Below are 72089 nucleotides of genomic sequence, written 5' to 3'. Positions count from 1 at the left end.
TTTTATCTGTCTACAGGCGCTAAAGCTATCAGGGTGGTGAAAACTAAACTGTGTTGGAGCTTCACTGAGCATGGTTTTTTCTATTTTGCTTTCTGTCAGCTGCAATATGAGGCCATGAGTCTTTTTCAGCTCTGAAAAATATACAAGTTTTCATTCAACACTCACTCATCCCAGCTAAGCAACGTTTTTCTGTTTTGGACAATTAGATTATTTCAACTCAGTAATATTGTACACCTGAGGAGTATTTTTCTAAATTGTGTTTGCTTCACGCATTTATGTAACATTTTTGAGACTTCTGTGGTTCCATTGAGGGAAAAAAAATAAAAATAAATCACCCTTCTAGTGGTTTATCTTGTCTAGACCTCTAAAAATCCTTGCCTCCTTTGCAGTGTGCAGCATTCGGTTGGTTCCACACAAGTTCATCTTGGAAGTAGAAGCAATTGCAAGGAAAAGTTTCTATTTGTTGGCTATCATTGCTGAAGCTCTTCATATCATAGAAAGGGATTCTAGATATGGGCAATGAAAAAAGAGATTTCTCTTGTTGTTTATTTCTATGTAGACACTTTCAGTGGCTCTTAAAATATGTATGATTCCCACACAAAATGCAAAAGGTAAGAGGGACCATTTTGTGATTGCTTAATAACATGAATTAGACAAACACTTAGCTTGAATTAATTCTTCAAGCAATACACCATTACAATTAAATCAGCAGCCTTCATTTTTTTAGGTTTTTAATCTTCCTTGTAGATTCCCATTCGAAAACTGCCATTTTCAAAGACTAATTAAAGCTGCATTATTACTGCATTTCACAGCAAAGAGCAAAGATAATACCACAACGAATGTAAAACTGCTTCTTAAGATCTCAAAAGATCCCTTAAAAGCAAAGACTCAGTGCCTAAACATGTCTTCTCAAAAACTCTTCTGCCTTTTCTGCCTTCTGGCAAAGAAATTTCTATCTGCAGCAGTAATGAAAGAATTGCATACATCATACACCAGGTAACAGGTGACTTTTTGAATGCTTTCTTCTTTTCATTTCATTTAAAATTCCATATAACTTAATTTTACACACAACTGCTGATTTATTTTTTTCATCCAAAAATAAAATCACAGGGAGGGTTTTCCAAAAAGACAGATTTCTTCTTTGTCAAAAAAGGATAGAACAACATTGGAATTCAAGATTTGTGATAGCTGCTTCTCTCTTCAGATTCCTATTCATAAATTTAAATTTAATCGTCATCTACAACTAGAAAACATCAAGGCATACAATGCATCTCACAGGTCAATATTTGTCAAGTAACTTTAATATCGAATAGTTTTCATAGAATCATAGAATAGTTTGGATTCGAAGGCACCTTTAAAGACCATCTAACCCACCCCCCCTGCCATGAGCAGGGCCATCTTCAAAGAGGTCAGGTTGCTCAGAGCCCCGTCCAACCTGACCTGGAATGTTTCCAGGGATGGGGCATCTACCACCTCTCTGGGCAACCTGGGCCAGTGTCTCACCACCCTTACACTAAAAAATTTCTGCCTTGTATCTAGTTTGAATCTCCCCTCTTTCAGTTAAAAAACATTACCCCTCATCCTATCGCTTCACTACCTGATAAATAGTCCCTCTTCATCTTTCCTGGAGGCCCCCTTTAAGTGCTGGAAGGCCACAATAAGGTCTTCCTGTAGCCTTCTCTTCTCCAGGCTGAACAACCCCAACTCTTTCAGCCTCTCCTCATAGCAGAGGTGCTCCAGCCCTCAGATCATTTTTGTAGCCTCCTCTGGACCTGCTCCAGCAGGTCCGTGTCTTTCCTGTGCTGAGGGCTCCAGAACTGGATGCAGTTCTGGAGTAGAGGGGTAGAACCACCTCCCTCAACCTAAGCAGTTTGTGCCGTTTTCATTAGGTTAAGCAGTTATACTTTGGTGTCTTATCAACCAACATCAGACAAAGGAATGCTGACTCTCATTTTCTATTTAGTTGTCTTTCACTTCCTGCTTCCAGTAACCTATTACAAATTTACAATGAAATAAACTGCTGGTGACATTTGGCACACATCGCTGTGTGATGACTCATCACAACTCGATAGAAAAAATTCACAGGCATAGGTCCTGGAAATGGCTATCAAAGCTGCTGCTGTGGAAGCTGTGGACTACATAACATCCTTAAAGCTGTGTGGCCATTATCTGAGCAACTCAACCTACTGCAAATCACCGACAGCTTTGCCTTCCCTCCGAACTCCTCTTTTCTGCCTATGGCTTGGCCTTCCTCTCTGCAATGCTTCCAATCCTGACTCCAATCCTGCTCACACATGTCTTAATTCTTAATTCTGCCACACACTCGCTGGGAAAGCTGGACAAATAACACATGCAAATAGATTTACCGCTGATCTTTTCAGCAGCTCTTTTATCCAAAGTCTTGGAGGCTTTGATATTCTGCATCCAGAAACACAGCTCAGCCAAACACATACTATTTGCACTTATCTTTAAATTGATTCACAGTGACAACATCATGGGTGTGAAATTTCCCTTTAAGAAAAAGCAATTTTCACTTGTATTACTTCTGAATGCTATCAGCCATTCAAGAGGCCAAGAATAAGGAATGCCATTAGCTAAGCTTAAGAACAGACAAGATAGCAAAAAGTTTATCTCTCTGTGATATAGTTTCACAGCGTAGTTCAATTATTATGATACTAGGCTTTTTTCTTATATCACTTTTTTTCTGCTAGCAGCTGATTCAGAGCTTCTGGCATGTGGGAAGTGATCATGGTCTTATAAATGTGTATGAATCTCCACGGCATGTAACGTGCTGTTGTTGAGTGCTAGAGACTCATAAAAAGCAGATGTTACCAGTCAGTCTTGAAAGCTTGACTTACAAATACCCCCTAATATTCTATCAAATCTAATGACAGTTTGAAACAGATTGTTTTGCAAAACAGTGCACTAGCCTCAAAGGCTTTCTTTCCTCGTATTTTATCTGTCCCACTCCTGCTCTTACTCCCTTTCTTCCTCTCTTTTTTTTATTTTATTTGCAAAACGCATTTTCTTTGTGTTCAAATTATTCTTTCTGTGTCTGTTCCAGTTTTCACCTTCCCTCTTTACTCCTTCGTCTTCACAACAAACACCATCACAGATAGTCCCTGTTCTCAATATCTTTCATCTGACAGGTAAGAAAAACATGAAAAAAAAGGAAGTATGACAAATAGACCAGCCAACTCACTATTAATTTCATCTTGGTTCATATGTATATATGCATTATTTTGTAAGAACTGAGGTTTACTTAAAAGAAAATAATCTTAGTAGAAAGGAATGTGACCGAAGGGAAGCAGACAGAGAACGTAAAGAGAGAAGTGACAGGCGTAAGGAGGGGAGTAGGGTAGGACAAATTACCAGTCACTCCACAACCAGGCAAAATAACAAAAAGACCGGCCAATACTGATACATTTCCACATAGGCATAGTACTATTTCATTTGATGTAGGAAATCCACCACCATTCAGTCAAACAAAATCCTTTATGTACATATGCACTTTCTATCTTGGCTCGATAGATTACACAAAACCCATACAAGCTGGTGACAGAATGTTTCAACAGCAGCAGCCTGGGAGCAGGGGTGTTAAAACTCTTCTCTAGCAAAAACAACATCTTGCCAGGTGATGCCAAGGGGATGTAGCACAGTTTTGGGACCTGATATAACCTCTCAAGGAATCTGTGTTTTGCTCCAACCTTCGCCCTGGAATCGGTGGTTCTGCTTCATCCCATTTTTGGTTTAGGGTTGGGTTCTTAGACTATTGTCCTGATGACTAGCTGTTTAGGTAACACAAAAAGATGTTGCCCTTGGTAGCAATCTGGAGAAGTACGGGAGAATCTGAGAGATTTGTTCCATCTGTCCCCTTCCCCATCTCAGCAGAGTAGGTTTACTGGCAGCGAGCCATTACCTGGCCTTTGCCAATCCCAGATAAGACTGCGACTTAAAGACAGATGCTTTTCCCTTTCTCAAATCCTGCATCAGCCTTTGGCTGGGCCCAAGCAGCTGGCTTTCTGACTTTAATACTACTTAAAAGACATCTGTTTTCTAAGGCTTATCTAGTTCAGTAGCAGTTTTGTTGGGTTTTTATTGATAGCAAGTAAAGCTCCTTGGGACATGTTGCATGAATGGTGTTGTGAAATAGCAATTTGTATTTGCAACTGCTGTTTACCTATGTGCAGAGATCAATATCTGTTGTATTTCGCCCTCTTAATTCACAAAATATGAGTTTAGAGTGTAATCTTTTTCTATCTACTCCTCATAACAAATCAATGTTTCTATGTAATATCTGTCTCCTTAATTCAGACTTAAAATCTTTGGCTTTGTAGGCTTTTTTCCCTTCCAGTCAAATAGATAAAACACTGAAGTTGTTATATTAGGAGGATGCAACATGGATTGGAACAGCAATCCAGGCTTTTCTTTGGATGATTTAGCTGTCTTTTTCTGTAATAAGTGAATCAAATCCCATCTAGTCAATGGCAAGCTGGATTTGAATTCTAAAGCAATGAACCTAACTAATCTGATAGAAAATTTGAGACTATCTCCAACTTTCAGGGGAAGACTAAACCTGTTATGAAGGCACCAGAAAGTTATTGAGGCCTCCTTAAAAGCCTAGTGTCATCCTAATAATTTATTTGAACTTCAGATCAGGACTGTGTTATACTTTGAAGAGATATCAAATCGTCTATGATTTATGTAATTTATTTTTTAAGACTACTATCACTTAACTTTTTGGCTATCATATTTATTCATGGTATTTGCTGGTTAAGCATGCACAGCAAATGGGTGTGGAAAAAGAAAACCTTTGGGAAGGATGAGATAAGGAGAGGTAATTATGAAGGCCACTTGAGGATGGATTTGGAAAACATGTGGTAACTTATGGAAACCCCTGCCACTGTGTCTCTCTAGGACCCAGATCTACATGGCAGGCAGTGCATGCCACTCCAGACCCATAATGGTGTCCGAGTCATGAAAACATGATAAGAAAGTGAATTTGTTGGCCACAGCCCTCCGTAAGGGTGTTTGATAGCACAAATCAGAGAAAGTTCTTCTGGTGCTCAGTAGGCAGCTCCTGAGGCCGTCTTTCCCAGGATGTAGCTGACTCCGGGGCTGACTATCAGGTAAACATTTTCCTTCAAAGCTGCAGTGATTCACACCTGTTATTAATAAAAGACAGACATCACAGACAGAGTTTATTACTAATTTTCTCTCTGTTTCTCCTAACCTAGCCTATTTTCATGGAGCTGGGATAACATCTAGATTCTCCAGTATCTTCCACAGAAAATTTATAACTCCTAAAGAACAGAAGCCATAAATACAAACACGGGTCTTTTATCCTGAAGTTAAACCACCAAGGGTCTGTGTTGATAAACAATTCCACCAATAACAGTAGATATCGAAGTTACCCTACTCAGTCTTTCTGAGGCACTTTGGGTGATATTCCTCTCACTTAACTTCGGACATTTAAAAATCAGCTGTCTAGATTCCCTCCTTATTGAAATGAGTAGATGAACTGCAATTTGAAAGCACCAGTCTCTCTCCAGTGACCAAAAAAATGGCACCGAGTTTGACTACATGCTTATTCAACCAAATGAAATTATTTGAGATGAATCTCACTACTAATATCTACCACTAGATTCTACGATAACTACTAGATCACAAATACAGAATACATATATAAAAATCTGACCCACTTGATGGATAGATTCCCCATAGCTGATTTGCAAAAAACAATGGCCCTGTTGTAAGCCAGCAAAAAGACCGCCTTGATTAAGTCAGCTTTCTCCAGGGAATTTTTCTTCTTATAAAATTTATTTGAGCACCACGATGTGATGTCTTTCCCAGAACGTCTGCTTCCTCTAGTTGACACAGGGATGTTTATAATAGAGAAGAAAATATTTCAAGACAGGTCAAGAAAACCACAAAAATATATTCCGTCTGTACACGTGTATGTTGTTTGGTTCACACATTTTTGGTTTGGTTTTTTTTTTTTTTTCAAACAGGCATGGCTTGTTGAGAACGGCTGCAATTTTGTGAGCTTCATGATCAGTAGAATAACTGCATATAATTACACGGCAGAAGCAAAGCAAGGTTTTAGTTGGTTTAATTTATTTATGTCTCTCTTAATCCTATTTCATCCATTCAGTTTTATCACCTTCCTGTCTCTGCTGCTGTCTGTTATCACTCCAGCCTTGACCCTCCCACTGTCTGGCTATAACCACGGTAACCTTTTTATTTCTGGCACTTAGCTGATCCTATCCTAAAAGGCTTTTATCCGCCAATGAATGTAATCTGACCACTTAACTTTTATATATCTGTTCCTTTACTCCATTCTCTGCTTTTACAAGGATATTGAACCTCTTGTGTTTCCCTCTTCACTTTTACTATATCCTTCTTATTTTCTGTGGACTGAAAGAGCCCTCAAGGCAGACAATAATCAGTAATCCTATGTACCATTTCCAGTGTTTGCTTTAGATGTGATATTTGTCTTATAACCAATATATTGACATTGATTCTTTGGGTTTTATTCACAGGTTTTTCTATCGTCTCATGCAGATAGCTGGCTTCATGACAGAATAGTAACTTGTCTTGTCACTATACTGTCACAGAGGATTCAATATCAAGACCTTCCGGGAAGGAGCATTCAGAGCAGGCTGAATCTGATGTCATGTACACTTTGATAGGTCACAGATGACTTCATTTAACCTGATAGAATTATGCTGCTAGATAGCAAGTTCAAAATGAGACTGTGCTACAGCCTCCTGAATAGTCATGCTACGTGCACACTGTCACAAAACCTTTCTCCCTCTCACTTACAAACCTCAGAATGCCATGGAGGAAAAAAAAAAAAAAAAAGCAAGCACAGGTGGTGAACTATGTACCATTACTATGGTCAGGAAAGAATGGGGAAACAGAAACCTGACCATTTGTCCCATATAAAAAATCCACCGAGCTCAAAGGAACTGTGGCGGGTTAACCCTGGCTGGACACCAGGTGTCCACCAAAGCCGCTCTATCACTCCCCTCCTCAGCTGGACAGGGGAGAGAAAATATAATGAAAGGCTCATGGGTCGAGATAAGGACAGGGAGATCACTCACCCACTACCATCACAGGCAAAACAGACCCGACTTGGGGAAATCAGTTTAATTTATTACCAATCAAATCAGAGTATGATAATGAGAAAACAAAACCCAAACCTTAAAACATGTTCCCCCCACCCTTCCCTCCTTCCCAGGCTCAACTTCACTCCCCATTTCTCTACCTCTTCCCCCCGAGTGGCACAGGGGGACAGGGAATGGGGGTTGTGGTCAGTCAATTACACGTTGTTTCTGCCGCCCCTTCCTCCGCAGAGGAAGGACTCCTCACATTCTTCCCGTGCTCCAGTGTTGGGTCCCTCCCACAGGAGACAGTCCATCCTGAACTTCTCCAACACAAATCCTTCCCATGGACTGCAGTTCTTCACCAGCTGCTCCAGCCTGGGTCCCTTCCACAGGATGTAGTCCTGCAGGAACAGACTGCTCCAGCGTGGGTCCCCCACAGGGTCCGAAGTCCTGCCAGCAAACCTGCTCCAGCGCAGGCTGTCCATGGGGTCACAGCCTCCTTTGGACACTCACCTGCCCCAGCATGGAGTCCTCCACAGGTTGTAGCTAGATATCTGCTCCACCATGGACCTCCATGCGCTGCAGGGGGACAGCTGCCTCACCATGGTCTTCACCATGGGCTGCAGGGGAATCTCTGCTCCGGCACTTGGAGCACTTTCTCCCCACCTTCTTCACGGACTTTGGTGTCTGTGGGGTTGTTGCTCTCACATATTATCACTCCTCTCCTCTGGTTGCTGTTGTTCCCCATCTTAACTATGTTATCGCAGAGACGCTACCACTGTTGTTAATGGGCTCGGCCTTGGCCAGTGGCAGGGGGGCCCTGGAGCCGGCTGGCATTGGTTTTAGCAGACGTAGGGGAAGCTTCTAGAAGCTTCTGACAGAAGCCACCCTTGTAGCCCCCCCCCCAAAAAAAAACCTTGCCATGTAAACCCAATACAAGAACAAAGAAAGGGTTAATATTTCTTGGTTTGTTATCATTTGAAGAAAATGCGATTTTATTTTTACAGTTCTAGGATTAGAAATAAGGGTAATTTAAAAAAATGTGACTCATAATTTCACATAAAACTTCAGCACACCTTCAGAAAACACAAGGCATTTTCTATGCATTTATTACAGTGTTCCTCAGTGAAATTTTCCCTCAGGAGTCTTCATTTTTGGAGGGAACACAGTTAAAATGATATTTACATAAAGCAAACAGAACTTTTCAGAGTTATTTGGCAGAAATTATCCAACCATCCTGTAACTTAAAAGGTTTGGAAAGTACTGAAATAAGTAGTTCTGGAGATGCCTCCTTGGAAAGATTCAGAATCAGAAAATTATACACCCAAAGTTTTTAACCAGCGAAATACCCTTCCCTCTGGTTTTAGGGAATTCTTTTGATCTGTCTTCTCTTCCTCAATCTCATTCATTTGGTTTCTGAGTCTTTCAGGTGTATTAGTTACAACTTACTTTTCCTCTTCAAAGCACTATACATTTTTTTCTTATTTTGCTATGTTCATTCTGGTAGAGTCTGTAAATGGAAAGGGAAAAAGAATCTAAGGTAAGGTGGCATCTGACAAAGGGCAGACTACAATGGCAGGACCAGGACAACAACATTATTCAGAACAGTCAAGTAACTCTCAAATGGGATAATTGTTAGATGTGATGAACTGAATCATCTCAACACTTGGATATTGCAAAATAGGTAAAAATTAAGCTAAAAGAACATCTGGTGACTAATGGAGAAAATAAAGGTCAACTAGGTCCAGATGGTTCATTTGATAAGCACCTCACAACATGGATATGTTTGTCCCAGCTCCAAGTAAGAGCACGATATAGGTGATATGCATAAATAAATCGAGCGATAGGTTGACACATGCAGTACAAGTTCAGGTTGCTATGTTAGTTTATATTCCTAAAGCATGGAAAGCAGTTACTTTGAGGAAACTCAGTCAGTGAATAATGTAAATGTAACTGTATGTTATAGATAGGAACAAACTATATCACACAAGTTGTTATTTGCGTGAAATCTCAACACCATAATATTGTCTTTAAAATGTGAAGAAGAGTGTCTCGGGGCACTTAGTCAAGTATTTGCACATTTTATACCAATTATCCATACATTTTAGGCACATACTCAAACACTCAACTACTTGATCATTATAATTATTGTACATTCCATATCTCTGAAACACTCCAGATTCCTAATTGGAAGGAAGAAAATTATCCTGAAGCATGCTCTAACAAAACAATGAAAAATAGCCCAGGAACAATGCCCTTTTTGTGCTGCCTACAATATCTCCCTGCTATGTATACAAAAGCACAATAAACTTTTAATCTGAACTAGAAGAAAAAACCTTCCTGATACCTAGATACCTTAAAAGCCAAAAAAAAAAAAAACAACTTGCCATGTAGAGCGGCTTTATATACAGCCGAATCCACTTCTGTGTTTACTCTTATTCTACAACATGAACCAACCCTTTGTCCTTCAGTGCAGTAATCTGCCCTGAAAACAAATCGGCAAGGGGTCAAAAGCAGCAAAGGAATGAGGCACCGGGACTGCAATGTAGTCTGGAAATCAAGTCCAAACAGCACTCAGAAAAATCTTTACTGCGCTGCCATCCAAAATACCAAGCTGACTCACATTTTAAAACTAGATTCCAGAGATGCCTACAATTGACACAGCTGAGTAGTTCACAACGCTTGGCTCACACCTTGCTTATACAGCTAGATAAGAATCCAAAATTATGTCATTTCCTACGTGTGTTCTCTGAGGAACTCTACTTGAGAGACATTGTCGGGGCATATCTAATACACATTCAGCTTTCATGTTCATCTCAAATGCAGCTTCAAGTAACTGCAATCTTTTAAAACGTGACCTCTCTTCATCATAAAGAGCCGTGAAATTCTAACACAGTCCCTTCCTTAGACAGTTTCAAAGGTGTAGGTTTGGGGTTTTTTTTTTCCTTTTTTTAATATGAATATGACTAGAAAAGGAATACGAAATGATGGAAAAACACCTATGCTGGAGTAATTTAGTGCCTAGGGTACTTTCTGAAGAGGCCTTCCTCGCTGAGCAGGTTTTAGAAATTTTCCAGTCCTTTAAATAGTCAGTCTTTGCTGCCTCCAGATCATTCACTTTCTTAGTCTAGTGTCCAGACTACTACGTTGCAGTGTCATGTTCCATCTCAGATCCATAATGTCCAGAACTTTTTTAAGTGGTGTGGGTTTGAATTCTTTGAGGCAATAAGGAAGCATTAAACCAAGATGTCTGTATTTCTCGGCCAAATGCTCTGACCATAAAACTGAACTTATTCTTACAACTGTATTTCTTTAAGACTCAAGCACTTGTCTTCAGGAGAGGCATCAGGTGTCTTGACTCAGGGACAGGATTAATAACTCAGTCACCCACCCAGTTGTTTAACACTCAGCAGCTACACATACAGCATGTTATTCTAAATGTCAATCTTACTTTACCCACGAATTGCCTGGGAACTTAGGTTTCTAATACAGAATTCTTGCCTGGGAAGAGGGCCATAAAAGTAATAGCACCAAGAAATGCATTTATTTGAATTGGTCTTTTAATATTCATGACTTTGATCTTCCACTGTTTGCAAAATAATTTGCAATTCACTTTCTTTGCTAGTATTCATTTAGTGTTATTTTCTTGGTAACTAATTAGTTGTCTTGGTGCTGTTCTGAGAAAGTTACATGCCTGACTTCCTGCATCAGTACAAGATTGTATGGGTCATCCACAATGTACACAGGCATTTTCAGCATTATTATAAGCTTACCAAGGAATTTCTTTTTTAAAAGAGGTAGTGTATTGTCCCAGTGGTCACCCTGAGAAGAAAGAAACTGTCTTACCTGTAGTCTTCATTGGGAAACTGGAACATTCATTGTTCATTTGAATCTAATCACAGAATCACAGAATTTCCTAGATTGGAAAAGACCTGTAAGATCTTCTAGTCCAATCATTAACCTAACACTGACAACCCACCACTAAACCATGTCCCTCAGCACTATATCTACACGACCCTTAAATACCTCCAGGGATGGGGACTCCACCACTGCCCTGAGTAACATGTTCCAATGCCTGATGACCCTTCCAGTAAAGAAATTCTTCCTAATATCCAATCTAAACTTCCCTTGGGGCAACGTGAAGCCATTTCCTCTTGTTCTGTCACCTGTTACTTGACAAAGCAGGTCGACCCCCACCTCTCTGCAAGCTCCTTTCAGATAGTTATAAGAGCAGTCAGGTTTCCCCTCAGCCTCCTTTTCTCCAGGCTGAACAACCCCAGTTCCTTCAGCCGCTCCTCATCAGACTCGTGCTCCAGACCCCTCACCAGCTTCACTACCCCTCCCTGCACACGCTCCAACAGCTCAATGTCCTTCTTGTGGTGAGGGGCCCAAAACTGAACACAGTACTCAAGATGGGGCCTCACCAGTGCAAAGTACAAGGGTAAAACCACCTCCCTGATCCTACTGGCTACACTATTCCTGATACAAGCCAGGATGCCGTTGGCATCTACGTGACTTGTGGAAATGGGTATGTGCTATTTTGATAGCTCTGCAAATACAATTCTCCAATGCAAAAATGGGGGGGCAGGGGGGGAAACCCACACTAGTATAAACTACTTGCACCTAATACAGCCGGAAACTGAAATGGACACAGTGGTAACAAATTCAATGGCTCAAGAGCCTTCCAGCCTCTGTTGGGTTATCACCACAAAGGGGGTACCGCAATCAAGAGCACACAAAACCTTTTCCCTCTGGGGAGCACGAGGACCCCAGCCTTGCTGTGAATCACCTGTCCCTCACTGTTCTGGAGTTTCTTAACTCCATATACTTCCATGTGCAACTGGATATAATAGTATTTTTGATCATAATCATTATTATTTTGTTTATAGTAATAGTGTTTATAGTATTACTTTTTATTACTTCTGAAGTATCTACTTCTAAGTATCACAGTAATTCAAACACCACCTAATTAGCTATTTTTCTTTACCTCTGTTTCCTGTTGTTCAAGTTACTGAGATATTTTGTCATAAGTGAAACCTTGAAATCTTATTGACTGAGTGGCACCACAACCTTAGCAGTAGGAGAATTGTGTCTCTGTAGTTATCCATGCAATGTTTGTTTACTTTGTGGCATAAGGGTATTTTGTTACTTGTCAGCCTTTCCTGCTGGTGAGAACTATACTGTATTCCATCTTCCATGTCCTCCTGTACAAAATAAATGTTACAAATTTCCCAATATTTTTTATTGCAATGTTTCTGCAACCATCAGTTTCCCAACTCTGAATGAAAAGGCAACAATACAGAAGGTCTCCTCAAAAAAAAAAAAAAAAGTGCTTCAAACAGTTTAGGGAAGGTGGGAGAGGAGTTGAAATGCTGAAAGAAATGGACTGGAGCAACTGGAGCTGCTTTTGCATAGGAGATTTGTGAATCATTTGTTCTATAGGGCCGCAGCTGAAGTGGAAGTCAGTCTACATGAAAGCCAAGTTTGAAGCCAATACAATAAAGATAAGAAAGATGTGATTATGCCTCTGTGTCTGCTGTGTATCTGTCCCACTCTCAATTCTGCTGAAAATCTGTATCTCTGTATCTTGAACATTTTGTAGGAATTAAAGGCTTTCATGTTTCAGTTTTGAAAAGCTCCACCCAGATCCATTTGAAATTCTCCAGTGCGTGGGAAGATGCCCACCACAGTCTTGATCACTCTGAGTGATTCCAGGTTCTTCAGGGACCTAAGGTCCCCTGCCTCAGACCTTAATTCTCCAGCTCAGCAAGGGAGAATCTCTTGCAAGCTACACAGTTCTTTTTTTTTTTTTTTCTGCTAAGAATATATACGACTCCAATTCTTTTCTCTTAAACCGAAGCCAATCCATTCTTCAATGTATTCTCATGTGAATGAGTCACATTAATGATTCCCAGTTGTCCCTGGTCTGGGATACACATGAACATGTAGTAAAAAAAAAAAAAAGCACCGGTAGCAAAACTTGGTTCAATTTACACCCAAACATGCAAAGAAGGAGCAATGTAATTGAACCAATCACAACGTGGATGTTTCAGGCAAAATCACCAAATTATTGTACTGTGTAACTATAACATTATTTCTGCTTTTATTGTTGCCTGCATTGCTGAGTAAAAACATTTTGAATGCATCAGATGATGTTTCTGAGGTCATTACAAGTAAAAATCTCTTTCTTCTGTTATATAGCGTGTGGGTCCTATTGCTCATTTCACACTCCTTATGTGAAATAAGCACAAATCATACAATAGAAACAGAATGTAAATTGAAAGGAAATAATTTTCCTTTAGGTTTTCTTCATTAGCATTTTGCTTACTAAAAGAATTTATTTCTCTCTTCTCCAACTTGGAGTCCTTTTCAATTTCTTTTCACAGTTGCTTTCTAAATTTTGAAAGAACCAGTCCAGATATCCCCACAAAAAGTAAAATTTCTGGATTTGTTTCTGTCTACATCATATACAACAGATACGGAGGACATATGGGAAACCCGGTTCCTCTGGCTTTGCTATGTGCCATTTCTCCAGGCATATTGCTTCTATCAAGAGGTGCTTTGTCAAGACATGTTTTAAAGGACTAAATTATCTTCTCATTGCTCAACAAGTATAACAGGATTCAAATTTCTTTCCAGAAGTAAAAGGTGTTCTCATATAATGATGCTTGTCAGGAACAAGAACTGCTCAGTAGAATAAAAGCTTTAGAAAAAAAGCTTCTTAATTAACATCACCATCTCAGGAACATAATACTATCACACCATCTCCAATTAGATTTTTAGCAAATTGAAACCGATAAAGTAAACAGACTGTATGACAGTGATTAGCAAAGCACTGAGCAGAATTTAGTCACTGAGTATTATATATGTGAATCATTGAAGGTAAAACCTCAAAGACATTTAGCCAGAAAAAGATTATGTCAAAGGTAAGTATGAATCACATCTCTTCAGTGTATTTTGAGCAAGTGAGGAAAAAAATAATAATAGTCACATATTACTGTTACTGACAATAGATTAATAGAACATTGTCACTGATTTTATTCTTTGAATAATCTAAATATAAATAATTTAGTAAAAATAAATATTGCCATTTTATTAAAAAAGCCTTTTCCTTTGGAAAGTACAGCTAAGTTCTGCTAGTAATTAAACAGAATATTGCAAGCTATTGCATCATTAATCCCTCCATAGCCATTTAAAGATTGTAGTCATAATTGCTTTAGTAATGTTTTCCTATATTGTCTTAATGATTTACAATAGTTTCATTTTACTGGACACTCCAATATATCACTCAGGTAAAGAGTACAGCAATTTATTCGAAGGACGCAATACTGAACCTTGGCAAAAAAAAAAACCCAACACATTCACTATGTAGTGCACAAAATACTAGTTGTACTTTATACCAACGTACCCATTTCTCAGTTGTGTTTAGCAGCAGAATCCCTGAGCAAACCCCAAGTGGTCCATTCCCAGTGGTCCCCTGCAGGCATTTGCAGGCATCCTTTTCAGAGATGAGGACAGGCCAAGCCCCCATTTTGTGCAGTCTGGGAGCTTCCGTGCTCAAGGAAGTATTAGGGTTTCCAACCAGATGTTTCTGTCAAACAAGAATCAAAAAGGAGGAGGAGAAATTCCATTGTGTGATGGTTCTTCTGCTCATTCATGAAGTGTGAAGGACAGCGCTTCTAAAAGGACTTTTTCTTTTCTCCAAGACACAACTGAACAAACCGCTGGTGCTGAGCAATCTAACAGAAGTGAATGAAAATAAAAGAATGCAAACATCCTTTAAGTCTCAGTCTCTGCATTAAAACCCTATTTACTTCTCAGTTGTTCCCATGTAATGTACCATCTGCAGAAAAGTTTGCCACCATTTCTTTTCTACTTTGTTAATTTGGAATTCCTCCTGCACTGTAAAACCACGATTTATAGAAAGGGGGGGAAAGGTTTCCTTTCTTATTTCATACTGCTCTCTTAGCTCATGCACCACTGTCTTGAAAACAGATACGGCGTAAGCAGCTGAATGGTACACCAGAGGGTTTTCGGTTCCTGTGAAACTGAACGACGTTTGACCTCAGAGTTAATTTTTCCATATTTCCACTAATGTTATAGATAGAAGATACAGATGCAATTAAACTGAGGCCTGTGATCTACATCATCAGCCATTTCAAGTTTTGGAAATGGTTTTTGCTCTGCTGCTTTTAGTTTGTATTTCTTAGAGTCTGTCTTAAGTAAGACAGTTCTTTTTTTTCTGGGAGAAAAAAAAAGACAATACGAAAATAAATCAATATAAGTGTTCTGAGAACATATTATTACTTGTAGTCTCTTTAAATTCAGTGTAAAATTTTCAGGACACATTATATATAGAAAAAATATATATACATTGATAATTTCTTACAAACAGATTAGGGTTAAGAAGAAATGAATGCACGGCTGAGAATAATGGTGGTACTGCAGAAAATACTGAGCGAGTGATAAGCTGAATTAAAGTGCCACTAGGCCAAACGTAGCCTGCGTTTTTCACCTCTACAAACAGTAATTTCAGCGTTCAAAGTGTTTTGAGCACAAACACCACAGGCGGTAATATCTAGCTTAAACATCTTCATGGCACAGCTGGTTTCAGCGACACCTTCATTCATAAGTCTTAAGAAATAAAACGACAGCCTTGCAGAAACGCACGCTCCTCTCTGCGTTGTCCTGCAGGTTGCTTGGGAAATCACAAAGCTCTGGCACGGCGATGCCAGTTTAAAGGGAAGGTTGTGACAAGCGTTATGTCATGACACTGTGGAACGAGCACTGTAGGCTATTTACAACCCAGCACTCTTCCTGGGTGTTACACTGGAAGCCAGTGTAAAACTGCTATTGACTTCAACGAAAGCCGTAAATGCTTGTCTGCTCAAGACTGAAGTGCAGTGTATTTGTTTAACCAGTTCAAAGGACTCTCCCAAATTCCTGGGAGCACCGGATGAGACAATATTTATACATGTTAAGATGGAAGGCCCCATTCTCCACCGCCTTCCACTTGCACATTCGTAAAAACTTGAGTGCAGCTTCTGTTTTGCCAAGTCCTTCACTTCAACCAAGCTTTTGTCCTCTTAAGGTTTTCAGCCTGGTGAGGCACCTGGCTATCTGCCAAGGTTGCTTGGATCACCTCACCTCTCAAGTTCACAGGCCGACACATTTGGTGGGAATATTAGTGAACTTGTTAGGCTCATTTGTTAAACTTCTTTTGAACAGATGTCTATTAATTAGTAGCTTATAATATTAAATTAGCATTGTTTATGCTAATGTGGTTTTTAAGTGATTGATCCAGAGTGTCTTCAGGAATACTGCAGTGAGAATGATGGAAATCAAATTGTCCCAATTATAGCTTAATTTATAAACTCCCTTCAGGGAGTCATATCTTTAGTGGAAACAGAGCAAGAAACCGAGTTCCAGTTTTGCTCACTATCAAAAAAAATTCTATTTATTTCCAAAATAAAGCAAAATTAAATAAGATGTTTACAGGCCTATTCAGTGATGCTCACCCTTTTCTAATTCAAAAGCAGATTTTTATTTTGAACAGGTACGTCACATCATACCTGAGGCATTGAGATTTCCAGTGTGGAAACTCCTTTGGCATTTCTGAGTCATAACTGCAGGCTATTTTTTCTGGATCCTGTCTCTTTTGAATACCTGGCATACCAACATAAAGAACAGATTTTACACTGCGGTTGAGTATACTGATAGCAGACATTATGGTCTTACTGATATCAGCTGGCCATATCCTGAATTATACTTCAACGTTCAATTAGTTTAACTTAAGAGGACAAAGTACAAGCTTGATTACAGGCTACCTTTTATGAAATGTTCTGCGTAGAGCTGACTCTTGACTGCTATTTGGAACAGCTAGTCATTATATCACCTGCAAAAAGATGTATCGGCTGCTGGGGTTTGGTAAGGTGTTGTGACCTCCCCTGGCAAAATCCTTTTTCTCACAGCTGTTTTCCAGCCCAGTCGCAATCGTTGTGAATTCCCAACGGCAAAGGTTTCTGAGGCTTTGTGGAAATAGTATACCAGCCTTGGGAATGGATAAATATTGTTTTGCAAGTAAATCAGAACTTATGGTTGCATTGCATCCCTTAAGCAAGGAGGAACACGTTTTCTGAGTGTAAGAAATAAAGTTAACACTGTAAGTACATAAGATTCACCCGCTTCATATTTATTCTTCTAAATCCCTTGGTGGTGTATTTAATGAATATGAACACAAATATGATTTCATCAAAGAACAGAAATTTTAGTTTTGGCTTCAACAAGGAGATACTTGAATAGACGAACAAATTTCCATGGAAAACCAGGAACTTAATATCAGTTAAGATCTAAGCTCAGATATTTGATTAAGTCAAACTTGCTGTAAGCTATGAATATGTGGAGAGTAAGGTATCATGATTCAAGGGATGCACAGGAGAATGTTAATTTGTGGAAATAGGTTCAATGGGTGACCTCTGTGACGGTTAGGCCATGCTATCTCATACCTCAGATCTCATATCTGTCCGGGATCAGCCTTACATCAGGCACAGCCACCAGCTCCACTGCCCTGCTGCTTCTAAGTCATTTCAACTGGCTGTGGGTGCTGTGGGCTGTCTGTGTCATACTACTGTGCTCCATCCTGTGTAGCATTCATTCCCAATGATGACTGAGATAAGTCTTCTCTTTTTCTCTGTGTTAAATCTTTTTTTTTTTTTTTTTTTTTCCCAAGACTTTATTTTTCTCTTCATTCTTTTCATATGAATTTCAGGATAGCATCACTTTCTAGTTCCTACACTGCACTTTCAATTATTGGTCTTAATGTTACTCTTTTTTTTTTTTTTAATAAAATCAATAATGGCTTGTTCACAGATGTTTTTCAATAGAAAAGGTGCCAGTATTTGTAACCACTTTGAGTGCAAGGATACATGGGATAAATCTTCTACATGTCCTAGGTTATACAATCAATAGATTGATTGATTTTCAATAGATTGATTTTCAATAGATTGAAAATGATTCTCCAAAATCAAAATTTCTTCCTATACTTTCTCCCCACAGACATAAACTCCTGTACCCAATATCCTAATAACATTTGCTCTGTTTTCAAACCTGTACATATGCATGATGGATAGCATTAAGAAACTCATACAAACTGTTGCCAGATCAAATCCAGGGACTGAATCAAAACTGTCAGAGCTCAGTGGAGACACCACTCTGGACCATTGGATTAACTCTGCTTCTAACATGCTTGAACCACTTCTACAGGCAGTGCAGGGAGAGTGGGATTCTGTAGAAGAAGGAGAAATCTTTTTAAATGTAACTAATAAATTTACATAAAATGCCTATTTCCCCTGGAAATAGCTGACTTCTTACCTAATCCTGCTTCTGCTTATGTAGATCTTGGATTTCCCTAAATTAAGTGAGGTGAAGTTTGGGGGCTGCAGGTGGAGGTAGTTCAAATCTGAACTAGCCAACAAGCCATGGTTACATTATTATGCTGCGAGCCATAGCTAACTACCATACCTGGGCATCCTGCAAATAGCATATGCTCCATTCACAAGCTTTCCTCCTTCAAGTGTTTTTGGGGAGATCCAAGTGGCCCTTTTGTATTCCACAAAAATGATCAGAGGGCTGGAATAACTCTCCTATGAGGCCAGGCTGAGAGAGGTGGGGTTGTTCAGCCTGGAGAAGGCTTCAGGGAGACGTTGTAGCAGCCTTTCAGTACTTAAAGGGGGCCTACAGAAAAGATGGAGACAAACTTTTTAGCAGGGCCTGTTGCAATAGGACAAGGCGTAATGGCTTTAAACTAAAAGAGGGGAGATTCAGACTAGATACAAGGAATAAATTCTTTACTGTGAGGGTGGTGAGACATTGGCCCAGGTTTCCCAGAGAGGTGGTCAATGCCCCGTCCCTGGGAACATTCCAGGTCGGGTTGGATGAGGCTCTGAGAAACCTGGTCGAGTTGAAGATGTCCCTGCTTATTGCAGGGGAGTTGGACTAGATGGCCTTTAAAGGTCCTTTCCAACCCAAACTGTTCTATGATTCTGTGATTCTATGGTATTAAGCCCATTTTAGCAAAACCCTAAGCAACTATGCATGACAATGCTTGGCTTTTAGACATATTCTGCTTAACGTAAAATTATGTGTGTGTCCCTGAACAGAGCTTTGATTATTCCTGCATGATCCACCAAAGAATGAGATCCACAGATCCAAGTATGTTGATCTGGGGAGCCACCCATAACTGCTTGTAGAAAGCGTTGAAGAAAAAGTTTGGGTGAAAACCTTCCTCCTTTCATGGATATAGTTAGATCAGAAGAGGCACATCTCTCTCTCATGCAATACCTCTGGCGAAGTTGAAGTCTGTGCACTAAAAATGCTCTACAATCACTATTGGTTTTAATGGAGTTGAAGTCAGTCTCATAAGCTACTGCTGCATGCTGATACCCACAAATAAATGTGATTGGGATTTTCTTATTAGGAAAGAATAATTTTTAATTACCAAAAAAAAAAAAAATATTTTGAGGCTATGGAACCAAACAGAAGCCTCTGTAAAGCAAGCCAAAACATCATTGACGCTTCAGCTAGAAGTTATTTCAGACCATAGAGATAGGATTGGGTGCATCTATAACATCACTAAGGAAACCTCAATTGTGGCATAACACACCATCACATTGCCTGAAAGCTTGCTGTCCTGAATATAGTCAGAGGTGGGTTCACAGGGCAGAAGTCCACTTCCTCTCAGGTAAATCCCATTCTACATGGCATAGATAAATGCATCTTCATTTCACAGCATCACCATTTCCTGCAGAAAAGAGCATTTGGTCTATTTACAAAATCTGAACAAGAGCAGGGAGTGAATCCATGAGACATATGTATATAAAACTGCCAGAATGCCGTTATTGACACAGTTGGATCATCTGGATGGTAACAATTCTGAATCTTAGTAAAACCAGGGAGAGGGGGTTAGAAGAGAGAGGGAGAAAGAGACATAAAGGGATTTATTTTCTTTTTTCCCCTCTTTTTTTTTTTTTTTATGCATATGTTCTTTTGGTATGAAAGAGAAACAGAAAGAGAAGAATGTGTAAAAACAGATGTGGAACTACAAAGCCTCCCCACAGACTCCTTGAGAAGGAAGATGTACATAAAGAGCAGTCTGTGTGGCCATTAAAACACAAACTGATTCAGAAAGAGGATATGAAAAAATGTTATAGTAAGCACATAATTCATCGCAAAAGTTGAGATGTATATAACTACCCCAGAGTAGCAGGGAATTAGTCTTTCTTGCATGATTAAATACAGCTAGTGTTTGCAAATACGAGGCAATCACTGCATGGCTGGTCTAGAGCATGCAAAGTTTGTCAGGAAAAGTAGTACATTTCTTAGACAAATCTGATATAGATGTAACAGGGGACGACAAGCCGGTAGGCTGACTTATAGCTTCAGTCCATAGCAGCTACAACTACACTACTATGACATGGCTGATATCAATAAGATCCTCTTTTCATCTGAGAACCTCATTCAATCCTTTAGCACAGAATGATACGTGGTTCTTAACATTGGCCAAGGCAAATTCCAATGATAGCTCATCCTCATCGCTGCAATAGCAGTGGTCTCTCTAAATGACAAGGACAGCTTCCTACCCTAGTTCTGAGTCACCTAAAGAAGAATGTCTCCCTATCTTTTCTATAAGATTTTCAAGGGTTATAGGTCTTTTTCTGATGAATTTACAGTCTGAACTGTTTTGTTGTTGGTTTTTTTTCTGGAGTCCCATTCTCACTTTCACATTTGCAGTCCGAAAAAAAAACCAGCCTGAAACACCCAATGCTTTTACTGCTTTTGAATTTTCAAGGAGTGTTTGGGTTAGGTACTCTTTCTCATATGGTGCTCCTGCAATTTCACCTTCCATTCTTTTTTTTTTTTTCATTTTTCTTATCGTTTCTAACACTGGAGGGTATTGGCTTTTATAAGTGAGAGACACTTAAAATTTACACATGAATTGTATTGTAAAGGAAAGTGTGATTTATGCCTTTGTTTTGACTGTTCATTTATTAACCATGTGCTATTTATCATTGTTTTTAATACAGTGGAGTTTTTTTGTAAAGAAGTTGTGCCTTTCATTTCATCATCTATTGCTGTGGTCTTCTCAGTCCCTATCATCTTCATCAGCTTCGATTCTGAAAACCCAGACTGTTTCAGTATATGGCCCCAAAAGTTTTTGTTATTTTCTGGATTTCATAGGCCGACGTTTCAGACTTACCTCTTCTCAACTGAGTATATTGCTGAAAGCAGCTTCCCACTCACTCATACCATCAACCATTCACCCCATTACACAGTTCCCAAGTGTTATTATCATACAAGCATGTGTTCTGAAATGCATTTCGTGTTAAATTGTTTCATGACTTCTTTCAAAGGCGCATACACTCAACACAACTGAAATGCTGAGTTGGGTGGTCCCTACTGCCTTGTGGTAGAGGAAAACATCATGTGTGATTTCAACACCGTTAAGTTGTTTATTGATAATGCAGAAGTGATGTGGCTGAATCAGCATTATCTCCACTGAAAGAGGTTTCTGGTGTTAACTCTTCTGTTGCCTATCACCATACACAGATCACAGTCAGAGCAATTCCCTATCCTGTCATCTCTTTTAACTGGAAATGCCTACAGTGTCTATCAAGACTTCGTATCAAGAATGACAGCAGCATCTGTCCCCGAGGGAACACTTGTCTTTGCTTTTCCTCTAGATTTCAATGATACATAATAAAAATACAACATAAATGATTAAGTGTGATAACATCTTTGACTCAGACAGTCTTTTATTTTCTCGACTAATTATACTACAGAACTTCACTCTCCTACTCAGACTGCTTCAAAGCTTCTCCAGCTGGGCATGTTCCTCATGCACAGCATCACACGATATTACTGTCTCCAAATCAGTTGGTACTACCATTCAAATAGCAGCTTCCTGATTCAAACCTAAACCCATAGCGCTCTCATTAATTATAGTAACAATTTGGAGGAGATTGCTGTTGCACATTATGGCAGTACACATGAATTAAAACATCAACAAAACACAGTTGTGTTTAGAGTTCGGCAGTAACAGACGGGTGTTCATGTGCAGCTATTTCCTAACAAATGGCTAAACTCTTTTCTGTGTTACATAGCAGAATTGTATTCTATTTCAGCCAGAGCTAAACTTATCCAGAATTCCACCCAAGTATCTGAACTGTTTGCAGTGAAGACCCAAAGTTAATTTTCACTCACTTACTCCCATATAGCTCTGCTGAAGCTAATAGAGTTGCATAGGTCTGATGAGGATTTGGCTTCAGTTTTCTAGCACATCTGTTCGTTTCATGACAGCCATTTCTTTGTGGGTTATGTTAGTTAGAACAGAGCCAGATGCTGATCACTTCCTCAAAGCAACTTATTCTTTAAGTGTTCCAACTGATGCAAGCACCTTGTTTTTACTAAAGAAGAACCAGTCTATACATGACAGTGATACACCATGGGAAAATGATCTGTTACATTCTATTTATCTGTCACATTCTCTTTATCTGTCCTTTCTCCTTAGCCATCAAACACCCCATTAGGTACAAACAGGTGTCACTTGGCACCGGTTAAGTGCTATTGAATCCTGAGGGAAAGCAGAACACAGTTTACCTCTATGGCAGGATAAATCCTGTTTATATTGTTGGATGCTCTTAAGTTATACACTGACGAGGCAAGCTTCACCATCTGCCAGGGATTTATAGGAAATCTGGCAGAAATGGGTAAAGCGAAGATACTCTTAATCAATATACCCCTCCATTTCTTCTCTTCCCTCCCCCCACAGACTCACAGCCACCAAGCCAGCACCATCCACCTGTGATGGTCACTGCAGGACTTCTGGCTCAGGAGGGGACACAGATGCTTTCAACCACTAAGCAACAGCCCCTCGTATATTTTTTATATGCTGAGGGCTCCATGCCTGTGCACCTGGTTTGGGATAACACATTTTCATTCAGCTGCTGATGACTTTGAATCCAGTTGAGAAAACAGCTCATTGGAATTCTCCACAGCTTGTTTGCTTCTGCATCTAATTCATTACCTGATCACTTCTAATTAGAACAGTTGCAATGGAAGAGTTGTTTTGTTCTGTGCAGTTAACAATTATTTCCTCCTAGTTGGGACACAGGACCTTTCCTGGTAGGGCAATCTGCAAGAGAATATTGAAAAAAAATAGGTTTGTTCACAGATCAGAAGGAAAAATTTAATATAAAAAAGTTAAAAGACAAGATTCAGGTTTTCTGTCACAGGAGATTTCACAGTAGTCAAAAGAGTTTAGTTTTATATTATTTTTCTGATATTGTTTTCCCTTTCCATTCCCAGCATTTATTTTCTAACATACATGCTTTGCTGATAATGTACCTTCTTTTTTTTTTTCTTTTCTGATCTTATCGTAGCCAAATTTGCCTACAGATTCACAGGCTTTAGACCCTCAAGATTTCTCAGTGAGAAACTTTTATTTTTCGCCTTACAATAAAATTGCAGGAAAAGAGGTACTATCATTCTACTTAAGAAAAACCATGTGTGACAAACAATTGCACAGTGTTTGGGGCATTATCATAATTTTCTTAAAGCTATACGTTGTTTGTACAGGGACTGTTGCTGTTGTCATGGGTGGAGACCAAGAGCACAGAGGAAAGAATGCTGCTAGTTGAGAAATGATTGTTTGAAAGCATAAACAGAAATACGCACACAAGCAGGAGGCAAGATGAAGCACTAGTTCTGGTTTAAAAAAAAAAAAAAAAAGAGTAGTAAGTGTTTGAGTTCCACCATGTATTAATAATTACATTTAAAGCACCTCTGTAGGCCACCAGATTTGAAGTGTGCAAAAAGAAAAGTAATGACTGATAAGTGTTTGCAAGTGCTCAATTTGTAATAGCCAGAAGAGACAATTCAGCTCAGTTTGGTACTAATTAAGGACTTATATCTCTCTTTCAGTTCTGTGTCCAGTTGTACACTAAAATTACACATTTTGACATATTTTTTTTTGCTACTTGTATCCTTGAGAACAACAAGTGAATGTCACTGTACCTCAGTAATTTAAGTATCGTTATACAATTAGCTGAAGTGCTTGCTTGCATAATTGTAAATCAGCTGTGTGGGTTTGAGTTGCATGTTGCACTTGTAACTGATGTGTAATATAGCCAAGATGAGAGAGGGTGTCTCAGTTCTCTGCTCTTCTCCTATCAGCGCTGAAACAAAATTAGACCTATAAGAAAGAGTAAAATGTCATTAGGCAGCTTAATTAATCAAATTTACTTAAAGTATCTGAAGCATTATTCATCTAGCAGATGTATTATGTGGATTAAAATGAATCTAACTTCATAACTTCCAGCTTGTACCTCATACCTTTCTGTTAGCCTGGCTCAGCTTTGAACTGAAAGATTTGAATTAAACACAAAGATTTGAACTCAAGTCAGGTACAACATTTTTTCTAAATCAGCTGTCTTCTGGCTGTCTCTAAGCAAGAGGATTCTCTTTTTCTGGGCTTGCTCCTTTGACTGTGTTTCATCTACCCTCTCAAGTTTAGTCTGAGGTCCAATGACCCACCTATTGGACATCTTTCGATCCCCTGTTTTACTCTGCAGGATATAGCAGAATTTAAAACTGAACTCCCAACTCATAAATCCGCAGACCTCCGTTGAAGTTAATGGAGCAACATCGACTTGCATCAGCTGACAGCATTCGTGGCCTGGTCCTCTGTGAATAGGAAAGTTAATTCTCAGCATTTGTGTCATGTGTGCTGTGCCTGGTCTCTCCCACATGGTATCGTGTCCCCACAATCAGCTCAGGGGTGCCCAGGATCAGCTCAGGACAGCCCAGGATCAGCTCTTAGCCTTGCCTTAGACATAAGCCAAGATCTGAGAGAAGGATCAGCCATGTTCATCTTGCTGCCAAATAGCGAATCTCATTCTCAGATGTTAGCGACAAACCTTCCCTGCCAAGGGCAGATGTATAACCTGCCAGCGTATATAATATATGTGAATTTGTTGCTCAAATCACAGAATGGATGTGAGTACCTGCAGCTATTTGTCCGAGCTGCTGGGACCTTCACCCATGAAAGCCCCCAGTTCCGTACCCACTGCACCAAAAATATTAGAAGCTGTCACAAATGCAAGAAAAAAGGAGAGGTGAAGCTTGAAGGTTTGAGGATCAGCATCATAAAGCTCCCACGCAGAGGCCTGCCCACAGCAGCAAGCAATCCATTCTTGGGCGACGGTGTTGCCCACTGCTAGGGCTTCAGGCTGAGATCGTCTTTGGTTCCAATGCATTTCCCTCACCCTTTCCAGACTAAATGCCACGTCTGGAGAGAAGAGCAGGCAGGTGATTACATTACGTGCAGGTAATTATACAACTAGTGTACTCAAACTTATGTCCACTCATGGCAAATTTTGCTCAGTATCCAGGTAGCGTGCACTGCATAACACCTCTGCCTCTACTTTACTCAAAAGAAAAGTATTTTCTATAAATTATACCAGCTGCCACATGCTTTTGGTTCATATTAGCTGATTTGTGAACCAGCCAAGCAAGACACAGAGCTAGACTAATATCAGTGTACTGCATGATAAGCACACCATTTTGCAGGAAACTCCTACTTATGTTGAGGTACGGATTGTTTATGCTTTTAAGTTCCAGTCTTGAGCTAAAAACAACAAGATTTAGCTACAAGAAAAAAAAACCCTATATATTTTTAGCATATTCATGCTTATATTCCATGTGATGCCACTACTTGACAATATGCCGGTACTGTTGCTTCATATATCAGAAAATTATATGTGATTTTTTTGCTTCTTACCTTTACTTCTACCTGTTTTCTTTTCAATACTATCCACTCCTTTGTTTCTTTATTTAATGGGCGAGGACAAAAACTGCCACAGGGCAATTTATGGAGGATATTTCCCAAGCTGGTGAATAGTAGCTACATGTTGCCTCTTTTTCTCTCACAAGTTTCAAGAGAATTTACCCTCTTGAAGCTTCCCATAGAGGGGTTAAAATATGAATTTCTTCCTCCTCTTCTTTCAAATTCATGTAGAATTAGTTACACTTCTCCCTGCTATAAACCTGGGAAGAGAATTTCTGCTAGGGCTGGGAGTCCTAGACAATTCTCTTAAACATTGTCTGGTTATAGTTTCCCTTTTTGAAATCAAATTAATTAGTGGCAACACACTCCTCCTTCCTGTCTTTGCTTTATCTTTTCAGAATTTCCCATTTAGAGTTCTTGATTCCTAAATAATAAAGCAACAAATTTCAGTTTTATAAAATGTTGTTTCTTTGGGAGGAAAATAAGTTGTTCTTCTCTTGAATTCAGAATACCCTGTGGGTGGCCCTGGATTTTCTCCAAGATCTACTGAAGATGCGATAAAACAGCCTGACCACTGTGAGAGGAAGAAAGCGGGTGAGAAGAAAACAGAAAGATTTGGATTTTCAGATATAATTGCATGAGAAAAACTAGAGCTAAAATTTGCCACTGATCTCCTTTAGTTCAGTAGCCCATGATAGTAGAGGGTCCCAATTCAATATTTCTTCTCTAAGTTCTTCATTAAATAAAGCCTTGAAAATAATAAAGCATTTCTCCTATTATTCAGTATTTTTTAACTTTCTGCATACAAATAGCCAGAATTATTTAACATTATTTAAGGTAATTTTTTCTCCCAGTTCGGAATAAGGCTAATTTTGACCGCAAAAATTTGGTGCCTCACATTTAGATATTAAAAAATCAAAATCAGTTGTAGTCTAAGTCAAGCTCTCTTATATTTATCCCTTCTGCTTTCCACAGTGTGCCCAAAGTCAACAGAGGATAAAAACCCCTAGATAAATAGCTCTTACTTTGATCTATGTGTACTTTTGATGTCCTTACAGACAGAGTGTTTTTAAAACAAAAAATGGAACTTTTTCTATGCAGGCAGGATATTATGCAACAAGATCCTACATACATCAAAACACCACATCTTCTGCTAAAAAGTTACATACAAGAAAAAGTGAAATCGTGCATTATCAATGCCAACAGAAATGTTGCTATTAATTTTAATGAAGTCGAGGCTTCTTCCAAAGATTAAAACATTGGATATGTGTTTTCATTTTCCTGACTCCCAGAATACACTCCAGAACCAGATATTGCTACTGTTTCCCAAAATTTCAAACCAAATAAAATTTGCTTGTGGATACAAGCACCGCGTAACACGCAGGTACCATAACAACTGATCGATTCATTCAAGAGGTCCTACGCTGCATTTTGAATAATCTCTGAAGCAAAATTCCACATTATGGGACAATCTCTATACTCGGAACATACATCTGATGTCCTGAGTATTTGTAATTTTAAGTCATTTAGATTGTGTCATGCAGTTTACTCCTTCTGCACTTGTCACATCTTTCTGCAGAGAGACTGATGAAGACAGGAGGACTCATATGGTCACCCAACTTCTTACAAGCCTACAGCCACCAGGCTACTCTTCTCACAGCCTTTATGCCATTTTGAGAGAGGCCTTTAACATTCACTAAGACTCCTGTCACAGCAAACTTGCCGCCTGGTCTGTTTCATCAAGAGATGAAAAAAGCACCAGGGAAAAGGATGCCCGGGGAGAGAAGGAGTACTAAGACTTAAAAGCCAAGTGGAACTTCATAGAAAACACAACCCCAGAAAGAGCTGGAAATGTAAATTAGTTCGCGGTTCCTTACAACACAGTGAGTACAAGCGTGATGAAAAGAATAAGCTTAAGACTGCACTTCTTGCTGCTGAATATACCATAATAATTCATTACTTACCCCTGGACTCCCAAATCCTGCAGAAATGATGGGCTCACAGGCAAACCTGGAACCTTTGAGGAATGTTTAAAGATGTCTGAATTAGACAAAATATGTTTAAAATCTCATGTGGGCAGACCTCTCCCCACTGAACACCTTTAGAAGCCAAGGCATAAATTATTCCAACAAATGTCAGCTGTTGGAGACCACAGGGGACTTTTTTTTTTTGCAGTATTTTTATGAAATATTAAGTGTCACTTAGTGTAACTGTGTGATCTTGGTTGCTTAACTGACTTCAAGGGATTAACTTCGGTTCAGGGATCCTCTCTGGGATTGAGGAAAAGGCAGCCAATGGACTAATGTGTGGCACACTACCAGGTCTAGGTTGGAAGGGTGAACTACTTGTGCTCAGGGACATTTGAATACATTTAACTGTGCAGTTCTGTAGATAAATCAATCTTATTCTGCCTTGTGGGCTGGTAGCCAGCATGTAAGGAAGGAACTTAATTACCTGAAGAGGCTGACTAGAGGATCATAAGACAATGGTATATGTAAGAGGTATAAAATAAAGCGTCTTTTACTTTCTGGGTGTTTGAACAGAAAAATAAAGGGGTGGTCAATGCGTAGATGAGAATCTCTGGTTCTATGACTTAGGGGAGAAATGGCGTACCAAGAGAAAAAGGCTCCTAAAGGACTTTGACTCACTTCCTAAAAGCTGACCAATTTCCCGACACGCAAAACCATACAGAATGATATGTTTATTATTTTGGCTACAGCTATTTTCTGTGCTATTTGAAGTAAAGGATAATTGTGGTTAAAGTCTCTTAGAAAATCTGCATGTCTTCTTTCAACCAACAGAAGCCTTGGAGAGTGCTTCGTAAATCCAGCACACCTACACCCTCTGGGAGAGCAGATTCATGAACTATTGTGGAACTCAGGTACTGTCAGTAGTCCTGGGAATCAGGCGAGAAGTGAAAAGTTGCAGACAGGAGCCTATGTCCTGAGAATTACTGCCTGCTCGAGACCCTCAATACCACATGGGTATAATAGTTAAGTACGTCACGAGCATCTAGCTAGTGCTGTGGCATGACTAAATATGCCTTTGTTGTTTTATTAACCACCCCTATCTTTAATTTAACTGTACCCATAGGGGCAACTGCCCTTACAAAATGCATTTGTGTATGTTTTCAAGTTGGTTGTTAAAATACTAAAAAACCTGAAAGAAGTATTCATTCCCAGCATCTAATTCTTTTACCTACTTTGACTTTGCGAGCATGTAGGGAATCCCTATAACCAAAACTTTCCTCCAAGTTACATATTGTAAAGAAATGCACTTACAGGTCACAGAGGACCTTCCCTGGTTGTGAAATTCAGGTGAAGTTTTTTATTCATATCTAATATTTCCTAAAGCTTTATTAGCATCCAAACTGTATTTTACTTCATGCTGAGATAATGGCCATATTAAGCTTTTTATTCGGATACGCTGCTCTTGCTGACATGTGTTACTAACCAGCATGCTCATGACAGAACTCAGTAAGGGCTGTTTGTAGCAGGAACTTTACTTTTCCTGTTGCTCTTTTAACACAGTGTTATACACCATAGCTATGCGATGCATCCAATATAACACATAATATTGTTGTATTGAATTCTTACAAAGAATAATGCGTTTCATCTTCATGGCATACATCAAACACAACACAGAGTGCAGCGTGTAACTGACAGGTATATACCTACGCTCCCACATAACTCCACTATTAACTAAAAAACCCATACTTAGAGGAAAGGATTTTGGATTTAGTAAAAAGTTATCAGAAATCTATTGGGTTTTACCTATAAATTAACTCGCATGCTTTTTAATTTATTTTTGTATTCGTAACTGTGGTCAAGTCTTATTATATGCAGGTCAGAAGGCAGTTTGATAAATATAGAAATGGTACAATTTGTACTCTTCCACTGCAACTATGCGAAAATGTTATCAGGCAATTAATTTTTTCATTAAGCAGGCCCTAAATATTCTTCCATTTCCCACTATCAAGATATTGTATTCCTTAGCTAGAGAAAGTAATTTCTTAGTTGTGCAAAAGCGAGCTCGCCTGTTTATATTTACCTTTTCTTTAGTATTTTATTTTTCATACTAAAAAATCCCTTTGACCCTATTAGAGAAACACGGAGCACCTACCTAGTGTTGCAGGGCAGTGAGCACACACACCAACTGAATCCAAAGGTGGTTCGTGAACGAAAGAGGAATCTGGTGCCTTACTGTATGCTCGCCTCTTTCCTCAGGCTGTGAAAGTTCCTTGTGTCTGTGCGTGCACACACACACGTAAATAGATTTGCACACACACACACGGGCACGCACACTCCCATGCATGTGTGCGCATGTCTAAACTCCGTGGTGCCTTTGCTAGATCACTCCGCAATTATCGTTAATCCTAGAGGTAAATTCTGAGCGTTGGCTGGAAGCAAGGTGTGCTCTTACGCACCTTAACATCCCAGAGAGGGATGTTAAGGCATGAAGGAATTATGACGTAAGGAAGACTTGCCACCTATGCTAGCACTGGAACACGAACCAGGCCCCTGAGCCCCCAGAGCACAACTCATCCGTCCCACAAATGCAGATGTCCTTTACCATAATGGCCACTACTCTCTGGAGAGGTTGTGGAAAGGATGGGTTGCTGGGAAGGTCAGGCCGATTCAGATAGTCTCCTACAGGCACCACATCCAGTTTCACTGGAAAGAAGTAGTTTTCCAAAACACGTTGGCCCTGTAACAAGCTAATGGCAAAATATCAGAACTTTAATTCTGCTCTGACCTTTCTAGAGCATATTTCACACCTGGCTGGCTGCTTCTTAGGAAAGGGTGCGATGCATTTATGTAGCAGATGTCAGAGGCGGTATTATCGCTGATAAGATAGCAGTGCTAGAAAGGTGATGAAAGCATAAATGAGTAAGAGAAAGGATCTCTTAAGGGTCACCTCTTTCTCTTTTCCAATCCCAGATGGAGGACTTTGAAAACACACTGAATTTTAATCTTGTCCTTTGAGAATATTTGGCTATCCCAAATAAAATAATTTGTAAATCAATTAAAAAACACAATGGGGAGAAAAAGTGCCCAGCAAACAAACAAAACACCCACAAAAAAAACCTGTGCTTGTACATTGTTAGTCATTAATCTTGATTATCTCCTAAGCTGCATGCATTTTGACCTGGCTCTGCACCATGACTAAACTCAGATGGCCAGAGCCTTCCCTACCTGCAGAGAATGTACGGTATGTGCAAAATAACCCAGTTGTTACCCTTTTCCTCCTGCTTTCTCTGTTAGCGCTATGCCACAGATATTGATTTAATTAATGAAGTAAAAAAAAATATCATTATAAAAGAAAGAGAGTTGCTAAAAATGCCAACACTCATATATACTCACTTATCTTCCTGTATAGATTAGTGAACGACATCCTGATTTTTTTTATGACAGGAGATAATCTATTTACAACATAGCTTCTCCTTTATTGAAACATTATGCTGCATCTCGTTTGTTCTGTGTTAATATGTATTTCAACAGCTTTCTTTTTTTAAGTTATTCTTGCACAAAGGAAGACCAGTGTTCAGGTCTGTTCTGTATTTGCAAGCTAATTTACACAAGGGCCACAGAACAGCTTCCATTTGCCCTGAATCTAATGCATTGGTCAGAGTACATACTTCAGGGGTTTTTTTAGCCATATTTTTTCCTAAACGCATACCTTAAAGTCATCATAATTCCTAATTAGATGAAATATAACAAGACATGTAATTACTTTCTTTGCATCTGTTCATACATACGCATTTCCTCATCAGTAGAGATTCCATTACTTGGCCTTTAAATGTGGAAGTTTTTTTAATTAGCAATGAAATGCTCTTTTTACTTCACTTACTTTTAGTTCCTTTTTTTGTACGCCACTCTGTCTTCAGTTTTTCATATCCATGTCTCTTCCTTTGATTTTTGAGGCCTGTGATTTTCTGTGGTGGTTTCTAAGATAAATATTCCTTCAGGAAAAGATCATAAACATCGAAGCATGGTACAGAAAATGTCAAAAATTACAGGCATTTCTCTGTGTCTGAAATGATCTGTTGGGTTTCCTGCTTATAATAAGAAAAGCACATGTTCCATTACTGTACTCAGTGTGAAATAGGGCAGATCCCAAAGCACTTTTTTTTTTTTTTATTTAACCGAAACCTGACATTTTAAAAAAGAGACGATTCCTTAAAGGTTTTATGTACTAGACGTGAGGTCCTTCACATTATTCCCCACCGCTGGCAACTTTTCTAACTTCCCTTGAAATACCATACTTAAATAGGAGAATTTGAATGAAGTTTGTGTGTTTTATTACTCTCGCATTCGCTTGTGTTCAATCACATTAAAAGCTGAAAGAAGCATGAAAATCAACGGCATCCATGACTTTTGTGCCAGTTGTGAGAGCATTCTAGCTCAAGCTAGAAGACTTTTTAAAAAGCCAACATATTCGCTCTTTCTCTTTATTCCTTCAGTGTTCCTCACTGTGTCCCCTACTAGTGGAGGAAATTGATTTTCTATTTTATTATCTATTCTGAAATTAAAAAAATAACACTGACCTGGAAAAAATGTAGAACGTCAACACTTTAAATTGCAAATTCAACAAATTTCTATGGCACGAGCAAAGAGTTGCTTGTTTTGATATTTAAGTATGGAGTTAGATTTTAAATTAATTTAATTAACAGGAAAACTACTTAAATGAGAATTCCAAATATATAAATTTAAAAATGCCAAAACATAGTTTGTAAATATTTTAGTATATAAAAAAAAGTGATGCTTACATCAAGTGGGTTAGGGCTGTCAACTATATAACCTAATTGATTTTTTTTGGTCCAGCTTATGTGATCTAACATATTCAACAATGGTGCTGTGGCCTATTAAGATATTTTGGTCCTCCAGCTGCTTTCTTGTAAAATAAAATGGGTTACAATATCACAGCTCAGCCTATTTCTCCATCTCAAATCTTAGCTGAAAGTGTAACTGCAGGAGGCATTGCATTAAAACCCGTAAGTGCTGATCACTGCAAGGCAATTATTAACTCACTCAGAAATGGCATAAAGATTTCTCAACCAGAAGCGCAAAACCAAAGTTTATTGCCGCAGTGCCAAGGGCTTGGCTATCATTGAGTCACTTCTGAGTTGGAAGATGAGAAGGGAAAAGAAGCAGCTGAGGAGAAACTAGTAAAAAATAGTAGAAGAGCCCAGCTACTCACTGCAGCAGCTCATGTTGACCACAGAATCATAGAATCATAGAACGGTTTAGGTTGGAAGGGACCTTGAAGATCATCCATCTCCAACCCCCCTGAATTGGGCAGGGACACCTCCCACCAGCCCAGGTTGCTCAAAGCCCCATCCAACCTGGCCGTGAACACCTCCAGGGATGGGGCAGCCACAGCTTCTCTGGGCAACCTGTTTTGGTGCCTCACCACCCTCACAGTGAAAAATTTCTTCCTAATATCTAATCTAAATCTCCCCTCTTCCAGTTTAAAACCATTACCTCTCAATCCTATCAAGACCACAGAATGATGATTCCTTCTCGAAGCAACCGTTTCTGCCATCGTTTCCTGACTGCCCAAAGCAGGGCATCATGCCACACCATGGCAGCATCAGCAGCCAGACGGGCTTTCCAGGACACTTCTGTAGACCGGAGACATTTTGTTGCTGCCAGCCCTCTTCCTTCACAGGAAACCACAAACCTTGTTTTTAGAGTTGGCTCGGTGTTCATTTCTACTCCCTCTGCTTCAGAAGTGGGAATGTGTCACTGAGGGGCAGGTAGACAGATAGGAAACTTTAATTTCTTAAAATAAAGCAGCTGTTTGCTTCCAAGCATAGGGCTCAGTCACCTTATAAACTCAACGCTGTTTATAATTTCATGACAAACGATGCCTGCCTGTGCAGCCCATGTCTGCTGAAGCGGATGGCTCAGTTGCCAGGATTTCAGTTCTCCGTTCCCCAGCAAATGTGCTTGGCTCCACATGTCCACCTTCACTTTTCAGCGTACATTTATATTTGTTCCCACCTGTGATAGAACTAGATTTCATCGCAAAGGGCGATGGCTTCCATAAAGTGGAAATATTCCTCAACTTGATTAATTATCTGCTCACTCACAGCCCTCTTCCAGATGGCCTCCAATCTGCAAGATCATGAACAACTTTGTCTTGCAACGTTAAGTATACTATAGCTAAGCAGGCAGTCTTCTTTTCCTGGCAATATCAGACCCAGATGCCTACTTTTCTGGCACATTTCCTTAATTGTTGCATACTGGTACCCGCTCACACTAATGATGTATGTCAGGCACATGAAGTTGCAAGCTTCAGGGCATTTATCGCAGCAATTCTGAAATATTTTGTCTTGCCAAGGCCTTGGAATTAGATCATGACAATTGCATTTATGTAAGGAGTAAAGCACATCTTCAGTCTTTACCACTTTGTTATTAGCCGTTTTCTCTCTGTTTTCTTCCTGCCTCAGACGTTGCATTGACTCAGCAGATTGTTAACATTTTCCCGATGGAGGCACAGTCTATCTGTTTTATAGGTTTGTGTCTTCAGACCTACTGATATCTGCATCACTGTGATCCATATGAGTTGTGACCCTTCCTATATCATAATGATGATGTTCTCTGGCTTTTTCAAAGATGAGTTGAAAGGGCAGAGTATATAATCTAACTATAGAGTCCCTAATCAGGGAGGAAGCAGATATTTCTATCTGATTATATCCTCTGACCAAACAACAGCCACCAAATACATCCGTCCTTGTAAATATTTTCTATTTCTGGTGCTGTTTGAACACTGGGAGGTATCAGAAATAATAAAGGTATGTGTTGGGCACAGATCCACAACAAGCACTTGAGGGCATGTAGGCAATTGAAACTAAACCATTCTATGATTCTATGATTCCTGTCCAGCAAAACAAAAGGTCTTTTATTAAGACGTGCGTCTTCTGAAACATTTCTTATTCAGTGCACATTCTTAAATATTTAGTTACACACACACACACACAAAATATATGAAGAGTTTAAAACAAGCAGAAAAACAAAGCACTTTTCTTCTGCTACACATAAACCAGCTGCTTCTCCATCTGGTGCATTCTGTCTGCTTCTTCACAACTCTAACCACATTTACCTGAGACCTGGCTTTATTGAGGTTCCTGAACACCTCTGTTTCTTATTGAGGACTTTATGCATGGAGTTATCCGTGCATATCTGCCTATGCTATACAATTTCTTATATAAAACATTACTTTGAACATGTATGTTAGCTTAAGAGTATATTACTCTACTTTTTCTTATATGCGTCAAACTCCAACACTGCGGCAAAAAACCAAATGCCTCCCCTCACCACCAAAACCCTCAGAAATAGGCAATGAAAATTGGTTTTGTCATTTTTATATAGTTTTATATGCTTTATACCTCCATATAAAACTCATTTGCTGTAAAAATTTCAGTTTCTTATAAAAAACTGAAGGCATCAACTTGAAATATCTGCAGTCTTCCAAAACATTTAATTGGATGTGCTGTTGCAGTGGATCTGGGAACAGCAGTTTGGTTGCCTTGGGTAGCCATCCTCTTCTCTAGGACATGTTCCCATTCTCTATAATGCACTATTATTATGAATTCCCATGCCACATCACTTCTTTTCATCAAAAAGGGCATACTTGTATTGGGGGATATGTGGTCAACCCAACCTCATCAAGAGTAAAAAGGTTCCACTGTAACATTTTTCTACTAAACATTTTAAAGAAGACTAAAAATTGTCATCTCAGCATCAATGAATATTTGGCATGATTTTCTGAAGGAATATACAGACAGAAATCAATCAGAACTGTGAACATTCAGTAGATTTGAAAAACTGCAAGTTTTTTAAGTGAATACCTTTAGAAAAAATATGACTTACCATTTAACCACATCTCCACTGTAATACAGACTGAAATAACTAAAAACATCTTGCAGCGATTTCAGCAGTCTGACCTCTAATCACTGACTGTGTATGTGCATGTAGGCATGCATAAATATATCTGGCCATTCGAATTCTTGAGTTTTAAAAAATACATACAAGTCCAAAGCAGTCTGTTATATCACCGATGATGCTAAGAGTTTATATTTCCATACATATTTGGATTGGACTTATTGAAAGAAGGCAGACAGGACGTACTATGATAATGTTAAGTCTTCCCTTCATATCTGCAGCTTAAGAGCTCCATAAAGAAATACATTAAATCCAACTAAGGCTGAAGGGAATCCTCAAAAGGAAAACTTGAAAGAGAAAACAGTCAGAAACCTTAGCAGCTAATTGCTGTGAAGATTCCACACAAGAAATAAAATGAAACACAGGAAGATAAATGAATGAGTCATCCTGTAAAAATATGTATCGGTAGATTTTCTGTGGCAAAGGAATCCCTCAGTGAATGGTTGGGATTATTTTAAGACAGGCAAGTTTAACACTGAGCATAAATGTAGGTTTGTGTTTATGAGTCTTTACTATACATGGAGATCTATAGGTATCTAATGAGGTCAGAATGAAGAATATATAGAAACACTATGAAAACACATAAACTCCCCAGCGCATATTTACTGCTAGAATTTGCAGATTTTCATTTCACTCCCAATCTTCTTCATCCTTTTCATGCGCATTATCTAGCATTTCTTTTTCTCATGTAAAATGTTTGTTAGGAACAAACACTTTATATACTTATATACTTGTCCATACCAAAAGGTTGGTACAAGTCCAGTGTCCAAGTAAAGTACACAGGACGTAACAGAAATGAAAAAACTTATGTTTTGTGGCATTTTGCTGTTCTTCAGTATAAAACAAAATTCATATGAATCTGGTCAGGGTCCCTTCTGGATAGCTGGTAAAATCAACAATTAAACATCACTTCTTTCAGCTGTTTCTCAGATGTTCCTTCTTTGACTTTCCACACAAACTGTCTGTGTGGTCTCCACAGTGAGGGAGACAAACAGACTATCTCCAAGGTTGGCTCAAATTTTTAATGAATATAGGGAAAAAAAATGCCATGTGAACAGGATCCTAAGAAGAGAGAAAACTAAAGCAAATAGGTGACGATGAATACAATATATAGTTGCTTCCTAGGACCCTGCTAGCCATATTTATAACATTGCATCCCCAAATATCCTCAGAAAGATAACATAGGAAATGTCTCTCAAAAATCCACCCAGAAGTTATTTTCTTCCCACTTATCAGTGTAAAGGATTTTTGCATCCCAGCTGAATTCTTTCTTATTCCATTACCTTTGTCTTCTGCGGGTTTAATCTTATCTCATTCTGTATGCATAGTTTTTACATTCATACTTCCTTTTCAAAAATCACCTTATTCTCCAAGGCTTGTCACAATATTTTGAGAAATAAAGAAGTACAGAAGACTAAAATAAATATTTGGCATTGAATATGGTATGATACTAAAATTCTAGTACCTGAAGGATGATAACCTGGTGAATGGGAAGTCTGTTCTAAAAATACATATTTACTTTATGATTAGTAAAAAGTATATGAGGAATGTGCAATGAGTAACTGTTAAAAAAAATCTAGTGCTTAGTATTTATTTACTTTCATGGATGAAAATCAGTAGATAGGCAAAGGAAGGTGTTCAGAATCAAAAAACCTGAAATCTTTAGATTACTTACTTAATTTTCTCTAAGATTTCAAACCTCATAACTTTTCCAAGAGATGGCTAGCTTGTCAGTGGTGCAAGGTGAATTAATGGGTTTAATTCTTTTATGCGTTTCCCTGTATTAGAGACACCATTTTTTTGGCAGTAACATAAAAACACTAAAATTCAAAGGATTGGGATGCTTTGGATATGCATGAAAGCTTGAAAACCTGCTGTTTCTACATTAGATTTCAGGGTGTAACTCTCTTCCAACCTAATAGTCTAATATTGAAGTTTTTATTTTAATCATTAAATTTTGGGTTATATTTAATATAACTAATATTAGAAGTCAACATTTAGTCATTTCCCTCTTTCTAATGAGGTTAAGTCTCTGCAACATGAAATGTCAAAGTCTTTTCTTAAATTGAGCTCTAGAGTTTAGTCTTCAATTACATGAAAGCAGAATAAAGTCTTCAAGATTTGTTTGTGTTCCCATTAAACTGAAGGATAATATTGAGATGGGAGCAGAGTCAGAACACAACGCATCTTTCTCTCTGTTTGGGAACTTGCTTCCTCTACTTGGTCGCTGCAGACATCCTCGAAATGATAGCCTTGTAACCCAGTGTGCAAAGGTGCAGCCCTTTCACAGCAGAACCACCGTGGGGGAGGTCCACGGGTCATAGTCCTTGACTGCGTGTACTATTCATCAAGGGTGAATACTGCAAATACTTACCCTGGAGGGCAGGGGAAAACAGAAAATTAGTGTGTAACTTAAACAGCCCAGGAGGTGAGCAGTAAAATCTAATAGAGGTTAGCTGTTCTGTACCTGATCTTCTCGTAACTGTAATTAATTGGAAATTTTTCACTGTCTTGAGCAGTACCAGCTCTGGGCACTGCAGTCTCTAAATAAACCTGCTGTAAAATGGAATCATAAACAGTTTGGGTTGGAAGGAACCTTTCAAGGTCATCTAGCCCAACCTCCCTGCAATGAGCAGGGACATCTCCAACAAGACTGGGTTGCTCAGAACCCCGTCCAACCTGACCTGGAATGTTCTCAGGGATGGGACATCTACCACCTCCCTAGGCAACCTGGGCCAGTATCTCACCACCCTCACAGTAAAGAATTTCTGCCTTGTATCTAGTCTGAATATTCCCTCTTTTAGTTTAAGGCCATTACCCCTTGTGCCATCACAATAGGCCCTGCTAAAAAGTTTGTCCCTGTCTTTCTTATTAGCCCCCTTTAAGTACTGAAAGGCCTCAATAAGATTTCCCCAGAGCCTTGTCCAGGCTGAAAAACTCCAGCTCTCTCAGCCTGGCCTCATAGGAGAGGTGATTCAGCCCTCGGATCGTCCCTGTGGCCCTCCTCTGGACTCCCTCCAGCAGGTCCATGTCCTTCTTATGCTGAGGGCTTCAGAGCTGGATGCAGTACTCCAGGTGGGGTCTCACCAGAGAGGAGTAGAGGGGCAGAATCCCCTCCTTCAACCTGCTGGCCATGCTGCTTTTGATGCAGCCCAGGCTACAGTTGACCTTCTGGGCTGCAAGCACACATTGCCGGCTCCATCTCTCTCTAATTTAGAGAGAAAGATGTTGGGGGAGACTATGTCAAAAAACCTTACAGAAGCCCAGATAGCCAGCATCCATAGCTCTTCCCTTGTCCACTGATGTAGTCACTCCGTCGTAGAAGGCCACCAGGTGGGGCGGGCAGGAAGTCATGCTGGATCTCTTGAGTCACCTCCCTGTCTTCCATGTGCCTTAGCACAGCTTCTCAGAGGATCTGTTCTATGATCTTCCCAGGCACAGAGGGCAGGCTGACACGTCAGTGGTTCCCAGAGTCCTCATTTCTACCCTTTTTAAAAATGGCTGTAATATTTCCCTTTTTCCAGTCACCAGGGACTTCACATGACTGCCATGACTTTCCAAATATCATGGAGAGTGACTTGGCAACTACATCAGCCGATTCCCTTAGGACTCTGGGATCCATCTCGTCAGGTCCCATAGACTTCTATATGTTCAGTTTCCTCAGGTGGTCACAAACCTGATCTTCTCTTACAGTGGGAGGGACTTTGTTCCCCCAAATACTTTCTATAATCTCTTTCCCATTAGTGGGATCATATAAATATCAGATCGGCACATGTCACCTGAGTCATTTTGTTCAACTCTGCTACTGCACTAAAAAAAAGGAATTACTTGTCTATGTTGTCAGTCCAAAATTTTACTTGCTCTAGGTGAAAAACTGTTTAAAGGTGGAAGAGTACCTCATCATACAAATACACCTGATATTTTAATACCACATACCAATGAAAACTAGATATCATGTATTCTTTTAAGAGTTTTACGTACTTAAGCTTGAAATCGTCACAACTTCTTTTGTTCATAATTGAAACGCACGTGTAAAGCAGATTCACAGCATTAAAACAAAAAAAAAAAACCCAAAGAAAACCAACAGTACATGTAAATGCACCCACTGAATGACTCATTACCCAGCAGAATGCATGTTCTTCTAATCGAAGGACTGCAGATCTAACAGTAAAAATTAACATCTATCAGGGAGTCCTTGTAAAATGGCTGCTCTGGGCATAAACCTGATGCAAAATACGTTCCATAATCTAGCTTCTATTAGTGAGATCATTAGCAGATTTTGTAAACACTAGCTGGAAGCATATTTATGAGGTCCTTTATTTCCTTCTATTGCTTAAAAAAAAAAAAAAAGAAAAGAAAGAAAGATTTTATTAATGTATTCCACCAGTGAACAATTTTTTTAAGTGTATGAAACTTCTGTTCAAAAGAAAATGCGAGCATTGCAAAAGCATTAAGTTAGGCAATAACTCCCTTTTTACACTGTTTCTTTTACTTAAAGCCAGGAACAAAATGCTTGTGGTCTCTACAATTGCTTTCAACATTTCACACTTAGCAAAATGGGGTGAGAATGTAAACAACCATATCTAAATTAGTATCCTGAACTTACTAGTTTGTATATTTTGCAAGTTTGTTTGAATTTGTTGCTTTGAACTAGAATGGCATGATTTATATTGAAGAAACCCCCCAAAAATATTCTTTGTGAAGTGATTCCAATATAGCAAAAAACACCCCCTGCCCTCTCACGCTTGTCTGAGATACATTACAATAGTCTGTATCTTTTTCCAGCTGATCTATAAGCTTGAGGGGACTGTATTTCTGAAAAGCCAAAAGAAACACCCGTACATCACCCATAGATCACAAAGTTCACATCGAATGTATATTAAATGATTAATTTCTCTCACTAGAAAATATCACAGCTTCCTTATCATCCTGTTCCACCTTCTCCATTCCCATTTCTTCTCTCTCTGAGATATCTGCCCAAGGTTAAAGAGACAAGGTCAAAAAGAACTAATCGGAAGCCAATCCTCTACTAAACAGCGACGAAACAATCAGTCTTATCCCCAGTTAATTCCGCAACATGGGCAGGTGGTTAGTCCTGTAAGGGCCCTGAGCCACAGCTAGTGCAAATCACTGTCGCTTCACTTGAATACCATTAGACCAACTTCACACCATTTAAGAATGCGCTTTAGGATTTAGTTTAGCTAATGCCAGAGCCAACAAAAAGCAATCCTTGATTCTTAAACCCGAGGTCAACTTAGGCAAGCAGTAAGTTATTGCTTGCTTTTGTTTGTTTATCATTCAGAGTGTTGTTGTTTTATCTTTTATTAAGAAAGGAAAGATAAGTGCGTTAAGGTGTATCTTTCAACCCTTAAAACATTTTATAGGTCTGTGTAGACAACTGATGCTATCTTCAAAGGCAATAATAAGAAAATGTACTCTCTAAATTGTATTTTATCCTCGTAGTTCAAGGTTTTTACTATTTTTCGTAATAGCTGCGGGGATCCATAATGCGGGTGTATGAAAATTAGAATTTCTCCACATTTTGCAAACTTTTTATTATGCATGCTATAGGCAAGCTTGAAAAGATAGGTATGCCAGTGATTAGGAAGGGATATGTTATTGCCACATTATAATGCACAAACAGGTTTTATGTTCTTCTGCATAATATTAGAAGCTCAAATTTATTGAGTCACAATATCTTATCATCACTCAGCTTTTAAATTAAGGCAGCAATCATTGATTTATATCAGGCATAAAGAAGTTCCCTTGTCACGTTACTTACTGCTACATGGGGTATAATTCTGATAAAGTAGGAGAGTATGCAATAGCGTCATTAAGAATTATTTTCTTGCATGTAAAAAAAAAGCAAAATATTTTCGTTTTTATCGTTAACCTCTTCAAAGTTATATCCTCTTATTATCTACTATTATCTGCTAAAAAAACATAAACATTCAACAAGTCTGCTGGAATTATTTTTTCACTTTATAGAGTTTAAAGATAAAATGTAAAAGCAATATACCTAAAAGTTAGAAATACATCTATGATAAAGGGATGTAATCATATCCAGCACTGATAAGTATCACAGGGTAAAGTCTCTATCTCTATGATAGAGACTACTTTGAGTCATTCAGTTGTCTAGCTAGTAATAACTAGACATCTTACCCTATTTTCTAAAATTAGTTAACAAATGCCCAGGTAGTAAGCTAAACAAATGGGCAAAACTGTGTAGTTAATTCATTTTCACCTACCTGAGGCTGCAGATGTCACATGTCGGCAGTGTTGTGGGCCTTATTTGTTCCTGTGAAGAAAGTTTGCAGATCATGTTTATTGTGTACATGTACATTCTTGCCTATATTTCACAGTTACTGGGATCCTCATGTAGAATAGTGAACATTTTCAGCTGTCCTGTTGTAAATAGCACCTGTAGAAAAAGCATCATTATCTGGTCTTATATTTATAATCCCCCTTAAAAAAAAAAACAAAAACAAAACAACAAAAAACTTAAAAAAAAAACAACAAACCCAACAATGACAGCAAAATAATTGTTCAGTGGAAGCTGTTCACCTTCCCTGTACATCTATTAAGAAATTTTAATCAAGATTCTCTAAACTGAAATTAATCACTAGCCATTTCTATTCCCAAATTTTATTAAATTAAATGCTCACTTCAGCAAACTATTATTGATTAGGGTAGTTGAATTTGAAACCTCACCATTATTATATTTCTCGGGTTCATTGGGAAAATTATGGAGAAAGCACAAATTTGAAATGATGATAAATCAGGGACCGATGACAAAATAGGAAACATTCTATACTGTGATATTTTAGGATATACTTAGGCAGTCAATTTTATAAATTACAGCCTACCAACGCTAAGATACTTCCACGTCATAAATAAATGCCTCCTAGTAAAACAGAGAGCTCACTAAATGCATATACTCTAGTTTTTAAATAAAACAAAACAGAGTGATATGGTACAAGATTATGATACTGCATTTGTAAACCTTTGATTTGAGGCTTACTGCTCTTGTTCCAAATAACTCAGCTACCATATAGCTGTAAATGTCATATAAAATGCCCTCAAGTTAACTTCTGAAAGTGGCTGAAATACTCTGTCTGGTTGACAAAAAGCACGTGAGAAAAGAAACATACGCTTTGAGGATTGATTTCTCTTAATGATTTGATGTGGCATTGTGCTGGGTGCTTGCCATTATTTCTTACTTCAGTCGTCCACGATTTTCAGAAAGGAATTGTTTCTGGCCTTTAGTGCATTGTAGTTCCATAAGTATGAGTGTGGATAATTTAATGAATATTCTGACGCTCACTGGGTCTTAATGGTGAAACTGAACAGAACAGAGTATTAATTAGATCGATAAAATTTCAAGTATTACAAAAGAAATTGCTTGACGGTTAAAATACTAAGCTCTTCTAAGTTGCATCTTGGTCTTGTAAGACACTGTTCATGCTATGCAATTTCATTAAATAATATCCAGGTGTCTGTTATTCAGGTTGAAAAATGGCTGGAGTCCCTTAAAAAATAGAAGAACTTGAATAGAAGAAGAAAAAGACATTGGAAATGCTCAATCTGTAACAATTTTATTTGCTCTTTTATTTCTTTTCACAGTCAGTCCAGTTAGTTTTTCCTGCATGGGGAACTGTATTTAAACGAACTCGGCTGTCTTTGCGTGGAAGATGATGTGAGATGATTATGTGAGCTTTTCAGCTTTTCAGCAGACTGGCAATAACAAAGAGCAGCAACACTGGTAGTATCTTAAAATGGCATATCTATTTCTGTAATCAATATCTGATCATTACTTCATTTTAAAAGAGCCCTCTTTCTTAGGATTTCTTAGAGATGAGGGTTGAAGGAGGAGACTGTAGAGGCACTATATTATGCTGAAAGATAGAAAGAGAGGTACAATACTATACCTCATATTCTGGGTATTTCAGGTAAAATTGTCTTTTATTCTTTTTTGGTAGAAGTTAAATTGCCGTAGTGTATTGTCTTGAGTTATAAATAAGTATATAGGACATCTTTTATAGAGCATCTTTTTAAAACTAAGACATTTGTGCGCCACAATTGCTGACCTAGAGTCCAGCTGAGTTTTGCTGCCTTTCCTCCTATAATCTGGAAAAAAATTCAAAAGAGCTGATCATAAACTATAAAAATCTAAGGCTGAGTCTAAATCAGAGTTACTGGCAAATGCCGACTTGATGTTACCTGACATTAGGATGAACATATGCAAAAACATGCTGAGAATAAAAACTTTTTTTCATTACAAGGCTAATTCCACTGTTGGTTAATAGCCCTGGAATCTGACTGCCTGAGCTAATATCCAGAGTCTGGATAACTTATTATCCAGAGTATGGATTCTACTATTGGGCCTGATTTTGCTTTTACTCCACCACATTCATTTGGAGACACTGGTGGAAATCAAACCCTTACCTTCATAGGTGTGGTCCAACCCCTTTAATAATGGGGTTTGTTATTTTCAAATAAAGCACTTAAAAGATTACAACAACCAATTTACTTTTACTTAACACATATCTGCTATTCAGACAGAAATTATAGAACAAATCATTATTAAAATACTTCATTTAAAGCAAGCACTTTATTCCACTGTTCTATGCACCTATTTAGACTTGTATCTCTTCTAAGTTTTATTTGAATCTCTTTCAAACCAGTTTTAAACCTGCACAGGTACCTTCAGCTGGAGGAAAACAAAGTGAGGAGGAAAACAAAATGCAGAAAATACATAGATGCTTTAAATTCTGATACAGTCCAAATACATCTATGTCTGTATTTTCTGCCTCAAAATATTTTTGCCTGCACTAAACTTGTTTTCTGCAAAGGTTAAAGAAATTAATTGGACTCAGAGATTTAAGTAAAATTCATGCTTTAAAGCCCAATTTAATTTCCTAAATTACACAGAATACTACGCTACTATTTCAAGAAATATCAGATGCTGTGTATGTTTATGTGGAGCAGAGGTGGTAGGAGAATTATTTTACTCCATTTTCAACACAGGTTATACAAACTGAATTGGAATAGATATTCTTTTTAAACTGAGTTCATGACAAGATTTGTCATGGGCTGTCAGGAACATCTGTAGGTACTATTGCTCACAGAAAATAATTGTTGAGAGTACTCTAGTTTTTATTTATTTCTGCACAATTTAAATATCATTTAGTCCATGTTAAATTCATATTAAATAACAGGAATCCACGTTTTATGAGGGTTTACTCAACAAGTCACTCGTAGTTACTCTTCACGTGGTGTATTCATCTGTCCAGGTCAACTGTTCATTCAACATTACTATCTGATAAAATACAGATTGGTAGTAGATAACCATGTCATATCTTTCACATAAATGACGTGACTCACCCTTGGTAACAGTGTAATGACAGCTAAAAATGATAACACCCTGAGGAACTACCACAGTTTGCGTTTTGCACAAAAAGTGCCAGTGAATGTAACAGATTTTGATCTTTTTGCAATTATTTTTACAGGTGTATGCATATCAATGTATCACTGTAGGTGATACAGTGCGTATAAAAGAGGAATCAAGACATAATTTTAGCTACCTTCAGTATGTTAAAAGTAATTTTAAGAGAACTTTTGGGTCAATAATGACACAAGATTTTGTATTTAAAATTTCTCCTGATGACAGAAGTAGCTGTCTTGATAAATGGGAAACTTACTTAAAAAAAATCCAAACAAAAAAATCACGCACTTGCCTTTATTTTGATGCCTGCCTAGCAGGTTGGGAGATAAAAAGCAGGCATGACAATTTTTTTTCCTCCCTGCTAGATACAATTGCAGATTTACGGAACTTCACATTTTCCTTTTAGAGCCAACATTTCAACTCACTCAATACACAGAATTCAAAAAGCAATGAAAGAATTAAAAAAAAAAAGAAGGGGGGGGGGATGGGAGGGGGGGAGAGGAAGGCTGGACAGCTGTTATTTTTGGTTAAGGATATTATAGTTTACAAAGAAAGCTCCCGGAGAAGAATGCAATGTTTATGTGCACATTCTTTACAGATGATAGTCATTTAAGAGAGGCTTTGTGGTTAACCCCTGTCAATGGGAATGTATGGATTCTGGTAGGAAAGAGAATTATATACTACCACAATTTATATGAAAGTTTTATTTTTAAAGTATTGACTACATGGTTATGAAAAAAGATGTTCAAGGAGAGTAGTAGTGAAGGGAGGATTTGTTCTTGCTCCTCCTGAAATCAGTAGATGAAATAAGCCCCTTTGATTTAATGGGGGAAAATCTAGTTCAGGAAGTTTTATGACAAAGGTAGAGACCATTTTCTAATTTTATATACAACTTGCAGCATGTTTCTATAGCAGGAAGTTAAGGATTTTTTTTTTTTAATGAAATTCCATTAATTTTAAGTGTTTTACAGCAACTTCTGTAGGTCAGAAAGTTGTTTTGGTAAATATCAGGTGTTTCACTATTATAATTCTGCTGGCATTTACTTTGTATCAACACTAAATTATTTTGTAATAAAAGCAAAATCAGAAACATTGTTATTTAAAAATGTAGATTAATAACCAGTACTGTCTCAAGTAAATCATAATGTTTCAGAGAAAACTGTTCTCCTCCTCTATTTGATCGAACAACTTCCTGAAGAAAGAAGAAAACAAAATCAGAAACACTGAATGAATGACAGAATCATGGAAAGAACACCCTTTGGGGTTTTCATCAAGATTTTACTTTCCAGCAGTCATTTAGCCTTTCTGCCACTTTAATTAGGATGAACAATAATGGAACACTTTGCACTGTATTCTACATGTTGCTGCATGCTGACACACCTCCCCCAGACGTCTGACCACATATCTAATCTTGATTAGATGTTAATAAGCTTTAGAGAGAAAGAAGCTGATATATGAAGTTTAATCTCTTCTTATGTCTTAAGAAGGACAATCAGGGCTAAATTTCAAAAAGGGATTTTAAAAAGCCATGTAATAAAGCGTGATGTGGCAGAAACAGTCATTTTTGCAAACAAAATGAACAGGCATACAAATAAATGTAATTTTGCAAATTATGACTAATAGTCATATATAAACAGCGCATGCACAAATCCAAATATTTTGTACGAACAAAGAAGTTTTCCAGTTTTAATTGTATTTGATATAGCAGAACAGCCGAAAACACGCATGAACAGAATTTCTAAAAAGCATATTCCTAAGGCAAAACTGAGATTCTGCTTTGTAAAATTGCTAGAATATCTCTGAAGAATCATTTGAAGTTTTAGGATGCCCATAAGCAGGTAACATTTTGCAAAGTTCCTAAGTTAATTGTCCCATTCTCATTGAAATCAATAGCAATCAGCACTGGCTCAGTACAAAAGACTCGATCTTATTTAGGCAATTTTCATGGCAATTTTTCATTCTTAGGTGCTTGCTTGTCTATAGGAATCCAGAGCTCCGAGCTCGGTGCAGAAGTTTCTCATGCACAAGGTTCATAAGTTTCTCTGTGGTTCCTGCTCAGGCCTGCCTAGGCCAAAAGCATTTAAGCTCCACAGGCACAGAAGTATGAATGTTACTATTTGCCAAGCACCTGAAGTTCTCTTTCTCAGTGCACAGAAGAGCTCTGTTCCTGATGCTTTACTGCTCCCCACTTAATAGACATTAAACCCAACAAGGATCCATCTTCTAGGCACCTTACACCTTCAGCTGCTCAGTCTGTTTGGCATACTCCAACATTTCCTATCACATGTACATGAAATCAGGTTTCATAGAAAACCTCTTCACCCCACCCCCCCTAATAACACTAGTTTTGCTGGCACATGAGTCAAAATGTTTATCTAATGGCTTGGAGTTCCTCACTCAAGGTCTTTCTCCCTGAAGATGAAACCCTAGCTGTTCTGGAAGAGATCTCAAACCACAAGCTATTTAAAGAGAAAGGGGGAAACATCTTTTTCTCCTTTTGAAGCTGTTTCACCAGACAAAAAAGGAAAAAAAATCTCCATTGTGACAGAGAGAGGGATTGCAACTATGACATTATAATATAGATTATTTTGGGGATTCAAATTTTTCTCCTCAATCACTTCGAGGAGTTCTCAGAAGGTCTGTATTTAGGCCTTGTTCTTTGGGCAGTAAACTCACCTCAGTTGCCATTTCATTCTGTGAATACCAAATTAGGCAATACAGAAGTTCAAATGTTTCAGTAAAAATGGATAAGTTTATTTGGGACACTCAGGAAACCAGTGAATTCAGGAGTTCCGTAGATGGCACATTTTTTTTCTTGAGTGGTGAAGTTAGACATTCACACCACCAGTCACTCTTCCTTCACTTATGACAGTACAATGATTTGTGGACAGGCACTATGAACTGAATTACTGAAACAAATTAGGATCAGAAACCAATGAACCTTTGTAACAAAGCATCCAGCTGGCTTTTAGCCAGCTTTTAATGACTTTCAACGACAGAGGAAAGGTCTACAACTGTAGATTGCATCTATACTTATCCCTGTCATGTCGCTCGGAGATACCTAGCTAGTGCCAACTACAGTAGCTCCAAAACTGGAAGCAGCGTAGCTCCACTGGGGTGATGTTGTACCCTACATACGTAGGCAAAGAGAAGGAGAGAACATACAATGCACTCCCTTTCTGATAACCCGGAGCAAAGCTACGTCTCTCCAAGTCTGTCGCGTCGCATCCTAACCTGGCTACGCGTGGTGCTGTTTGCATGAAGTTGGCTGAGACATCTTTGGTCCAGCACGGCACGATGTGGTGTGGGAATATCCAGCTGTAAATCCGCAGAAGGGGAAGTGGCCAACTGCTGGGCATGTCACTGCTGCTGTTCTGGATCGTGTCACACCACACAGCTTTTCACTGTCAAGGATGGCAGTGATTAAATATGCGGTGGGTTTCAATACAGGCAGTGTTAGGAGATATCTCTACACATAGGGTTGAGACTCACAGGTCCAGATCCTCAGCTGTTATAAGTGAATATCAGTGGAGCAGCATTAATTTGGAGCTGCCTTGATTTACACTTGCGGTGTGTTTGGTTTGGGATTTTTTTTTTTGGGGGGGGTGGTGTGTCTTTCCTATTCCTTTTCCCATAATCTACATTTTTAATATCTTTAATCTGCCCCTCTGCCCAACCCTCTCTTTATCTATTCACCTTTGTTTGGGCTTTACATGTTGTTGCAGGTTGTGAATTAAACTTAAAATCTAAACCTTGAAAGGTAGTGATTCCATTTTGCAAGACTTTGTGTAGGCCTCATCTAAAATCAGCACGAGCGGAATATGTTAGATTGGAAAAAAAGACTTAATGAGGAGAGACGTAATAACGTACAGCTATATGAAAGGATGGTGGGGGAAGTGAAGATGTGAACCGAGACTGAACTCGCTCTCATCGCTGTATTCAAATATAAACTGTGTGCATAAGCTAAAACGATGAACACAGACATGAAAGGGGAAGAAAACGGGAAGGGATTAAAGTTTGTCGAGACAGAAAGAGATGTCTGAAAACTTTGCATATGACATATTATGCATATTCTAAACGTGTAAAATCACTGTATTGTATCAGTTCCTCCTCATATTGACGAGGAAAATGCTGAGAGATGGGAAGGACAAGCCCAGTGCTGAGAGATGGGAAGGACAAGCCCAGTACAAAACATTCATCAGTTACAAATTCAGCACGGCGTCACATGGTGTTGCTGCTCGAAACAAACAAAATGTTTCAAACCCTTTCTGCAGTTTCTAAAAGGCTTTTAACAGTATTATCACCATCAGACAAATCGTGTCTTTTCTTGCTAACTGGAAGATGCAACTTTATAACTGTATTAAAAAGCTACTGTGAAACAATGATCCAGAGTAGTGTCTAAAAGCTTTTGTGAAGACATTCTTTCGTTCTGTGATAGTACGTGCTCAGGGCACAGTTCTTGACAGGACAAATGGAGGATTGCATTTTGATGGCCAAAGATACCTGTAAAAACAAGAGAGAAAAATTTGCAAAGCCTTTTTCTTCACTATATCACAGTGCTTTGCAGTGGGAAAGAGCAGCTTTTACGAGAGTAAGATGCAGCCTACCCTCTTAGAAAGGGGGGCAGAACTACAGCAGTGAATTGGAAAACAAAAATTAGCTAAGAAAAGGATAAAGAAAGTAATTTTTCTATGTTCTGCCCCCAGAGGAAGCAGCAGATGAAAAAAGAGGTAGCTGTCATTTTACACCTGACTAGCAATTAACCAGCTTTTAGTCCCTACAACCAGACTTATAGGTTAATCCGATTTACAAGAAGTCCTGGACTTCTCGCTTTTTGCTAATTTCTTCTGTAATCAATGTGGCTACAAAGCACAGACTCAGATCGTTGGATTGCTTCTCTAATCTAACTATACTTGTATACAATTTTTAGAGAACGCTCTGTGTTAGAAAAAATTTCTTTGCTGAAAGTGTCATCAAGCATTGGAACAAGCTGCCCAGGGAAGTGGTAGAATTGTCATCCCTGGAGGTATTTAAAAGATGGGTAGACATGGTGCTGAGGGACATGGTTTAGTGGCGGTTTTGGCAGTGTTATGTTAACAGTTGGACTCGATGATCTTAAAGGTCCCTTCCGACCTAGATGATTCTATGATTCTATGGAAATAATAAGAACATGCCTTATACTTTTCCATCATGATGCACTTTATTTGATGCCCCATCCCTGGAGGTGTTCAAGGCCAGGCTGGATGGGGCCTTGGGCAACCTGGTCTGGTGGGAGGTGTCCCTACCCATGGCAGGGGGGTTGGAACTTCCTGATCTTTAAGGTATCTTCCAACTTAAACCATTCTATGATTCTATGATTTACGGTAAGGAATTTCACTCGTGTTCACTTTCTGAACATAAAGAAATATACAAAGATTTATATATCCATGTATCTCTTCACTTAAATACATGGAGATGTATTTATATAATAAAAGATATACATATCATATTTCTGGCAATCAACTATCAACTAGAAGAGGAAGCAATATAACTAAAGGTAACAAAGCAGGTCACTCACTGTACTTATACTGAGGAACAGCATGGGTTGATAACAGCAGAGGATGGTGGGACTATACTGGAAAACAAAGACTACAGATTGAGCTGAGTGTCTCAAAGAGGGACAAAGATCACGGGTGAGTGAATGAGCATTCATCCAAGTTTTGAAGGACCTGACCCATGCAGCTTCCCACAGGTCTCAGCATTGGAAAATGTCCCCTTTAGCATCTCTCTGGCTTTTTAAACAGCTCAGATGCTGAAGAATATGAAATAGGATTAAGGTGTGCTTCTCCAATTTTCTTCCAGTTCTATGCTTTGTCTCTTCTGATCTCCCTGGACATTTTTGGATGTGGGGAAGCAGGTTCCCACCTAGACGCATTGCAGAGAGACATTGTCTCTGAAGTGCTGCTCCCACACACTGATCCCTTGCTTACTCACTGCAATTTGAGGTAGATCACTGTGGCAAATGTCGGGGATCTTGAGCACTGGAAAGAGTGCAGATAAAAAGAATGGAAGACAGAGACCCAGATGATACATAGACTTTACAAAATTACCATTACAAAAAAAAAAAAATCCCTAATCTAAAGCCAGATTGTCCCACAGAGTTTAGACATCTGAACCTAATAAAAAAGTAGAGAAAGGTAATCTAAAATGAGCTGGAACTAGGAAAAAAAAAAAAAAAAAAAAAAAAAAACAGCAACAAAAAAACCCAAACAAATCAGCAAACAAAAAATCCCTTGTCCAACCTCCTGTAAACAAGATCAGACTAAGAGACTGTAAACTGTTGATTTGATATATCTGAGCTACAAAGCAAGGGCCAAATTATTGGTATTTCTCTTGGAAATCAATTTTATTCTCCAGTTCACTGCAATTAAATCTTTGCCTTTAAGACATCAGTGGAAGGGAATGAGAGTTGTTTGCTTTCTTTTTCCCCCCTCAATGACATCTCTTCAGTAGCAGACAGGATTTTGCCCTTTGTTTTCAGTTTGTATAACATCATACTGTGCTTAAATAACCTACAGGGTGAAATTCAACCTGATGTAGCTTCAGTTCCTTCAGGAAAATACAGCTATATTTTCCTTAGCAAGCTACTCTTCAGAGGTGTGATATAACATCTGAAATACAGCATTTTAAAGATCAGAGGGAAATGTCACCCATGGGGTACAGTGATGCTGAGAAATGCAGAAGCCACAGCTCCTTGCAGGGGAACAAAGTTTAAATAAAGATGCAACAGACCCAACAATGCTGGGTCATAGTAAACCGAGAAAAGTCAAGCAAACATGAATGGGTCATGTTTCACTTACAGTCCTACAAACTGCATGCAGTAAACATCCTTCAAACAACAATAACGTTAATCTACTTTCCTAAATACTCAGTGTATGTATTTTGTTTAGCCAGAGGCATACAAACAGAGGGCATGCTTTTGCTCTTGAGCTATTTTTTTTTTCTTTTCTGTCTCTCTATACAGTTTGGAAGCTCAGTTTCAAAATTAAAATTCAATTAAGGAGGAGTAATTAGTCAAATTTCTATAAGGCTTATGCCATTCCACATAGGTCCTCAAACACAGGCATATAGGGCACTTCTAGAAAGTAAAGATGGAAATAATTTTTAAAAAAAAAAATTAAAATAACAGAAGATAATTTTAGGGACTTCTTATTTTAAAACAACTCAGCAGTAAATAATTGCTACAAATTGTTGTTTTTTCACAGCAAAGGATGTACCCAATGACCGTATCATGGGTTTGCTTCTGTGTTATCCAATAATCAATCCTAACTGCTGCAATTGTGTCCCTCGTTCATAGGTACAGTGTATGGATCTACAGCCTTAAAACCGTCGGCGTAAGCACTGCGCTGTTTGCAAGTCTCCCTGGTCAGTCGCCTCACATTATTCACAGCAGTCACTTAGGTCACACAGTGCTTTTTTTTTTTTTTTGTCTTGCTGGATGACTTGAATTTTTTTAAACAGAAGGATAATAAAAAATGACAGGCAATAATTAAGAGCAATTGCTGTTGTATCTACTAGCTATTTTGAATGTGAAAATCAGATATGTTTGAACTAATTTACATTTTGAAGACTTAATAAGTTACACGGATTTCAATTACACCTTTTCACATGAGGAGAAATACATTGTCTTGTCTTTGGAAAATATTTATTCCTACTTAGGATTAACCTATAGATAGAAAGTCTACAACAGATATTACTATTTGTGCAAAAGAAGCATGACTAACCTTCATTTTTCCCTTCAGAAATCCTATATTTGGTTGAATCATGTTTCGAGATACTGTGAAGTCTGTACTGCTCAGTGACACTCTTCACCCTTAAAGATCCTCCTTCTAATTAAACTTTATATTAACAATGGAATGCAGACAGGTTTTCCTGCTTTCAGGTATATGAAGTTAGTAATTCAATGGCTATATGCACATTAATTTACCTAGAACTTAATGGAATTTGCCTACCCAGTTTCAATTGATACTCACATTCGCAGAGCTATGCTGAAACTCCATTCACATTCCATATATTCTTGCCTGGTGAAAAAATAGTTGCACATGCATGTGATTGCCTCTTTGGATCCCTTTCAAAGCCTTCTTTAGGAATCTGAATACGCCCTTCTGTGGGAAAAAACTGCAGAAACAAAAAAAGGAATGAAAAACTTTTTTAAGACCGTCCTTCCTCCCAGAAGTTTCTTAGAACTTGATTGAGGGCTTCAGATACAAGGGATCCTAAAAGAGCAGGAAGGATCAAAGCCCCCAGCATCAAAACATTTTGGTTTCACCTTTCACTGCACCTCCTACTTACAGCCATTGGTGTAGAAACAGCAAAGCTGGGTGAGGGAGGAGATGCAGCTCTGGGAAAGATGTTTAAATGGGAATTCCACCGTGGGGGGAGGCCGGCAGAAAGGGTATCTAAGTTGTACTGGTTTTCTGCTTTGCTGCCTGCTGGGAAAATACGCACCTTTCACTTTCTCAATGTCTCAATGAGAAATTGCAGAGTATCCGGAGCTACCAAAGGATTGCGTGATCTATACGTCCATGCGTACCAACACGCGCAAACATACTGAGAGCATAAATCAGCAGACACTTCGAGTGATTCATTCACTGTGAAATCATACTCTGCCGAATCAATGAGTTACTGCTGTGTAACCGAAGGTAAATTTCACTCATCATGGACGATTCATATCTATTGTGTTTGGCAGGATTTTGTCAAAGAGTAATTGAAAAAAATGATTGCATATTATGCATGAATAGTATTGTAAACATCACAGACTATAATGTGAAAGATACCTTTAAAATTTTAGTTTTGAACCACAGCATTTTGGGCACAGTGAAAGAAGGCAAAGCATTTGGTGGTTACATGAAAATTTTCATTAGAAAAGTAGGTTTATTTTATGCTTCCTTTTATACCTAGATCAAAGAAGCCTGTGATGTGCCTCATGATTCCAAATAATATTATGTCTGTCCCCAAGGTCTTCCCATATCCCGAGGGAACTGGCAATATACATCAATTGCTGTATAGGTGTAAAGTATAATGAATGGATCTTGGTGTACTAGCTACTATAAATTATAGCTCCTCATGTTTTCCTGATTGGCGTGAGAGCATCTGTATTGACTTACAAATGATGCTCAGGGAAGTGCATACATGTTCCACCTGCTTATGAGCTGAATTACTGAAAAGCCCTTGGAAGATGAGTGCTTCTCAGACCCTGCATAGCATAAATAACTATAAAAATGTCAGACGTAGCACACTTTAACCTCTTTCCTCGCGCTTGAACTGTAGGTGTCTGTGTTTTTGCATTTGGAAAGGACGAAGGAAAAACAAACAACTGTTCATACATTGTTATTAATCATTTACAGTGAAGCAACTACCCCACATTTGTATGAGCTAAATCTATCCAATGTGCAATTAATTAGATGTGAGGATCAAAGCTGCTTGTTCCTTTTGATGTATTATTTTTATAATATATTTTTAAATGTTCTGTCTTTTCTTTCTATGCCAGCAAAGAATAATAGAATGGCATGTGACATGTGAACATAGATGTTCACACTGAGTTAATACAACACATGCAGAGGTTGAAACTAAACAAGAAATTTTGCACTAATTTATTCCTTATGTAATTTACAGAAAATTATAAAGAAGACCGTTCAGAAGGACTTACTTTTATTTCTATGGACTTAGTTCATGGGTTAGGATTGTCAAGGCCATTTAAAGGACAAAGGTGCTCAGTATGAAAATTAAATAAATAACTGGATATTCATGTAATCTCGAGGGGTTGGTAGGGAACTTAAAAAAAAACACAGCTTTATTGCTATCCCGTCTTTTTAATATCAAGGAAAGGGCACATTGGACCAAGTGGTTCTCATTACATGCTTGGAATATGATTACAGAAAATCCCTTCATGGCAGTTCTTGCTTTGCAGGCCTGGGGGTGTGTTTGGGAGGGCAGAGAGTCCTGGGACTATCCGATTTAAGACTACTCTTTCTACCTTGGTTACTAAAAGAAGACTATAAGAATGGTCATTATGAGTCCATCTAGCCCAGTATCCTGTGCTCTAACCGTAGACAAAAGAGTGCCAAGGAAAGAATATTAACAGCAGGTAAGAGCCAAACGGCTGAGCCCAGAGGGTTGTCACCAGTGGCACAAAGTCCAACTGGAGGTAAGTTGGGGTATATGCCAGTAGCTGACACTGGGACCAATGCTGTTTAATGACCTGGACACTTCTCAGGCAAGGAGAGACTGAGAGCTGGGACTGTTCTGTCTGAAGAAGAGAAGGCTCAGGGGGAATCTTATCAATGCCTACAAATATCATATGAGAGGGAAAGAAAACGAGGGAGCCTGACCATTCCCTTGGGAACAGTCTTTTTTCAGTGCTGACCAGTGACAGGACAAGACGTTCCACAAGCTGGAACATAAGAAGTTCTATCTAAACATGAGGAGGAACTTCTTTCCTTTGAGGGTGGCAGAGCACTGGCACAGGCTGCCCAGAGAGGTGGTGGAGTCTCCCACTCTGGAGACATTCCAAACCCGCTGGACGCCGTCCTGTGCAACTGTTGTAGGTGCCCCTGCTCTGGCGGGGGGGTTGGACTGGTTGATCATCAGAGGTCCCTTCCAACACTAACCATTCTGCAACTCCTCTCAGTGGTGCACAGTGACAGGAGAAAAGGCAATGGGCACAAATTAAAACACCTGGAATTCCCTCTGAACATAAGAAACACTTGTGAGGATCATCAAACACTGGTGCAGGTTGCCCAGAGAGGTCATGGAGTCTCCATCCTTGTAGATACTCAAAACACAGCAGGACTCAGTCCTGGGGAACCAGCTGTAGCTGACCCTGCCTGAGCAGGAGGGTTTGACTGGGTGATCTCAAGTCCCCTTCAACCACTCAGAGACTCTGTGCGATGCTGTGACAATAGGAACGCCTAGGGAAAAATGTTAACATAAGGTAAACACATACAGATATTTCTCCTGAACACTCATCCAACGCTTTGTCTTGGGAATTTCTTTCAGCCAGAAGGGGCGTTTTGATATTTAACAGAACGGTCATAAATTTCATAGTTTCCCATAAAATTGTTCTCTCTTTCTTTCTTCTACCATTTGACCAATGATTAAACAGTTAACACTCTGGAAAGGCACTAATTTCAGCCTGTCTGCAGACTCACAAGAACCACTGAATTATTTCAGACCAATATTTTGAATGTTGTCCCTGCAATCTGTAAATGTGTTTAGGGCCTAATATCATTTACAGATGTGGATAGATGAGTTAAGTGGCAACTCACCATTTGCATTAACTTTTTGAATGAGGTAAGTGCTTAACGTAACTTGGCACTTCTGAAAACACCTGAAAGTATTTAACTGCGTTTTCTGTCATACAAATCACCTTTGGACACTGGTTCCTAATGTCTGAGATAATAGCATACTAGAAGGTAACACATAGGAAATTGTGCTTCTTTGCTGAGGTTAGTTGCTATCTTTGCATATTTCCTTTTTAAATTACATCATAAGCAGTACTTGATATTGCCCTAAATTTGTGTTGATAAGACTTAAAGTACTAAATCACTTCAGGGTCACACCCAAACCTTATCAACCTGCAAGCTTGCAATTTTTTTCACGCAAATGCTCTTATTTCAAGAAAATTTTTATGGAATCTAAAAAATTCCATAGGGATTAATATAGAATAAGTCTTGAGTAGCCATATCTTGAGATACAGGTCCTTAAATGGCTGATGAGAGTTGCTTTTTGCTCTCCATTCTTTGCCTTTTTTGAATGATGTCACCCTTTAAGTCTTCAGCCCCTGAACCATAAACTGTCAGGATGATGTCATACTGCAATAGCACATTACCTTCCCAAATGATGGTCGTATGCTTTTCCAAGGCCTGAGAGTAAAACATTTGGTTTGAAGCCATTCACCAGGTTCACTCTTACATGGCAGCTTTAAGAGTAGATGCAGCCACCACAGTTTCTACTGTTCAGGATCAGGTATGGCACCAGCAGTGACAACTAAAGAAAGTATAGCGACAGGCAGTTGGTTCAGATGTTGCCTCATATAAAATGGTAATTACTGTTGTTCTGACTTTATTGACCTATTTTTGATGCCTCTATATTTCACAACTAATAATTTAAAATATGGCCCTTAGGCGCTTGAATATCAATAGTACTCAGTGAGATTTTGGCATCAAAGTAATTTAAAAATGGGACTTGGACATGTTAATAAAAGCTCTTCTTTGTGTTTCTCTTCCTCAGGTATGAAATGAATATCCTAAAGCCTTCTAACCACAAAGGGTTATTATAAAAAGAAACGCATTGAAGTTGTGAAGTAAACAATGGTTATACGATAATGTAAGATGGTAGTTACATAGACTCTTAGCACTGGATTTTGAGATGGATCAATGATATATGACAGTTCCACACTAAAATGACTTATCTTATACTAGAAGGATTGCTTTGCTATACTTTTTACTTTTCTTCTCCAAAGAAAGCGAAGCTAAAATGCCAATAGAGTCCAATGGTATGCTACTGAACTGCATTTACTTTACCTAATTAGCCAATGAATTTAATAGTTCAGTTCTTAAATCTTGCTATTTACAGTCAGATAAAGGAAATACCCAAAATGTGAGCTTCCCTTGCCCAGGTAACTTTCTCTTATCTTACATGTTCTCTAAAAATATTCAGGAATCTTGTACAATGCTCAGTCAATTCATCTGGATTCTGAGAGCAACGAAGAAGTGCCTCAGAATCATAGAATGGTTTAGGTTGGAAAGGACCTTGAAGATCATTGAGTTCCACCCCCCCTGCCATAGACAGGGACATAGATCATGGCCATGGATCTAGAAAGAACAATGCCATGAGAGAGAATGAAGTAAACCAGCTGGGAATGGACTTCTCAATAAATTGAGGGTCTTGTTCATCTTCGTCACACCCAAAAAAATATTTTATCAAAGCAGATAGAATATATCAACCCAGATGTGACTAAAAGAACTGAATGAAAACTGCTTACACAGAGTAAAATACCAATTCCTTAAGCTAATAGATGTACCCAAGCTGTCCAGTTAATCCTTACCAATAACTACTTTTCTTATGGGGCCACTGAGTGTCACAGTGATGACAATGAGTCCTTGTCCTTGTTTCCTGCATGTCCCCTAGCATTAAGAAAAACATTTGTGTTCTGAAATCAGTAGCAAAGCTTTCCTCACTGGCACTCTGATGTTTTCCTCCTCTCCATTCATCTCTCATAAGTCATTTCTACACCTTGATGACAGAGACACGGAGCAAATCATGGAGGGATCCCTTTTTAGCACTTTAGGATGGGGGATCATTTGCAAATTCTATTTAACACGTCGTTACTTTTACAAATGTTCTCATATTGCCATCTGAAAACACAGAATGCAGCAAACACATTGAAATTTATTTCAAAGGACAACTATCCGTTGGCATTCTTCAAATAAGTAACTTAAGGACATAAATTGGTAAATTATTAAATTATCTAGCAAGCATCTTGATTTATTTGGACTCACTGGCCCACATGTCAGCCTTTCCCATAAATGTTTTAAAATAACTAGTTAAAATCCTTCTGAACCAATCCCAAAGTGTCCTTTGTTTACAGTAATCCTGACAACGGTGAGTTTACCGGCAGTGATACTTAGTCCTCTCCAGCTGACCAGCACCATCTCACTGTTTCTGAACACTTCTTGTCACCAGTTTGTATCTGCCTATTTCGCTTCTACACATACATACAATGAAATCTTTGGTGCAGGATTTTATTATTATGTACACAGAACCCAAGAAAAATTGTCCCTGAAAGCATCAGCAGGGAATCCAGGCTCTATTTATAGCAATGCTTGATAATAGCAATGATAATACACTTTAAACATTTATGTGTCTTTGTCGAGTAGAGATCATGAAATGCTATTGAACAGAAGAGGCAACAGTAACATATGTTGTGAATTTCACCGAGAAACAAAGTGCATTTAAATAAAAGATGAAGAAAGCAAATTCTTAATTTTCTGTAGTTTCTGTGGGGGAAAAAAAAAATCAAAGAAAACAAGGGTTTCTTTTTCAAAACAAAACAAAACAAAGAACCATTTCTGACACTTCCATTGTAAGGGGAAACATGCTTGCATGTGTCTTTCTACTATTGTGCCTGTTTCAGAATATATCCTAAGCAGTGAAAGGGTCGTCACAGTATTAAGTAGCCAAACAAAATGTTTATTTAATAGCAGAATGAAATGCAGACATAAATAAACTATGAAGGTCTAACTTAGACTAGACTATATTACATAGACCAGCTTGAAGAAATATTTCGAGATCTTGACCAAAGAGAGAAAGTAGTTAAAAAAAGATCAGTCATTGGCTAACTATGTTCCTTTTTAATAACTGCCTAATTCACAACTGGAAATCTGAAAGGTGTCTTCTTAACAAAAAGATCATGAGAAAGATTTCCTTGGGGTTCTGTGTGACATTTTTCCTGAATTTCGTAGAATCATGGAATAGTTTGGGTTGCAAGGGACCTTTAAACGCCATCTGGTCCAAGCCCCCTGCAACGAGCAGGGACATCTTCAACTAGAGCAGGTTGCTCAGAACCCCGTCCAATCTGACCTGGAATGTTTCCAGGGATGGGGCATCCACCACCTCTCTGGGCAACCTGGGCCAGTGTCTCACCACCCTCATAGTAAAGAATTTCTTCCTTATATCTACTCTGAATCTCCCCTCTTTTAGTTTAAAACCATTACCCCTTGTCCTATTGCAACAGGCCCTGATAAAAAGCTTGTCCCCATCTTTCCTGTAGGCCCCCTTTAAGTACCGAAAGGCTGCAATAAGGTGGCCCCGGAGCCTTCTCTTCTCCAGGCTGAACAACCCCACCTCTCTCAGCCTGGCCTCATAGGAGAGATGCTCCAGCCTTCTGATCATCCTTGTGGCTATCCTCTGGACTGCTCCAACAGATCCATGTCTTTCCTGTGCTGAGGGCCCCAGAGCTGGAGGCAGCACTGCAGGTGGGGTCCCAGGAGAATGGAGTAGATGGGCAGAATTCCCTCCCTCGCCCTGCTGGTCACACTTCTTTTGATGCAGCCCAGGATGCAGTTGGCCTTCTGGGCTGTGAGCGCACATTGCCAGTTCATGTCCAGCTTTTCATCCACCAGTACCCCCAAGTCCTTCTCAGCAGGGCTACTCTCAATCCCTTCATCCCCCAGCCTGTATTGACACTGGGGGTTGCCCCAACCCAGGTGCAGGACCCTGCGCTTGGCCTTGTTGAACCTCATGAGGTTCACATGGGCCCAATTGTTGAGACTGTCCAGGTCCCTCTAGATGGCATCCCAGCTCTCAGGCATGTCAACCGTACCACTTAGCTTGGCATTGTCCACAAGCTTGTTGAGGGCGCACTCAATCCCACTATGTCATTGATGAAGATATTGAACAGTATTGGTCCCAGTATGGACCCCTGAGGGACACCACTCTTCACTGATCTTCATCTGGAAATTGAGATATTGACCACTACCCTCTGGATGTGACCATCCAACCAATTCCTCATCTACCAAACAGTCCACCCATCAAACCCATACCTCTCTAGTTTAGAGAGATGGATGTTGTGGGAGATTGTGTCAAAAGCCTTACTGAAGTCCAGATAGACAGCATCCATAGCTCTTCCCTTGTCCACTGATGTAGTCACTGTGTCATAGAAGGCCACCAGGTGGGGCAGGCAGGAAGCCATGCTGGATGTCTTGAGTCACCTCCCTGTCTTCCATGTGCCTTAGCACAGCTTCTCAGAGGATTTGTTCTATGATTTTCCCAGGCACAGAGGGCAGGCTGACACGTCAGTGGTTCCCAGGGTCCTCATTTCTACCCTTTTTAAAAATGGCTGTAATATTTCCTTTTTTCAAGTCACCAGGGACTTCACATGACTGCCATGACTTTCCAAATATCATGGAGAGTGGCTTGGCAACTACATCAGCCGGTTCCCTCAGGACTCTGGGATGCATCTCGTCAAATCCCATAGACTTCTATATGTTCAGGTTCCTCAGGTGCTCATGAACCTGATTTTCTCTTACAATGGTAGGGACTTTGCTCCCCCAGTCCCCACCGCGGGGTCCCTCCACTCAAGAGATGTGGGGAGAGAATTTACTTTTATCAAAAATCAGTCTGGATTTTTCTACAGTTTAATATTACAGTAAGCTTTTTTTTTTTTTTTAACTTGACTTTTGCTTAGGGTCCAATCCTGCAACAGTGGCTTACACTGGATTTTGCTTGTGGAAGCAGTTTTGTTTGGTAATAGTTACAGAATTTCTCCTTACGTTTAACCAGGCATCTTTTAAAAAGAATAATTATTGTCTGTAGTAATCTGTGAATAGCCTGTGAAGCTCAAAGCCTTGATGCAGAGAGCAAATACGGAGGCACAGCAGTACAGGCTTCACTGTATTGCTATTACCCACTTCTTTGCATTTTCGGTGAAAATGTTAGTCTTATGATAAAGCCTCTAGAAGTATCCTTTTTTATCTTTTGAATCTTTAAGTGAGTATAACATCTTTTTCTGCAGCCTAAACACACGTCTCCACAGAACTAGATTAATTCACAAACAAATTTCTTACAGCCAGCGATGAGCTCTCCGAAGGTAACTACATTCGGTCTCCACTGAAATGGGTCAGCTTCAAGCCAGTGACCTGGCTGGGAAAAAACCATTCTCACTCCCCTGAGCATCCATCATCTCAGATAGCCTTTTTACTCTGTAATTATTTATTTCCACTAAACTCTAAAGTACCCTATGATGCTTGGTAAGATCCAGGCAATTTAACTTTTATATTTGATATTTCATCAAAATGCAGAAAACTCTTTCATGGTCAGAGCTTTTATTTTCCTGTGCAGTGATCTTTGCAATTAGAACACAATTGGAGAAAATATAAAAGAAGAAATACAGTCCACTGTGTGTGAAGATACTCTGGAAATATATTTTAATCGGAACTGAAGGCAGCAGTCAGTGAAGCCAAATATTAAAAACCGAACAAAATCTTCATAACACATTTTACAAATACAGTTAACGTAATACGATCAAGTAGTGCTCTGTTATAGCCACTGCAATTTAATTAAGTAGAATCTTTTTTCAATGAGCCTATCTGATCGAAAACACCCATTTTCATCATAAAGAAGGACAGAACTAAACAAGATCATTTTAATAGGTAATTTTATTTGTGCAATTAGATAGTCCCACAGTCCTTGTCACCATACAGACTAAGCACTGAGTTTTACCATATATTCGACTGTTTAAATCAAGCAAGACGAGAAGACTTGTATACAGCAATACACAATTTCACATCATATAGTTTCTGCCTGCTGCCACCAGTAATGAAATAAGGAGACAGCCAGAATATTTCAAGTAGTTGGGTAAAAAACTTATCTCCTGCGAGCTCAGAGTTACTTACTGAACATACAAACTTATTCTGTTGCTGTGAAAGTAGTGAGTCGTCTTCAGTCTGCATTTTACTTTAATTTTGCAAAGGATTATGAGACAGTTACAGTAGAGACTTCATGAGACACAATCATTCCGTTGCTTTTGATCCCCTGACATAACTCAATCCTGACAGGAAAGTACAGGTGATAAATTCTTGGATTTATTCTATCTGGTTTTCTTTGGGTCATAAATTAAAAATGCTGATGTATAAATGTTTCTATCTCAACGCATCCTTTCTTTAGAATTGTTTCACTTGAATAGTGTCTTAATAATATCAAATATAAAAAAGTGAGTGATGGTTTTTACAGCAGACAAATGGTTAAAAAATAATCTGGATTCACTGCATTTGGGAGAAGAAAGTTTCAAAACCAAGACCTCCTGAAACAGAAAGGCCTCTTATTTATACTGAGGAAACACCAGATAAGATATGCTGCTGATCTCGGGCAGATTTTCAGCAGAAGTTCAAATGAAGGTTCAATGGAGTGCTCCATTCCTGAACACTTATGGTGGTAACGGTAATAGGAGAGAAAACTGAGCTGAGAGAAAAGTCAATAACTTGAGAGCAGAGAAGGAGTTATCATCAAAGCCAGCCTTCCGCCGTGTACTCAGATCATGATTCTTATTACAGTCATGGGATGGTAAGTACACAGAAAAGTTGTGAGACAGACAGCATTAGCAGAAATATCCTTAAAACCTGTTAATAAGGGAAAGATGTGAGGGGAGGACAGAAAATACAAATAAAGTGTCAACCAGGGAAAGGCAGGATTAGGTATGATTTTTCTTCAAAATTATTTCACTTGATACAATGCCCTGGAAATGCCAAATGTAAAATTTAAAGAAACCTTTTTACTTATTGTTGTCTCTTAGCAGACTGCTCTTGATTAACCCCTTTTTAATAGAGCCTGTAGCAATAGGACAAGGGGTAACGGCTTTAAACTAAAAGAGGGTAGACAAAAGGAAGAATTTTTTTACACTGAGGGTGGTGAACTGCTGGCCCAGGTTGGCCAGAGAGGTGGTAGATGCCCCATCCCTGGAAACATTCCAGGTCAGATTGGACGGGGCTCTGAGCAACCTGATCTAGTGGAAGGTGTCCCTGCTTTTTGAAGGGGTATTGGACTAGGTGGTCCCTTCCAACCTTAAGCCAACCTTAAAAGTCCCTTCCAACACAAACCATTCTATGATTCTATGAACTGAAATCCATTTTCCTGTGGGTATTAATCAATCAGTTCACGTTGCACAAAATACATGTTTACATATTCTTTCCACGTTTTGGGCAACACTGTGATTTATTCAGAATATTGGAATGGGCCAGGTAGGGTTTTTGACTCAACAACCTTAAACAAAGTATCTCAAATTCCATCCATAGGCCTGGAAAATTCCATCTGTGCAAGACCTATATATAGATGAATGAATCACCACAATCATTCGTGATGGCTACATCTTCTTTCAGGGAACAAATAGATCTAACTACATCGGCGAATTGAAAAATCCGCATGAAACATGCAACAATTGCATGCAATTGTTTGCACCATTTGTCTGCACCATTTGTCATGCACCATTTGTTGAACTCTCCCCAATCTACCTCACCAATCTACCTTCTCTTTCTTCTTTCTGCTCCCTGTGTAAGACCTCGGCAGATACATCTTTCAATTTAGTTTGAACTAAAACCAGTTTTTCTGAAGTCAAAGAAACTGGTTAGGAGTTGAGCATAGGTGGCATACAAGTTTTATTATACAGCTTCAGCTTCTGAGACACTACCTTTATAAAGATTGTCAATATAAAATAGTAACACGTTAGAATTTTATTTTAAGGGCAATTCATGCCTGAAGGCATGCTCTATAACTTACTGTAGGTAAGCAATGATGTTGCAATTACAGACAGAAAAGGACACAATATATTTCTTGTGACTGACACATTTATATATGCTTATGATGTGAAAATGGGATATATTGATATTGATTCTTACTTAGATCCCATTTTGATATATGCTTTTATTTTACAGACATTGACCTTTATGTGATCCCATTTATATGAGGGAATTTTTCCACACGTTCAGAGCAATACAATATTGGTCTGAATAAACACTTCCACAGTGTTCATTATTTGGCTAATTTACATAGTAATAACCATATCTGACGTGCCATAACAATACTAAAGATGGTGTAGAGTACAAGAGACAGTATAGAGACTAGAGTTTAAATATCATATAACTTTCTTACGGAGGATGGCATGTTATATTGATCTTGGATGTTCTATGAAGCTTTTAATGATTTAGTGATTTAAAATACAGAACTTTAGGGGGGAAAAAAAAGGAGTAAAGAAGGCAGCATACCATGTTTTTATGTTTATAATGAAAGAGAAACAGAAGTTTTGTAAGTTCTGAACAAGTAAGAGAAAAAACAGGCTGTCAAATCCTATTCAGTAATACAGAACACATGGGGAAAAGAGAAGAAGTAGATAAGTTTTATGCTGAATATACATATCAATCATTTTATTTGGAAATTTTGTTTTGGTAACGCAATTCCTTTGTATATACCAAAAAAGAAATGCCACAGTTCTGTGAGAAGGATTGTGGTAGAAACCCAGATCAGGTAGAGTATTAAGTGGATAGACCCAGACCTTTCTATTACACTGAGATTCCAAAAGGGATAGTAAATTACCTTCAAATACAGGAAAAGTAAATTTTATTAACATTTAAAGTAGAAGACTTGACTTCTTAAACAGGAAAAAACTCCTAGTGACTAGGTAAGACAGAAAAGACATAAAAGAGTTCACAAACGATTCTTTCCCTGTCCACTGCGCTCTTGCAGGAGAAGTCCTTGTTCCACATGCTGGATTCATTTCAGCTAGATGAGTAATATTTCGAGAAGTAAAGAACTGCCCCCTAGTACTCTTGAAGCCACCTTTCTTTTCACCATCCCTGGCAAATAGCTGTTCATTGTCTCTCTGTTCTTTCCAGCAAACTCTCCTTAGAGCAGAGACTCTCACTTCCTTGCTATGACGCTGTGCCTGACCTAGACAGCTAAAAGGAAAGGGGACTTCTTGTCATGCTGAGAACCTTCTGTTTGCTCCTTGGGTATTCAGGCAGTTGCAAAATCCAAAGGCAGTCAGTGACCTCAGGTTCTTTTCATTGATTTAAGCTGGAATTTTATTAATAATACACAGAGGAACACCATGTAAGCAAATGAAGAAAGGGCTTTTTCACATAGGTACTCCTCTGGCAGCAGGCAACTCAGTTTACTCGGTTTAGGTAAGATGTCATGTGGGATGGGAATGTGTAGTCATGAGAGTCCTTTCTTCCATTGGATGAAATAATATTGCCAAATGTATGAAACTCCAGAAGCTGGATACATGTCCTCAAAGCTTAATCAGAAATGAATCCTAATATTGGTAAAACGGGATAAAACCATCAGTAAAGACCAGGAATCTTCATCTTGATGACATTTAGGGCTCTGAGCCCACAGTAAAAGAGGATGTAATACTTTACACACACAGAAGACTAAACCTTTATGAGCTCTACAGCATACAGACAAGCACTTTCTCAATTCTTTATCTTTGAAAACCCCAAACTTAGCCCTAAGTCTAAATTGCAGCAGGACTGGGTTTAGTATTCCATACTATGGAATAAAACACGGAGCCTTAGTGATGACGGAAAATTCTTCCTTTCTATCAGCTTTTCAAAATTCTGAAGTCATCTAGGTTTTTAACTATTTGGACTTGCAAATCCTAAACCAAACCATAACCTAAGATTAATTAAAGCTGGTGGAATAAGTGATACCTCTTAAAGAAACATGAGGCTTATGACTTTGTAGATGCCAGCTCAATTAAAATCTCTCTGAGCCCTACAGTACGCTGAAGTCAATTGGGTTCTAGACTTACATGCTATATATATTTTAATGCTATAAATTTATAAGCTATAAGTCTAAACCTAGTCTTTATAAGAGGACCAATGACCACAATAAAAGGGGCATAATGACTTAGGCCCAGCAGAGAACTATGCCTTTCCTTCTTTATGATCTGAAGAATTTTGAAGACATACAGAGTATTAAATTCCAACATGAATCACCCTAGACTAAATTAAAATTGGGCTACCAATCCATGAACACTAGGCAAATCCACGGTTTATGCAGAGACCAACCTTATTCCTGATGAGTACCACAGTCACTGGGGCTCTCTACTTTTCATTACAGTTCTTCAAACCCTGATTCTAGCTTCAGGACCAGTTTGAGAACCAGAAGAACCAGTACCTTACAACAAAACAGAACATAGTAGTTTAACAACAGCCTTTGTTTTACTTCATTCTGCCATACGTAATACTGATGTCACCTGAACTCTTAAAACTTTTGTGAACTCACGCCGACTCTGGGATTAATGGAACCTGGACAACTGATTCCAATGACTCAAAACCAAGGAAGCCTTGTTCCCAATTTATCATCATCTTTTAGCACTATGCTATATTAGCGTCATCTGGACTCCAACTTTTTTAGTTTTGAAAGCACTAAGCTTCAAATGACTGAATTTACAGCCGAAGAACGAGTTCAGGAAAACAGGAGGTTTAAGACCCAGCAGAGAGCAGATTTCTTGTGCTTCTTTGTGTCCTATGGATTACCAAAGTCACGTTGGCTCAAGACTGGTGAGCCTGGAAATCCTGTTCCTAACTCCATCGCTTCACAAAACCAGAATACCAGCCTATACAGCTTAGAAAAATAATAATAAAAAAAAGTTCAATAACCATGATAGCCTAGCCCTCTTCTGATCTTTTTGAATACTTTAATTGTCCTGTAAAGTCTAAATTCAAGAGTTCTTCATGTTATAAGCATGAGACTGTGAACTGATGCCTTTCTGCCTTGAGCTCTGTGGATTTGAACTTGATAGCGCAGTCCGAGCACCACTCAGTAGGAAGATACCAACACCTAACGGAGGAGCAAACTTATCCTACTTTGCTGAGCCAGACAAGATAAAAATCCCTGTAGATCTCCATAATGTCATCATTCCACCCTAGGGAATATTGAAGATAAGCAGGATATTTCACTTTTGTTTGGGATGCACTAGCACAGACCATTACCCCAATTCCAATCCAAACCTTTAATCAAAATATCATTACTACCCATAACTGTGCGGCTGGTCCTGTTCCAGTTTGCCAATATGGCATAGAGTAGGACAAAGGTCATAAAAGCAAGCTTCCCTTATGTTATAGGGGTTTTTTATGATTTATTATGTGGACTTGAAGCAATCTATTTGACTGGCCCTCAGCCTGAGACAGATTGATGAAGAAAAGCGTGATGTGGAGAAGTGTCTCATTTCTGAAGTGAAGCAAAAGTGCGTCTCAAAAGTTGGCATAAGCAGAGGTAATCTGTAAGATTAAAATGTTGTCAATATGAGGCTGCCTCGCTTGCTCCTGTTTAGAGAATGTAATCCTCATTCCTGCAGCTTAAAAACCAAAAGATCACTCTTTTCCAGATCAGCTGTCTCTGCCAGTTTAAAGGGAGAAAGTAACTGTTCAAATATTTGTGTCTTCCCCCCATTAGTACCTGAAGAACTAGCTGTACCTAGAATCATAAAATAATCTTTTCAATCTTTTTTCTTTTTTTTTTTCCCTCTGTGGAATTGCCCCAGGTTTTCTTTACTATTGCATGCATGTGTATTTAACGCACATCCACAAATAGCCGCAGCTCGTAAGTCTAATGATTGAGTTGCCTCAGTAAACTCCGCTTTAGGTTCACAGGGCACACAATGGATTGTCAAGTAGCTGAGATTGTTTAGTGTTTCATTATACCGACGCTGATATATGAGTATTATTTTGACATTGCTGCCTTGAAAGTCTTGAAAAGCCCTGTGAAAGGGTCCCTAATCAAATAGTCAGTGATATTTTACACAGTAAAAATTCCCTAGGGTAAAAGAAAGTCAATAAAAATAATTAAACTATGAAAAGTTAAATACTCTTGCTCAAATTGTGTCAGATAGAGAGATGCGTGCAAAGGTAATCCTAAAGATTTTCAGGGGTTTTGCAGAAGTTTGGTTTAGGCAGAAAAATGCCAGCACTCTCTCAAATGCAGTATCTCGTACAAATTACCCCATTTTCCCCTCTAAAAAGGCGGGGGGAGCAGGGAAGTGGAAAGTTATGGTTCAACCCAAGTTTGCAGAGAGTAGGCAAGAACAGCCAGAAAGGCAGAATTGTTTTTCATTCCCCAGCTCTGCATTTATAAGAGGGGAAACAAAACAGAGTGGGAAAGGAGTATAGATCCTGGTCTGTGGGCCAGGGAGAGGATGATTACCAAGTTTTGGGGAGTTGTTTTGTTTTGTTTTGCTTTCCAAAGGCTACAACTAATTGAGATGCTGGGGAGCTCTACCTAAGGCATTGGGGCCAGATGAGGAAGAGGAGGATGGCCAGGGCAGAGCTGCTACTGATCACCCTCCTTCTCTCTGTGTGAATGCACCGAGAGGGTGCGGGTTTTGTGCTAGCTTTTCGTACTGTAGAGAATTTTATTCTTACCATGAAAACAATGTCAGATCAGTTCATATTTAACTGACGGAGAACTTGCTTGCAACTGCTCCTGACCCCATTACGGAGAAGATGTATTTGCCCTCTGCCACAGAGGCTCAATGTTTATGGGCCCTTGATTGCCCCTGAGTCACAGGCTGCTATTGTGTTCAGAAGTGCCTTTTTTTTGAAGCTGCACTTGGTGTAGCAATTGCAACTGTTTTGCCCTCATCGAGCCCAAGCCATAATTATCCTCGCCTTTGCCATCTCTGAGCTGGTGCAATTCAAAGTGCCGATTTCGACCTTTTTAAGCTTTATGCAGCTGAAGTCCCTCCAATTTGAAATTAACTTCTCTTTTCCAAAAAGGCAGCTGAGAGATCAGTCCAAAGTACTTGAGATATCATTCCCCATGTGTATACCTAGGGCTGCCAGCAGGAAAATTTCTCTGGAGGACTCTTGACTTCGGTATTTACTTCCGATCTATTGACTTACCCAGTTGATCTATCCGCTCCTGTTTGTTATATATATAGCACACAAGAGTTGAGATCTCTGAGGCTCGGTTTTGAGGTAGATTACTGAGAAGAGTGTTAGTGCCATAACACCTTACAGGGAGATGATGATGATTGATGATGATGATGATTATCTGGGAATATAACTTCTGACTATTATTTTATGACCAGAGTTCTCTAACATAATTGCTTGCTGGTAGTCTGATATCAGATTTCTATTTCAGTTTTGGGGAAATAGTTCCAAAGTTGAAGGATCCGTGTTTCTCCTAAAAGAAAACTGTGTAATCCAGAGAACTGTTTTTTTATGGACAGCTGAGTTAAAATTTATTTCCACTTCGGTAGTTTCATAAAGATGAGGATACGTTAATAGAGGACAGGAAGCACTAAATATATTTTGCTACAATGCTTATAAGACTGGAAGGTTTTCAGAGAAGCACATGGTGCCATAGGCACTGAAGTGTGATTTCAAGTGTTCTCTTTTGTGCCTTTCCTATAGGTTAGCAAAATGTAAGAGAATATATTCATTTTCTTTAGGATAACATATCAAAAAGATACCCTGGGAAGATTAATCTTTAAATGTGGCAGTCAACAATGATAATAACAGCTTCATTGACACTGTTTCAGAGAACAAAAATCAAAGGCCAGAGAAAACATGAAATAAAAATTGAAATATTCAGTAACTATCAGAATGACTTTGTCAATATTATCCATGATGTTAGAAACCTGGTTTAGAAAGTAAAATTATATATATCAAGAAGACTTGTGAATACACTTGCCTGGACATCTTGGCTCCAACGCTTTATCTGAAGTGCTGAGCACCATTACCCACCGTTGGAGAGTGATGGCATATCCCTTTATTCCTCATCTAAAGTACTAACCATCAGCAAAGTATGTGCATAGCAGGAAACCCAAATCAGAAGCCCCTGGTTTTTTGTTATCTTTAGCAGCTGCATTTGAGAGATGCTCCTCTCTCCCTTAGAGGAGCTCAGCGCAATTAACCACCACTGCACTTCTCCAGGCATTGAGAATTAATATTTAGACAAAAGTTTAAGCAGTTTGCTGCTCTGGCCTGTCGTTACTTAACACAGCCATCAACCATAATATGGCCCTGAGTCTGAAAAAAAGGAAATTTGATACTCTGAAATTATGAAATATTTGCAACTGTACCAAGTAGAAGCGTGGTTTACATTTGTTTCTAGCCCTTAACTATAGTGCCTTTAAAGCGCTCCCCTTCTAGCTCTTTTCTGGAATGCTATTTTCAACGCAGTTTACTTTATGTAGATCACTTTGAAGCAGCTTTCACAGAAGGAAAGATCATTTGGCCCAGTGGCACTTGGATAAGGACTTAGTATAATTCCATTTAGGGGCTTCAAAAAGTAACTGTGAGATGCTAAGTAAATCAATCAGCTGTGTCTGTTGTGGAAACCTACAAGGCCAGAGAATTTTGACATTAAACTTTCCAGACAGGTTCATTCAAAGCGATCATTCCCAGGCTGAATTGGCTTGTATGCACTACTTGGAAATGTACTTAGTATTTACATACTGCAGTTGGTATCTGCTCTTCCTAACACAGAATGTACTGCACGCTCACTTGGCTGATAGATTTTAGTGGTGTATCTTATAGGAAATAATGATCCAATGCCTTCAGAAGTCAATTTGACTTTTGGAGGATGGCCACAGCTTTCAGGTCCTTACAGATAAATGGTGTCATAAAAGAATATTTTACCTTCTAAGAATCTCAGAGTGCTTTACAAATTTAGTGTTACATTCTCTCTCTCAGGTTAGTAACTTTTAAAGCAGTTTCTGCATTTTTCCCGAAATTTTATAAACCTCACCATTCAGGAACTACTCAGCCCCCTGCTTTCAGTAGATCCCCGCCACTTAGCAGTGCCACCTCTCCTGGACTTCGTCAAGGAAGAGTAATTGTTGAGGGTTATTTTGGATAAGGGAAAAGCACAGTATTAACATACCTTCCTTGGTTATGCTTTATTATTTTTGAGAAAGAGTTGCCATTTTGATTTTTTTGGGGGGCGGGAGGGGGGTGGGAACCTTTTGCTGTGCCTTGAAAAATACAGCTCCCCTGAAGAAAAGAAAGAGGGAAGGAAGAAGAAAGAAAAAGAAGAAGATGAGGAAGATGATGAAGACGAGGAAAACAAAATAAATAAAAAATTAGAAAAAAGAAACAGAAACAGAAAAAAAAAGAAAAAAGGAAAAGGAAAAGGAAAAGGAAAAGGAAAAGGAAAAGGAAAAGGAAAAGGAAAAGGAAAAGGAAAAGGAAAAGGAAAAGGAA

Source organism: Charadrius vociferus, unplaced genomic scaffold, assembly GCF_000708025.1.
Source record: "Charadrius vociferus isolate BGI_N301 unplaced genomic scaffold, ASM70802v2 scaffold514, whole genome shotgun sequence".
Lineage (NCBI taxonomy): Eukaryota > Metazoa > Chordata > Aves > Charadriiformes > Charadriidae > Charadrius > Charadrius vociferus.
The sequence above is the reverse complement of the archived record's forward strand: the minus strand, read 5'-3'. Positions refer to the sequence as shown.